The sequence below is a fragment of the Arvicola amphibius genome, chromosome 13, assembly GCF_903992535.2.
Source record: "Arvicola amphibius chromosome 13, mArvAmp1.2, whole genome shotgun sequence".
Taxonomy (NCBI): domain Eukaryota; kingdom Metazoa; phylum Chordata; class Mammalia; order Rodentia; family Cricetidae; genus Arvicola; species Arvicola amphibius.
Genome location: NC_052059.1, coordinates 69,484,558 through 69,556,646, shown reverse-complemented (window position 1 = coordinate 69,556,646; position 72,089 = coordinate 69,484,558). Strand labels below are relative to the sequence as shown.

Sequence of the window (72,089 nt, the reverse complement as noted above, 5' to 3'; positions counted from 1 at the left end):
CTGCTCTCCAATCAAACAGAAGCACGACACTAACACAGCTGTGCCCTATTATTGCTAAAAATTCATATCCTGTCATCATGGCTATGCCAACAGAATTTGCCCAAACCATGGTTTTACCTTTATAAACCCCTGCTTACTCAGCGTGGGGCTTTCTTTTTAGACTGGTAGTCACAGGAGTATGTACCCCAAGCCAGATTTGTGTGGCTCAATAAAAACTTCAGTTTCATAAAGAGCTAGTACTGGTCTCCTCTTCTGCGAGAACTGCCTGGCTACAACAATATTAAGCTGATATTTGTGTTGCTTTTTTCCTATTTCTTTACCATGTAATATAACATTGATTAAGTTAGTGTCTATAGTTAAATATTGTTAAATCTGAACTAGCTTAGTTAAGTTTATGGAATATTAAAAGAGCATGTAGTCCTCAAAGAATTTGCCTTCTATTATTGGAAAACAGTGGGTCATGATCACTGTATTGTCTTCATCTGGAAATTTAGCATGGTATAAGGAGATATAGTGGAGTGTCCAGCTGACATAAGCTAGATATGAAAGCCTCCACCTGTAGGCATGTCTGTGGGAGACTGTCTTTATTGATAATTTGATATAGGAAGGGCTAGCTTACCGTGGGCAGCACTGCCCCTAGACAGGTGGAGCTGGACTGCATAGATGTCCATAATCTCTACTGCCACTAGAAATCATGCTCAGGTCCGTGATACATGATCATACCTGAAGCCATGAAGATGTCCATGATCTTGTGCTCTTGCCAGAAATGATGTGAAAGTGCGTGATCCTTGCTCCCACTGACTGTAAAGGGCAAGGAAGCTTCCTTTGTAGAGGTATCAATGACTGTGGACTCACAGTTGAGGAAGAGAGAGGAAGAAGGTTTCTCAGACATCTCCTACCTCCATTCCACTCCACCCACCCTTAAAATTGACAGCCTATGAAGGCACCATCAAAAAGAACTCCTATAAATTGTGAGGACTGCTTAAATGTAGCTCTCCACAACTGATGGCTTCTGTCAGGGTTAGGGTGGGAAAGGACTCTGTTTTTTCTTTAGTTATTTCTTTTCTTCTTTCCTTTGTTCTTTTTGTTGTTGTTGTTGTTGTTATTCTCTTATACATTACATCCTGACTGCATTTCCCTACCACTTTTCTCCTCCCAGTCCCTCTCCCTACCTGTCCTGTCTTCCAATTTCACTCCTCCTATATTTCCCTTCAGAAAAAAAACAAAACAGGCTTCTCTGGAATATCAATCAAGCATGCATATCAAGTTGCAATAACACTAGGCAACTTCACTCTTATTAAGTCTGGACAAGGTAACCCAGTAGGAGTAAAAGGGTCCCAAAACTATTACAAAAGAGTCAGAGACAATCCCTGCACCCACTGTTAGGAGTCCCACAAGAAGACAAAGCTACAGAGCTATAACGTATATGCAGAGGGCCTAGGTCACATCCATGTAGTCTCTGTGAGCTCCTATGAGCCCTGCTTACTTGATTCTGTGGGTTTTCTATTGGTGTCCTTGACCCCCTTTCTTCATGCAATTCTTCCTTCCCCTCTTCCACAGAATTCCTTGGGTTCTACCTAATGTGTGGCTGTGGGTCTCTGCATCTTCTCCCACAAGTTGCTGGATGAAACCTCTCTGAAGACTAGGCTCTTGTCTATAAGTATATCAGAGAAGCATTAGGAATCATTTCGTTGACATTTTTTGTCAGTTGTTGGCAATATTATTTTAAGGTGTGTTACTTTTGTTGATGTTGCATTTGTTTAATTCTGTGTAGCTGTGATACTTTGCTGTCTAGAACTCCTGATGGTCTGATAAAGATCTGAATGGCCAATAGCAAGGCAGGAGAAAAGATAGGTGGGGCTGGCATGAAGAGAGAATATGTAAAAGGAGGGAACTGGGAGAACAAGTTTGGAGAAGTAGCCAGAGAAGGAGGAGGACATTAGGGGGGGGCATCCACCCAGTTACACAGCAATCTACAGAGTAAGAATAAGATTTACAGAAGTAAAAGAAGAGGGAAACCCAGAGGCAAAATATATAAAAAGTATAAGTTAAGTAAAAACTTGGCAAGAAACAAACCAAGCTAAGGCCAGAAGATTATAAAAAAAAATGAATAAGGCTCCGTGTGTGATTTATCTGGGATCTGGGCAGTGGACCCCAAAAGAGTCCAAAGAGCTCAACATCACGATTATACAGTCAGTCAAGTTTGGTTCTATCCCAGGTCTCTGTTACCCAGCCACTGGTTCCTGGCCCTCCAGGCAATGCCCGGTATGAACCCCTCTAATGGTGTACATCTCAAGCTAGACCAGTCATTAGTTGGTCATTTCCACAAGTTTTATGCCACCTTTAAGCCAGCACATCTTTCAGGCAGGACAAATTGTAGTCAAAGGTTTCATGGGTGCGTTGGTGACCCAGTCCCTCCACTGAAATCCTAGCCTGGTTACAGAATATGGCTGGTTTAGGCTCAGTATCCCCCATTACTAGGAGTCTTCACTAGGGTCATCCTTATAGATTCCTTAGAGTTTCCACTGCAGTAGGTTTCTACTGGGATGTGGGGTTCCCCTCTGTGTGATATGAATATGTTTTAATATATTATTGGTTAATAAAGAAACTACTTCGACCTATAGCAGGGTAGAATATAGCCAGGCTGGAAGAGATAGAGTAGGCAGAGTCAGAGAGATGCCATGTAGCTGCTGAAGGAACCATGCCAGAACCTTACCCAGTAAGCCTCAGCCTCAAGGCAATATACAGAATAATAGAAATGGGTTAATTCAAGACATAAGAGCTAGCTAGAAAGACTCTTAAGCTGTTGGCCAAACAGTATTGTTCACAGAGGTTTCTGTCACACCTGGTCCCAAAGAAATACACAAAGGCCTATTAGATCAGGCTTCTTATTAACTCTTATATCTTACATATTAACCCATAATTCTTGTCCTTGTTAGCCACATGACTTGGTACCTTTTACCAGTAAAGAAATGCCTCAGCAACAGAACAAATGAACATGACTGCTTAAGAGGAGCTTGCCAGCAAGAAAGCAAGAAACAAAAACCTTCCTTCTTTCATATCCTTTTATGTGGGCTGGCACTAGAATATTTGGGGTGGGTCTCCAGACCTCAAATGATACAGATTTAGAGTGGGTCTTCTCACCTCAAATGATTGAATCAAGAAAAATCCTTCACAGGTGTGCCCAGCTCTTTACTTTTAGTTGACTATCAAGATATAACCAATGTAAACATATTTTAATAAACCTGACATTTTATATGAATTATGTAATATTAGTACATAGTACTGGTGTTTCATTCTAGCTTTTTATACTTTACATTATTAGCTGATGCTTGTTCCCTGGTAATTTCTTGACAAAAGTTTTTGGAAACAACTTCCTAGACTTTCATCATACAGTTAGAAACTCTTAACATTGTCTAAAGTAATAATAAAAAATAAAATTTAAGTAAGTTAAATAAATTTTTATATAAAATCTGAAAATCATGCTTGTTTCTGCAAAGAATTTTTTTTACTTTGCACTCCACCTTCTGTATTTTCATAAAAATAGTTGATTAGATTTCATAACAAAGCATGATAGGTCAACAAACCTGGTCTTAATAGACCTGTGGATCTCTGGGATATGTTTTTTTCAAAATACTGTGTACAACATTTTGTGCCGTTATTTATATGGCCACATATGTTTAATATCTAGTCAGCATTTTTTCAGTAATTATAAGCTGAGAAAAATAAAGTACAGCTGAGAACTTTTGTAAAACCTCGTGAGGTCCATTTGGATCTACTGAGGCTAGCAAAAATAATATGAAATGAATAAAATCAAGACTGTAAGGTTTCACACAAATCAATCTTATCAAATACAATTTCAGTCTTTGGCTAAGGGAATTAAATTGCTAAGTCTATAATTTTCTGATTTTGAAAATAGAACTTTAACAATAATCTCTTAAGGGAAAAATAGAGCAACCAAGACTGGAACACTAAAAAGGAACAACAAGCAAAAAACCCTAAAGGATGGTTTAACTTAATCAGGAGGAAATGTGTAATAATATTTTACATGGGGAAAAGTCTCTCAACCAGTTTGGAATTTTGCTGGTGATGGAGCTGGATTACTGAGAGCTTGCTGTGGGACTGGCAACATCAGGATAATGCATGGTGTGAGCAATGCCTGCCTTTCCTGCCATTGTTCATTATCTGAGTCAGTTCTCAGTGTTGGCACTATTAGCATCTGAGGACAATTATTTCAGCGGGACAAGGCACTATGTCATATTTATGTGGTCATACATTTCAAACTTCTAATGAAATTTTTTATGACTAAAAGCAGGAGAATTGTAATTTGTTTGGAAAATAAACCTAAGAATTGTTGTCAGATTTATTAAAAATTGTCTTCACTCATTTACTGGTGGAAATGACAAAATGTTCCCACTAATATTTATTCAAATTATTTCTTCGATGAATCAGTCTTGGTCACGACTCAGTAGTTTGCCAAAAGTTATCACGTTCCTGTCAGTATTAAATTTTGCTTCAGATAATTTTCCTAAGTAAACAATTTTTGTGCTACTGCTGCTTCTTTGCCTTTCGTTACTAATTCAATGCAGCAAATATTCTTATACTGATATTTAAAAGCCACAAAAAGTGAATGGTCTCTTGTCAAATAATATCTTCAATAATGACACAAGCATAAGTTATAAAACAAAACAACTTTCTAACCCTATATTACCTGCTTCCAATCTTAAAGAAAGACAATAAAATAATATAAAATCTGGAAACGTAATCCATTATTTATTATGTATGTATATATCTTTTGTGTTTTCATGCTTTTAAAATGTTTCAGAATTTATATAAGACTACTGCTTTACTCATTCCAGGTGATGAAGAGTCAACTCAATATTCGGGAATCAGAATTCCAGTCTGTGTCATTGTGTTCCTAGAAAAGAAGTCATGTTGAGCACAGAAAATGGAAAGTCAATATGAGGAAAAAAAGTTGAAAGCAAAGAGTCAACATTATATACCACCACTCCATCTTGTGTACTTGGGATACAGTGGGTCAGGTATGAAATAGATCCTATGTAAGAAATGCATCTCTATAAGTAAGTAATAATAATAAATAAATATCTCTGGGGTTATTTTTAATCATTCATGAATTCATACCAACCTTTTATATTCTGAGATATTATCAGTAATTGAGTTCTAAGCATTATAAAATAAGAAATTAACCCCTACTAAACAATTTACTAGTCTGTTAAATATATCATATATAAGTAGGTATCATCTATATGAACTACAAAACATGATTTAGTGGGAAATAACTGAACTATAGTGCAAAATCTAAGCATTAATTGTACTGTTAATTTTTTTTAAATTAATAGGATGTAGGAAACCAGCATGCAAGGGAAACAAACAAAGTGACAAAGGAGTTGTAAGGCTCGAGTCTAGCGCATGCAGCTGTATGTCTTACGTCTACTTATTCCAGTCAGCCTTTTCCTGCAGGCCTGGCTTCATCTGACAGTTATTATGTAGACTATAAAACACTGTGAATTTATTGGAGAATACCTTTGAAATAAGAAAAATCTTATAGCAAGCAAACTATATTGTGTTTTGAATGTATAAATATTTTTCCAAAATGGGTAAAAACTTGAGATTTGTCAGTAATGCTGCTCAGTGTAGGCCACCTTAAATAGAAGTTAAGGTGGCCCTAGGACAGAATCCTCAGTTCCTATCACATCTGGGAGAGTTAGAAGTAAAAGGCAAAACAAACAATGTTTTCCAGGCTCAGAAAGATACTTTGTCAAAAACTCTTACTGGGCAAAGAATGAAATACGATACTTAATTTAGTGACATGAAATTATGTTTCCTTGCTGGCCATTTCTTCAAGTATATAATGAACGTACCTATGAAGTCTTATTTATTTTATTATTTCACAACATGGCATTCTCCTTACAGACCTGCCCTAGTGTAGTTACTCAGGGAACAATTAATGAAACCATATGTTTTAGGAGACCATTATTAAATCTGAATTCTAATAATGGTCTGTATTATATTTCAGGATGTATGTGCAAACTTGCTTCCATTTAAATACATTTGTGCTCTGCCTTAAAAGGAAATGTAGGAAAATGATGACTTTAAAAATTCAGATAAGGGGTTCAGGGGTTGAGGGCACCTGCTGTTCTCACAGAGGAGCAAGACTTTGTTCTCAGAACCTACATACTGGCTTACAGTTCTCTATAACTCTAGTTCCAAGGGACTCAAGGCCTTCTGACTTCTGTAGGCACTAGGCATGCATATGGGGCACATATATAGATGCAGAAAAAACATTTATACATATGAAATAAAAACAAAGAAATCTTAGAGTTCAAAGAAGAGGAAGTAAAACCACCACTTCCTACTTTCACAGAACTAAAAATATATCATTTATTTTTCACTTTTCTTTACAAAAACTGTATCTATTCACCAACTTCTTCATGGCTGCCTTTACTTCTTTGTTTCTTAATGTGTAGATGATGGGGTTGAGTAAAGGGAATATCACAGTATGAAACACAGATACCACTTTATCTAAAGAAAACGAGTCAAATGGACGAGCATAAATGTAGATGGACGGTCCAAACATTAGCACTACTATGGTGATATGGGAATAGCAGGTGGATACAGCCCTGCTGGTGCTCTCACCTGAACCTGAGTGTTTCTTGAGCATGGCCAGAAGGAATGCGTAGGACATTAACAGAGCAATGAAGCACACCACTGAAATTAGGCCACTGCTAAAAATCATCACTAACTCTTCCCAGAAAGTGTTGGCACAGGCAATCCTGACAACCTGTGTGATGTCGCAAAAATAACTGTCTAATTCATTGGGCCCACAAAATGGGAGTCGAACAATGAGAGCCACTTGTATTATAGAGTGAATGAAGCCCCCTGTCCAGGAGAGAGCCACCAAGACACAACAGAGACGTCGGTTCATGATGGTAGCATAGTGGAGAGGGCGGCAGATAGCGGCATAGCGGTCAAAGGCCATCACTGTGAGAAGGAACATCTCAGAGGCCCCAACAAAGTGCAAAAAGAAGAGCTGAGCAATGCACCCACCAAAGGAAATGATCTTCCTTTCCACAAAGAAGTCTACAAGCATCTTAGGCGCTGTGATGGAGGAATACCAAATATCAAGAAAGGCTAAGTTAGCCAGCAGGAAATACATGGGAGAATTCAGGTGGGGATCAATCCTGATGGTACAGATAATAAGGATATTCACTGGAAGTATAAAAAGATAGAAGGATAAAAATATAACAAACAAGACTAGCTGCACTTCTCGAGTCTGAGACAGACCAGTGAGAACAAATTCTGTCACGGTGGTATCATTTACGGACTCCATTTCTTCAAATAATTTTTCATTGTAGCTATAGAAAATAAAAGAAAATATAATTATTTCAAATAATATGTAATAAAAATTGTATGCCTATTTTCAAAATTATGACACATTTTTATCATGAAGAGATTGCATTGGGTGGCTGGAAGATGGCTTTGTGCTCTTGCAGAAAACTGCAGCTCAGGTCTCACCACCCACAAGGCAACTGATAATAATGTGTAAGTTGAGTCTCTGGGTATCCAATATCTTTTCTGATCTTCATGGGCACCAGGTATGCAGACATACATGCAAGTAAAACATCCACACACGTGAAAATAGAATGAAAAATAAACTTAAAGAGTCTATAATATCCTTGCTTTCCCCATTTTACATTAAAAAACAAGGCATAGAAAGTAAATGATGATCTCAAACTAGGCAAACTAAAATTATATGAAAAATGTCATACACTTAAAAACCTACTTCAGGACAGTATCACATACCTGAATGCCAAATATCAGGCATAATACTGCAAAATTCTATTTTTTTTACAAAACTCTTCTTCAACTATCTACCCTTGCATTAAATACTCAGTATAGTAAACAATGTGTGCACTGATTTTTGAAGTTAGACTGATAATTGGAAATCTAGTCTCTAGTCTCCTCTCTGGATCATTTTTGCGCTGAAATCTCGCTAATTTGGAAAACTAAGCTTGTATTCTAATATTGAGTATACAGATCCTTCAGTACATCATGACATTTAATTTGTTTTATTATTTTTAATTATAGGTGTGTGTGTGTGTGTGCGCGAGCGCGCGCGTCTGTGTGTTTGCATGCACACATACTGGTATCTGGATCTGAGATTCTTCAGCTCCCCCTGAAGCCAGAATCTTGGGGGCCATGAACAACCAACATGGGTTCTGAGAGCAAATGAACTCGGGTCCTCTTGCAAAGTACCAAGCAACACTGAGCTTTCTCCCTGGCCTCCAGTACTTTATTTTAATTTATATTTTTAAAAATCCCATGATTTCATGTACAATAAATGAATAACCAAATTTTACTTCTTAAGCCTTGGTAAGAGGCCAACAGAAATAAGAGATAGTAATGCAGGCTGTGCATGTGAAAATATCCCTCCTCTCCAAAGGAAGATGACAAGCAAAACAAACAAAATTACTGAAAAAACAAACTAAACAAGATGATGAAAACCCATGTAAAATCAAAAACAAAAAACCCTTGAAGTCCATTTTATATTGGCCAACTACTCCTGGGTGTGGAGAATGCCTGACGTGGAGTTAGTACACCAACTGACTCTGGGTGGCTAAAGAGCTGAGGGGGATCTAGAGGGAGCTAGAGGAGGAGAACCAGGTATGCTTGCCTTGCCGCCTTGGCACACTGAATCACACTGGTTAGTTCTGCCATTTCTAAGAGAAAGTGAGGATAAAATTATCCTAAAATTGTTGTGGAGGATTCCATATAAAGTACAAAAATACTAAGAAAGAAAACCTATCAAATAAAAAGAAAACAGTCAAGCCAAGGTGTGGTAGTACACGCTTATGATCCAATGTGAGTGGGGCAGAAATACCACAAGCTTGAAGGAAGGCTTCACTGCATAAAGTTAGAGGTAAAGCCATGCGGTAGAGCAACAGGCAATAAACAGCAACAACAAAAGAGAGATGGGCATGGAAAATGAGTTCGTTACTTTCCAAACATGTTCCTCTTTTAACTTATGTTCAGTCTTTGAAGGATTTCTCATCATCAAAGCCTATTGTAACTGGCACTGCTTGTGTTTTCTGACATCCTAAGTAGGATTGCATTCCCTCAGTTTTGGAACACAAGTTAGTGTTTTATAAAACCAGTGCCTGTGACTCGTTCTTAAAGGCACTTTGTATACTGTTTAAAAAAAAACCCTAATGTTTCTTCCTTGGAGCCTCCTGAGAACTTTATGCATTTTTATAATAAGCAGTTTGTGACTTTCAACACTACAGCACCACTGTTTTAAAAAGACATAACAGGTGGGTACGGGAAGAAAGGCCAGAGCTTTCCAGAAAAACCAAAAATATTCAGAAAATTTAAGAGAGTGAGACTACATAGATAACAAGTACCTATCTCCATCACAGGAAGCCCAGTGTCAGTCCCAATGAGCCACATATCATAGTACAACCGAGAAATTTAGACAACAAGTACCTATGTCCATCACGGGAAGCCCAGTGTCAGTCCCAGTGAGTCACATGTCATAGTGCAACAGAGAAATTTGAAGTTTGGCTTAGAACAATTTAAATCAAGAGAAAAGTATTATTCCAGTTTTCAACACTAAGCCGTCCTAAAACATGCTAACATGCAATGACATATTTCCAGAGATTCAGAAAGTGATGGTTTCTCTTTACTCACCAGAAAAGGCAGCCCATGCCCTTCCTAGAAAGGACATAGCAAGTATGTAATGGTAATATCACAGCATACTCATTTATAGTCACCCCTGAGTGAACCTAGAGTTTCTGACCATAAGGAAGACTCCAGCACATCTCAAGATGCACATAGAGACTCCAGCACAGCCAAGACCCACACAGAGACTCCAGCACATCACAAGATGCACTGTGGATATTCTGCTCTTATAGAGGTAGACGGATCTCTGTGAGTTCGAGGCCAGCCTGGTCTACAAGAGCTAGTTCCAGGACAGGCTCCAAAGCCACAGAGAAACTCTGTCTCGAAAAACCAAAAAAAGCAGATGAAAATGATTAATTTAGTAGTTTTTTTAATCAGATGGTTTCTTTCTCATTATGAAAAAGAAAGGAATATCTTAAAGAAGTAAACGCTGTTACAAGATCCTATGCTTTTTAACATTGTAATGGGAATTACAATGCACTTCTGACTGTTTGTATATCTTCTAATTTCTTCTGTGACCTGCTCTGTACTCTCCATCAAAGAAGAAACAGAAACTGTAAATTAACAAACCTGCAGCTGAGGAGTCAGTTCTGTAGATAAAGCACTTGCCAAACAGAACTCACATAGAAAACAAGCAGAATTGGTAGCCACCTGCAATTCCATCACTCGGAAGGTAGAGACAGGAAGACTCAGCAAGAAACCATGCCACAAAAAATAAAGTAGTTGACCAGTGGTATGTACACTGTGGAAAAACACTTGTCACCAAGACTGACAATCTGTGTTTAATCTCCAGATACAGTGGGGAGAAGGAGAGATAACTCCTTGAAGTTGTCCTCTGACCTCCACAGGAGGCAAGTCATAGCACATGTGTGCGCATGCACACAGACACAGACACACACAAGTAGACAGAGTCAGAGAGAGGGACAGATTGGAGACAAAGAGATGCACACACACAATAAGCAAATGTCAGCTAATATTTAAAAAGTGAAGAGTGATCAGGTAGGATGCTTGTTGCCACTTTCAGCCTCCACAAACATGTGCCTATATCTGCACACACATGTCTACCCTGGCATATAATTTTATAAACTCTAGGAGATTGCTTAGTAAGTTTACATTTTAGGACTGTCACTCTAGGTGCTGTGTGAGAAATTCTAGAGTATGTAAACATTTCAGAAAAAAAGTAAGCTGTTGAATGGAAGACAACAATAGTTATTTAGAGAAGTGATTATGTTATTGTAAAAGTGTTTAGGAGACATGACTAGCAGGATTTAAATAGATTCAGCTTTACCATTGCTACACTACCAAAGCAGATTAGACACTGACATCATAACAGTAATTTTACAAGATGTTATATGTTCTGTGTGCAAGAAAGGCTCTCTTGGCAGCTTACCAAGAAACCATGATGCAATTGGCATATATCTTGTCATAAAATATGTTCATGTTCTGCCACAATCTAAGAAAGACTGGGCACTGTGCCAGTGAAAATCCATAGCCAGGAATCATCATGTATTTTTATAGTAGATAAGTCACCCATAAAAACTGAGCCAGGGCATTTCCTCCTTGGACGGTCATATAGGAGGGAATTTATTCCACTGTTTACTACAAAACACTAGAAAGATTGAAGGAGAATTTTTTTCTTCGTATTGTATCAACTCATCTTTGCTACCTGAATTTCTGGATAAAGCTCATTCCTCTTGGAAACATTTGGCAAACATCTACTCCTTATTTAATCTTAGGGAATATAGTATCTAGAGGATGCTTATAAAGGCAGCTAGGGACACAAAGTCATTCCCCATGAGTAAAGGAGCTGTGAGACCTCCTCAAGGGAACCAGTATTTGGGGAAAAATAGTCTATGCAGAAATTTGTCTGCTAACAATGTAAAACCCATTTGTGTTGCTTGCATGGAATATGAGGAGTCTATGATGGCCAAAACTGAGACTAGGAAAATGAAAAGAAAGAAAGAAAGAAAGAAAGAAAGAAAGAAAGAAAGAAAGAGAGAGAGAGAGAGAAAGAAAGAAAGAAAGGAAGGAAGAAAGAAAGAAAGAAAGAAAGAAAGAAAGAAAGAAAGAAGAAAGAAAGAAAGAAAAAAGAAAAAAAGAAAGAAAGAAAGAAAGGAGAGAGGGAGGGAGGGAGGGAGGGAGGGAGGGAGGGAGGGAGGGAGGGAATGAAATGCAGTATTAATGATGCAAAATAAATCTGCAAAATATACAAATCCTGTTTTTTCTGAAAATAACAATACATTCATATATGTTACACAACTGCTAATAGGTAAGTTAGAGAGTTACAAAAAGATAAAAGATAGTTAGCTTCTTTCCAGTGTTTTTTTTTTCCTAAAAAATCTTCTCCAGAGGACAAAAGGCATTTCATCCTTTCAAATCTGTTGATCACAGGGAAAACAATTAAAGTGTGTAGTATAATGAAATAAAGATGTCAGAGCCCAAAGGAAAGAGGAGCAAAGTCAGAAGGTAGGAAAAACAATGGTAGGTACACCAGGAAAGTACTACCATTCCTTTAATATATAGATGTAGATACGGCGATACACAAAATTGCTCTCAGAGATGGATACAGGCTAGAGTACATAACAGCAGAACATTGAAAGCAGCAGGGTAAAGAATTAGGGGAAACAATTACTTAGATACATTTATTTTGTCTTTATAATTCTAATAAATGTCACATATAGATACACATACATCACATGTATTATTAATGTTTAAAAGCTTTTCAAGTAAATACATTTAAAGAACTATGGGATAGTGTATGGGGTGCCCAGTTCCCTAATTTGAGCAATAATTGAAATACTTGGAGTCACAGCAGGGTACATACAGCCAGCAAGATCTCTGAGGTTGAGAATGTTAGTCAGCTTTCAACAGTTTCTCACTGTCAGTATGAAGAATTTTATCAGACTGGTCCTTTTTTTTTTTTGATTTTTCAAGATAGGGCTTCTCTGTGTAGGCCTGGCCTTCTGGAACTCACTTTGTTGACCAGGCTGGCCTTGAACTCAGAGATCCTTCTGCCTCTGCCTCCTGAGTGCTGGGATTAAAGGTGTGCATCAGCACCACGTGGCTAAGACTTTATGTCTAAAATTTTAATGTTCTATGAAAATTGCATTGAGAATTGTATTGAGAGTAAAATCAGAATGGGAATTTAAGAATTATGTGATGATCACATGGATAAGCCGTGGTGTGCTGTCCACTGTCAAAATACACAACACCTAAAGAAGCCACCTAAACTGAGTCTTCCTGTTCTGAGAATACTGAGCTTGCCTGTGTTATTATGTGAAACATTAGACAAGAGCTATAAAAGCATGTTCACTGTATAGTGAGGTATGTGAAGACCTGGAAACCATGAGTATTATAAATAACCCAGTACAACCAGTATCAGGAAATAGTAAGATGAAAATTTGCTTGGTTCTGTCTATACATAGCATACTGAGAATAAGAGCATTTCTGCTCTTGGTCTGAGAACTTCTGAGATTTCATTTGCTGCATTTTCTCAAATGTACACATACACAGACATACAAATAAAAAATAAAAACAGAAAATCATTGTACAAATGGAGTCCTGTGTCTTTATTCTAACCACAACACAACCATTAGATGTGTAACCTTTGGTTACTCGTTTATCTCTCTCTGTCACTGTCAGTCCCTCTGTAGAATAAAATCAGTCATACCTACCTTATAGACATTATTACTAGAAAACTGAATGCATGCATGCAAAATTTAAAACACACAGTAAAGGACTGGAGAGAGAGCCCAAAAGTTAAGGGTGCTTACTGCTCTTGCAGAGGTTGGTTTCCAACAGTCACACCAGAGAGCTCACAGCCACACACAGAGCTCCAACTCCTGCTTCTTCAGCCTCTAGAGGCACCTGCAATCATGTGCATATAACCCCAGGCATATATATAATAATAATAAAAATGATAATATGTAACAGAAATGAATTGTTACTATCATTCCCACTTTCTTTTTACTTCAATTTTCAATAATATTTTATTCTTTAAAATTTTCATACATATTTATTTTTTAATATTTTTAAATTTATTTATGGAAAATACTTATACAATATATTCTGATCATATTTCCCTTCCCTATCTCCTCTCAGATTCCCCCTAGTTGCCCCACCCGTCAAACTCTACATCTTTTTTCTTCTCTCTCTTTAGAAAAAGGGCAAATAAATATTAATTATAATTTTAAATAAGACAAAGCACAAGAAACATAGACAAACATATACATAAAAAGCAAAATCAGAAGCCATAATGTACACACAGAAGACCAGTAAGATAAAAAGTGCCCAAACAAAGCACTATGAGACCAGAAAATTAACAAAGTATCACCAAGTTTGTTTTGTGCTGACCGTCTACTGCTGGGTCTGGGGTCTACCCTTCTGTGGCTAGTATACCCAAAAAGACTCTATTGAAGAAGGAAAATTTGAATATGTTTTAATTGAAATAGAAGTACATCATTTTCTTCACCCCTTTTCCTCCATCCCTTTCCTCTTTCCAGCCCCTCACAGCTACCTTCCCTCGAAACCCTCCCATGCCACTGACCAGTCATACTGATAACTTATTTTATTGTTGTTGTTGTTAAACACACACACATATACATGTTTATATATGTGTATGTACGTGCACTTGTGTGTTTATATCCTTTCAAAGTAAAATTGAATATGGAAATCATCATCCACGCCCATGATTTCTGAAACACTACCATTCTGTATACTATAAACAGCTTCTCTGTTTATAGTTCTCTGTATAAAAATACTACCCTTGTATCTGAAAACTGACAGTCTTAGAACTATCTTAGAAGGCAAATTAACAAGTAACTTGTAAACACCAGAAGTTCCCAGTTTCTGAACCCATGGCCATATGAAACAGCTCATGACTCATTATTGTTCAATACCTCAGCATTAGTCAGAAATACCTCTTTTGAAGTGTCTGCAATTTTTTATGAATCATTTATAGAAAGTTCCATAGAGCTATTACCTGAGATCCCAGAGCAACAGTCTGCCCACATCTTTAATAGTTGTTAAATAATTATCTTATAATATACCAAATTTTATTCTGGCAAAAATATATGGAAACTCAGACTCTTTAGGTCATAGAGCATGTGCCATGTCTAGCTGAAGCTTGGCACAGTTCCTTGGATACAGGCATGCTCTGGGTTCCTACTTTGTGAAGGGGAATTGACTAAATGGATTTCTAAATTAGTAATTAAGTTTGAGCGAAAAATGGGAAATACATACAAACCTAACTGTTTGCTGATTCATTTAGTCTTTCCTAATTTATTTTATGTTCTGGAGTTTTAAAGTATCTATAACATAGACATTTGTTTAAGCAAATATCCTTGATTTTTCCTGTTTGCATTCAAAGCTATTAGTGCTACTAACTCCACTATCTTCAAATACAGCATCCTAGTCAGCACCTCATCCAGTTCTTTCTGCTAGATATGTTAGGTTTTATGCTTCATAATGCTGCTCTCACATAATTTTAAAAATTATCTCTATTGATATATTCATGCTGTCCAAAAATTAAAATGATCTTTATAAATATCATAACAGTATTTTATACCTACCAACCACTTTGTCAGCTGGGTATGATCAGAACCTATAAATATCAAGTAGGAGATTCCTCTCCTCACACCCACAGAGAAAGCTGTATTGTCTATATTTTGGTATTTATCAGTTCTTGCCCTGTGTGTGACTATATGCTAACTAACACCATGGGATGTAACTCTGCAAATCAATTCTCTGGAGTCTACAGATAGCCAAAGATAAAGAAAACACCAAGGGAGTAATTTAAAAGTTGGTTATGGCTCATTGTTGATGACAGAAATACATATTTCCTCAAAGAACAAAAAGTGACTAATTTCCCAGGGTTTGGCTGGTACTGTGGCAATGCATATAGCAGTCTTTCTTTAATTTTCTTTTTTCTTTTATTATTATTATTATTGTTATTACTACAAATTTTCACATCTTCTCATTGCCCTCCCCTTCCCCCATGCCCCTTTCCCCTCCCTTTCCAGTCCAAAGAGCAGTCAGGGTTCCCTGCCCTGTGGGAAGTCCAAGGTCCTCCCCTCTACATCCAGGTCTAGGAAGGTGAGAATCCAAACAGACTAGGTTCTCACAAAGCCAGTACATGGAGTAGAATCAAAACCCAGTGCCATTGCCCTTGGCTTCTCAGTCAGCCCTCCATGTAAGCCATGTTCAGAGAGTCCAGTTTGATCACATGCTCCATCAGACCCAGTCCAGCTGGCCTTGGTGAGTTCCCATTACCTGACTTCCTTGCTCATGTTTTCCCTCCTTCTGCTCCTCATTTGGACCTTGGGAGCTCAGTCCAGTGCTCCAATGTGGGTCTCTGTCTCTGTCTCCATCCATTGCCAGATGAAGGTTCTATGGTGGTATGCAAGATATTCATCAAAGTGGCTATAGTATAGGGCCAGTTCAGGCGCCCTCTCCTCACCTGCTCAAGGAACAAGCTCCATGGATGCCTGGAAACCACTCTAGAGTCCAGTCTCTTGCCCACCCTTAAAAGGCTCCCTTAATTAAAATATATACCTCCCTGCTTCCATATCCACTCCTCCTCCATCCCAACTGTCCCATGCCCCCAAGTTCTCCCCACCCTCCTGTTCTCACTTCTCTCTCCCCATCTCCCCTTACCCCCATCCCATCCCAACTCCCAAGCTCTCAATTTTTGCCTGAAAACCTTGTCTACTTCCAATATCCAGGAGGATAACTACATGGGATTTTTTTTTGGGGGGGGGGTTCACCTTCCTATTTAGCTTCTCTAGGATCATGAATTATAGACTCAATGTCCTTCATTTATGGCTAGAATCCACTAATGAGTGAGTACATACCATATTCATCTTTTTGGGTCTGGGTTACCTCACTCAGAATAGTGTTCTCTGTTTCCATCCATTTGCATGCAAAATTCAATATGTCATTGTTTTTTATTGCTGAGTAGTACTCTAATGCATATATATTCCACACTTTCTTTCTCCATTCCTCCATTGAAGGGCATCCAGGTTGTTTCCAGGTTCTGGCTATTACAAATAATGCTGCTATAAACATAGTTGAACAAATGCTTTTGTAATATGATTGGGCATCTCTTGGGTATATTCCCAACAGTGGGATTGCTGGGTCCTGGGGTAGGTTGATCCCGAATTTCCTGAGAAACCGCCACACTGCTTTCCAAAGTGGTTGCACAAGTTTGCATTCCCACCAGCAATGAATGAGTGTTCCCCTTACTCCACATCCTCTCCAGCAAAGGCTATCATTGGTGTTTTTGATTTTAGCCATTCTGACAGGTATAAGATGGTATCTCAAAGTTGTTTTGATTTGCATTTCCCTGATCACTAAGGAGTTTGAGCATGACCTTAAGTGTCATTTGGCCATTTGAACTTCTTCAGTTGAGAATTCTCTGTTCAGATCAGTACCCCGTTTTTTACTTCGGTTAATTAGCATTTTAAAGTCTAGTCTCTTGAGTTCTTTATATATTTTGGAGATCAGACCTTTGTCTGTTGTGGGGTTGGTGAAGATCTTCTCCCAATCAGTAGACTGCCTTTTTGTCTTAATGACAGTGTCCTTTCCTTTACAGAAGCTTCTCAGTTTTAGGAGGTCCCATTTACTCAATGTTGCCCTTATTGTCTGTACTACAGGGGTTAAACATAGGAAGTGGTCTCCTGTGGCCATATGTTGTAGACTATTTCCCACTTTCTCTTCTATCAGGTTCAGTGTGTTCAGATTGATATTGAGATCTTTAATCCATTTGGACTTGAGTTTTGTGCATGGTGATAGACATGGATCTATTTTCATTCTTCTACAGGTTGACATCCAGTACTGCCAGCACCATTTGTTGAAGATGCTTTCTTTTTTCCATTGCATACTTTTATCTCCTTTATCAAAAATCAGGCGTTCATAGGTTTGTGGGTTAATATCCAGATCTTTTATTCGATTCAATTGGTCGACTTCTCTGTTTTTATACCAGTACCAAGTTGTTTTCATTACTGTAGCTCTGTAATAGAGTTTGAAGTCAGGGATGGCAATGCTTCCAGAAGTTCCTTTATTGTATAAGATTGTTTTGGCTATCCTGGATTGCAACCACATGGTGGCTCACAACCATCGGTAATGAAATCTGTTGCCCTCTTCTGGCCTGTAGGCATACATGCAGAGAGAATTCTGTATACAAAATAAATAAATAAATCTTTTTTTTTTTATTTTCAATTGTGATCCGAGGCTTGCACAATGGAGCCACCCCTCCAGCCCTATGATAATCTTTCTAATTCCTATGTCTCAAAACACTTCTTCACCTGAAGGTGTCAGGTACTTGGAAAAATTGAAATGTGTCCAAATACAAACTTAAGACTGCATAAATCATTTAATAATTGTGTTTTCAAAATATTTTACTATATGTTATTTATGTGTGTGGGAACATGCATGTACAGCACTCAGAAATCAGAGTAGATCTTTTAGTTTTCTTCTTCCACTAATATGTGTCCAGGAGTTTGCAGCAAGTGTCTTTACTCACTGACTCATCTTGATTACCTTTATCCACAGTTTTGATAAAATCGTATATAATATGAATCCATAAAATAAACAGCATTGCTAACTTTATTCAATGTTTCTTCATAGGTACAATAATTATTTGCATCTCAGACATCATTGTATGCACAAGGAATAAAATGCTTGGTAAAACAAGAATAGTCCGGAAATTAAACTACAATCTTCAACTACCTGCAAAACTACAAGTAGGTGTCTTCATCGGTCACATATAAATGATACGTTTGCACTGAAAACTCCATTCTATACAGAGGCTGCAGATTAGAAGATAAAAGGGTAGTTACAGAAGAGAAGAAGTTGTTGGGTTAATCTACCCCCCCAACAAATGAGTGATGCAGAATAATGTGCTGTATATATTTCATATATAAATTTTTATATACACACATAGAAAATACTAAATGGGTATCTGATTCGATTGTGTTTACTACATGTGTAATTCTAAAAGTCACCTTTCGTCTTCTATTCATATGAAGTAAGGAGACCAATATGATAGACCAAGCATGGATTCTGCTTGCATGAATATTTTAGAACTCTATCATTCCCAAAATAACTCACAATCTTTTGATCAACATTCATAAGAAAAGTAATGGCCCCTGGAGAGGTCAGCAGCTCATTCCACAAATGAATCCAGAAGTTTTTATATGTACCAAAAAAAGCCCAGGACCAGATGGTTTCAATGCAGAATTCTACCAGAACTTCCAAGAAGACCTAATACCTATACTCCTTATGTATTCCATAATATAGAATCAGAAGAGTCATTGCCAAATTCATTTTTTTCCTCATTTTTTTATTAAAAATTTCCATCTCCTCCCCTCCTCCTCCCCCTTCCCTTCCCCTCCCTTCCACCCATACCCCCACTCTGCCCCACTCCAAGCCAAAGAGCTATCAGGGTTCCCTTCACTATGTTAAGTCCAAGGTCTTCCAAGCTCCCCCTAAGTCCAGGAAGGTGAGCAACCAATCTGACAAGGCTCACAGTGAGCCTGTCCATGCTATAGAGTTCATGCTCATCGCCGTTGTCCTTGGTTTCTCAGTCCTCCTCCACCGTCAGCCACATTCAGAGAGTCCAGTTTGGTCCCCTGTTCCATCAGTCCCATTCCAACTGGACTTGGTGATCTCCCCTTAGATCTGTCCCACCGTCTCAATGGGAAAACGCACTCCTCACAGTCCTGACTTCCTTGCTCATGATCTCGCTCCTTTTGCTCCTCATCAGGACCTTGGTAGCTCAATCCGGTGCTTCTATGAGGGGCTCTGTCATTTTCTCCATCCAATGCCAGGTGAAGGTTCTATGGTGATATGCAAGATATTCATTAGTATGGCAATAGGATCTGGACATTTCTGGCACCCCCTCCTCAGCTGCCCAAGGAACTAGCTGGGGGCGTCTTCCTGGACACCAGGGAACCCCTCTAGAGTCAAGTCTCTGCCAACCCTAGAATGGCTCCCTTAATTAAGATATATAATTCCTTGTTCCAATATCCACCCTTCCTATATCCCAACCATCCTATTTCCCCAAGCTCTTCCCATCCTCCACTTCAGACTTTTCTCTCCCTATCCCCCCATCCCCCCATCCCAACCCACCCCCAAGTTCCCATTTTTTGTCCGGCAATCTTATCTACTTCCAGTATCCAGGAGGATAACTATATGTTTTTCTTTGGATTCACCTTCTTATTTAGCTTCTCTAGGAATTTTTACGAATTATAGGCTCGATGTCCTTTATGGCTAGAAACCAATTATGAGTGAGTACATCCCATATTCATCTTTTTGGGCCTGGGTTACCTCGCTAAGGATGGTGTTTTCTATTTCCATCCATTTGCATGGAAAATTCAAGATGTCATTGTTTTTTATTGCTGAGTAGTACACTAATATGTATATATTCCACACTTTCTTCATCCATTCTTCCACTGAAGGGCATCTAGGTTGTTTCCAGGTTCTGGCTATTACAAATAATGCTGCTATAAACATAGTTGAACAAATGCTTTTGTAATATGATTGGGCATCTCTTGGGTATATTCCCAACAGTGGGATTGCTGGGTCCTGGGGTAGGTTGATCCCAAATTTCCTGAGAAACCGCCACACTGATTTCCAAAGCAGTTGCACAAGTTTGCATTCCCACCAGCAATGGATGAGTGTACCCCTTACTCCACATCCTCTCCAGCAAAGGCTATCATTGGTGTTTTTGATTTTAGCCAATCTGACAGGTGTAAGATGGTATCTCAATATTGTTTTGATTTGCATTTCCCTGATTGCTAAGGAGGTTGAGCATGCCCTTAAGTGTCTTTTGGCCATTCGAACTTCTTCTGTTGAGAATTCTCTGTTCAGTTCAGTGCCCCATTTTTTAATTGGGTTAATTAGCATTTTAAAGTCTAGTCTCTTGAGTTCCTTATATATTTTGGAGATCAGACCTTTGTCTCTTGCAGGGTTGGTGAAGATCTTTTCCCAGTCAGTAGACTGCCTTTTTGTGTTAGTGACAGTGCCCTTTGCTTTACAGAAGCTGCTCAGCTTCAGGAGGTCCCATTTATTCAATGTTGCCCTTAATGTCTGTGCTGCTGGGGCTATAGGTAGGAAGTGGTCTCCTGTGCCCAAATGTTGTAGAGTACTTCCCACATTCTCCTCTAACAGGTTCAGTGTGTTCAGATTGATATTGAGATCTTTAATCCATTTGGAGTTGAATATGTGCATGGTGATAGATATGGATATATTTTCATTCTTCTACAGGTTGATATCCAGTTATGCCAGCACCATTTGTTGAAGATGCTTTCTTTCTTCCATTGTGTGCTTTTAGCTCCTTTATCAAAAATCAGGTGTTCATAGGTTTGTGGGTTAAGATCTGGGTCTTCTATTCAATTCCACTGGTCAACTTCCCTATTTTTATGCCAATACCAAGCTGTTTTCAATACTGTAGCTCTGTAATAGAGTTTAAAGTCAGGGATGGTAATGCCTCCAGAAGTTCCTTTATTGTATAAGATTGTTTTGGCTATCCAGGGTTTCTTGTTCTTCCATATAAAGTTGATTATTGTCCTCTCAAGATCTGTGAAGAATTTTGATGGGATCTTTAAGGGGATTGCATTAAATCTATAGATTACCTTTGGTAGTATTGCCATTTTTACTATGTTGATCCTCCCAATCCAAGAGCAAGGGAGATCCTTCCATTTTCTGGCATCCTCTTCAATTTCTTTCTTCAAAGACTTAAAGTTCTTGTCAAATAAACTTTTCACTTCCTTGGTTAGAGTTACCCCAAGATATTTTATGCTATTTGTGGCTATCGTGAAAGGTGATGCTTCTCTGATTTCTTTCTCTGCTTCCTTATCTTTGTATATAGGAGGGCAAATGATTTTTTGGAGTTGATCTTGTATCCCGCCACGATACTAAAGGAGTTTATCAGCTGTAGGAGTTCTTTGGTGGAGTTTTTGGGGTCACTTATGGACACTATCATATCATCTGCAAATAACAAAAGTTTAACTTCTTCCTTTCCAATTCGAATCCCCTTGATCCCCTTGTGTTGTCTTATTGCTATTGCTAGAACTTCAAGCACTATATTGATGAGATAAGGGGAGAGTGGACAGCCTTGTCGTGTTCCTGAATTTAGTGGGATGGCCTTGATTTTCTCTCCGTTTAATTTGATGTTAGCTGTCAGCTTGCTGTAAATAGCCTTTATTTTATTTAGGAATGACCCCTGTATCCCTAATCTCTCCAAGACCTTTATCATAAAGGGGTGTTAATTTTTGTCAAATGCTTTTTCTGCATCTAATGAGATGAACATATGGTTTTTATCCTTAAGTTTATTTATATTATGGATTTCATTGATTGATTTTCGTATGTTGAACCAGCCCTGCATCTCTGGGATGAAGCCTTCTTGATCATAGTGGATAATTTTTCTAATGTGTTCTTGGATTCTGTTTGCCAGTATTTTATTGAGAATTTTTGCATCGATGTTCATGAGTGAGATTGGCCTGTAATTCTCTGTCTTGGTTAAGTCTTTGTGTGGTTTAGGTATCAGGGTAATTGTAGCTTCATAAAAGGAATTTGGCAATGACTCTTCTGTTTCTATGTTATGAAATACCTTAAGGAGTATAGGTATTAGGTCTTCTTGGAAGTTCTGATAGAATTCTGCATTGAAACCATCTGGTCCTGGGCTTTTTTGGTAGGGAGGTTTCTAATATCAATTTCTAATTCTTCGTGACTAACAGGACTATTTAGATTGTTCACCTGGTTCTGGTTTAACTTTGGTATATGATACTTATCTAAAAAATGTCCATTTCTTTTACATTTTCCAATTTTGTGGCATACAGGCTTTTGTAGTAAGATCTAATGATTCTCTGACTTTCCTTTGTGTCTGTGGTTATGTCCCCCTTTTCATTTCTGATCTTATTAATTTGCATGTTCTCCCTCTGGCATTTGATTAGTTTGGCTAGGGGTTTGTCAATCTTGTTGATTTTCTCCAAGAACCAGCTTTTTGTTTCATTGATTCTTTGGATTGTTTTCTGTGTTTCTATTTTGTTGATTTCTCCCCTCAGTTTGATAATTTCCAGTCTTCTACTCCTCCTAGGTGAGTCTGCTTCTTTCTTTTCTTCCAGATGTGTTGTTAAGTCTGCAATGTGTGCTTTCTCCGTTTTTTTTAAGTGGGCACTTAGTGCTATGAATTTTCCTCTTAGCACTGCTTTCATAATGTCCCATAAGTTTGAGTATGTTGTGTCTTTATTTTCATTAAATTCAAGGAATACTTTAATTTCTTTCTTTATTTCTTCCTTGACCCAGGTGTGGTTCAGTAGTTGACTGTTCAGTTTCCATGAGTTTGTAGGCTTTCTGGGGGTAGCATTGTTGTTGAATTCAAATTTTAATCCATGGTGATCCGATAAGATGCAGGTGGTTATTAATATGTTTTTGTAACTGTGGAAGTTTGCTTTGTTACCAAGTATGTGGTCGATTTTTGAAAAGGTTCCATGAGCCGCAGAGAAGAAGGTATATTCTTTCCTGTTTGGGTGGAATGTTCTATAGATGTCTGTTAAGTCCATTTGGTTCATTACCTCTATTAAGTCTCTTAATTCTCTGTTAGGTTTCTGTCAGATTGACCTGTCCATTGGTGAGAGAGGAGTGTTGAAGTCTCCCACTATCAGTGTGTTTGGTTTGATTGCTGCCTTGAGTTCTAGTAATGTTTCTTTTACATAAGTGGGTGCTTTTGTATTAGGGGCATAGATATTCAGGATTGAGACTTCATTCTGATAGATTTTTCCTGTAATGAGTATAAAGTGTCCCTTTCCATCTCTTCTGATTGATTTTAGTTTGAAGTCAACTTTGTTAGAAATTAGTATGGCCACACCGGCTTGTTTCTTAGGTCCATTTGCTTGATAAACCTTTTCCCAACCCTTTCCTCTGAGTAGATGTCTGTCTTTGTGGTTGAGGTGTGTTTCTTGTAAACAGCAGAATGTTGGATCCTGTTTTTGTATCCAATCTCTTAGCCTGTGCCTTTTTATAGGTCAATTGAGTCCATTGATATTAAGTGATATTAATGACCAGTGGATGTTAACTCCGGTTGTCATATTTTATTTGGTAGTAGAGATTGTGTGTTTCTTTTCTTTGAGATGTGCTGGTGATGGGTCGCTAGATGTCTGAGTTATTTTGGGCAATGCTGGACTCCTTTGTTTGTGAATTTCCTTCTATTACTTTCTGTAAGGCTGGATTTGTGGCTACATATTGTTTAAATTTGTTTTTTCCTGGAATATTTTGTTTTCTCCATTTAGAGTGAATGAAAGCTTGGCTGGGTATAGTAATCTGGGCTTGCATCCATGGTCTCCTAGTTTCTGCAAAACATCTGTCCAGGACCTTCTGGCTTTCCTGGTTTCCATTGAGAAGTCAGGTGTTAGTCTGATAGGTTTACCTTTATAAGTTACTTGACCTTTTTCCTTTGCAGCTCTTAATATTCTTTCTTTATTCTGTATGTTTTGTGTTTTGATTATAATATGGTGAGGGGATGATTTTTTTTTTTGATCCAGTCTATTTGGTGTTCTGTAAGCTTCTTGAACCTTAATAGGAATATCTTTCTTTAGGTTTGTGAAGTTTTCTTCTATAATTTTATTAAATATATTTTCTGGACCATTGAGCTGTAATTCTCCTTCTTCTACGCCTATTATTCTTAGGTTTTGTCTTTTTATTGTGTCTCAGATTACCTGAATGTTTTGTGATGAGAATTTGTTGGATTTGCTGTTTTCTTTGATCAGTGCGTTTATTTTCTCTATGGTATCTTCAGAATCTGAGATTCTTTCTTCTATCTCTTGTATTCTGTTGGTTATGCTTGTTTCTGTAGTCTCTGTTCATTTACATAGATTTTCCATATCCAGCTGGCCCTCGGTTTGTGTTTTCTTCCTTGCCTCCATTTCAGTTTTCAAGTCTTGCACTGTTTCCATTATCTGACTCATGAACATCGATGCAAAAATTCTTAATAAAATACTGGCAAACCGATTCCAAGAATACATTAGAAAAATTATCCACTAAAGGTATCTTGACTTCAGAATTTGGATCTAAGGATATCATGCTTTGGAAAAGAAGGTTTTCTTTTGTTTTCACAGAGGATGACACCCTGTGGATTGCTTCTATCCCAATATGGTATGATAGGCCACGCCCTCATGAAAGGTTGCCATGAACATCTTCAAAAAATTACTTTACTCAACTGCCAACTGAGATGAACCTAGCAGACAGGTTATACCATGAAAGACCTAAATAACAGCGTCCCCACTCAGGAGGAAGCAGTTTGGAGAGAAATAACTGTGCCCATATTCCCAAATATTGTTTATAAATTTTCTTTTACATTTAAAGGGTGATATGATATAGATATGAATAATTTGCATTGGTATAGATTTTAAGGTCAATTTTGTTATATGTAAATGTATTTCTGATGTAGATTAAGGTATTTTGATTGTGTAGTTCATTTTTAACACTGTAATGTATAATTAGGAAATATAGGTTGTTACTGGATAATCATCGCTAATAGTAAAACTTGTAGTTATGTTAGTTAGATTTTCTAGATATATAGAGATATATTTCAGTTAGGCATTCTTCATATCTTTCAAAGGCTACAGAATATGGCATTTTAAATCTTTTAATAACTTAGGGTTTTTCATGACAATGAGACACATCTGATCCTGGCAGCACCAATCTACTTCAAGTGGAAGATGGGCATCAAAGAGGTTCCTTATGGAGTTTGATAACCATTTGGGCAAGAAACTGCTCTTGGCTGGACTGTTGCATAAACTGGACACAAAGAACCCACAGAGAGAGGACTGCTGAACTTGCCTAAGGGTGTGATGGTCTTTCAGGGTTCCTGATTCATGAGGGAGTCTGCAAGACATTCTGCAGGACACAGCAGAAAGTGACTGAACTGTCTTTGGAATTTCCTGCTTCATGAAAATGTCTGCTGGATACTATGGGCCTGAAGGCCGAAGATGGATGCCCCAACGGTGTAGTGATCGCCCGCTAGCTTATGCCCCGAAATAACAACACACAAACTGTATTCTTTTAAAGACTGCCTGGCCCATTATTTTCAGCCTCTTACTCACATCTTGACTAACCCATATTGAATAATCTGTGTAACACCATGAATGGTGTCTTACCGGGAAGTTTCTAGCGTATGTCCATCTTGGGCTGGAGCTTCATCGCATCTCTCTCCCTGAGAAGAGGCATGGTGGTCTGCCCCAGAGAGGAGAGGCAGGGCAACTGTCTGACCCATCTACCTCACTTCCTTCTTCCTGTTCTGTCTACTCCACCCACCTAAGGGCTGGCCAAGGCAGTTTCTTTATTAACAAATGAAATCAACAGATAGATAGAAGACACACCTACATCACAACGGTAGAGAGGAACTTTGGGTGAGTGTCCAGGCAGCGAGTTGTCTCTGTCATTTCTAGACTTTGAAAGTTGCATATTTCTTGTTTACTTAGGTAGTATTATATCCTTCTGGAGTCTTTGATGGAGTTGAAGAATAAATAAATAGTTATAGCTTTCCTTAGTTATGATAAAAGATAAAATAGATCTAAATATTGTAACTGTAATTCTTGCTTGATAACTGTTTTGTTATATGTAATTTTGCTATGTTAAAGCTAAAGCCTTTTTTGATTAAAAAGAAAAAGGGGAAATGATGTGGGAGAGTCTTCTGTTTGTGTTGATTTCATTTGTTAATAAAGATACTGCCTTGGCCCATTTAATAGGCCAGCCCTTAGGTGGGTGGAGTAGACAGAACAGGAAGAAGGAAGTGAGGTAGATGGCTCAGACAGTCGTCATGTTTCTCCTCTTTGAGATGGACACAGGTTAAGTGACCACCTCGTGGTGCTACACAGATTACTAAATATGGGTTAAAACAAGATGTGAGCCGGGCGGTGGTGGCACATGCCTTTAATCCCAGCACTCGGGAGGCAGAGGCAGGCGGATCTCTGAGTTCGAGACCAGCCTGGTCTACAAGAGCTAGTTCCAGGACAGGCTCTAGAAACTACAGGGAAGCCCTGTCTCGAAAAAAACAACAACAACAACAAAAAAAACAAACAAAAACAAAAACAAAAAAAAACAAGATGTGAGAATTAACCAATAAGAGGCCGAAACTAATGGGCCAGGAAGCGTTTAAATGAATACAGTTTCCGTGTAATTATTTCAGGTGTAAAGCTAGCCGGGTGGCAGGATGCAGCCCTGCCATTCCTTCTACAAGGAAGTAGGGAATGATCATTAGGGTTCTCCTTTAGAGAATGAAATTTTCTAGAATTAGATAAAAATGATTGCTATAAAACCTTATAAATAAGGGCTGAAGAAACTAACCAGTTGACACACTGCTTTCCTAGCATGTACAAAATCCTGAATCCAGTCTGACCACAACATCAAAACAGATATAGAGGTACATCCCTGTATTCCCATCCCAGGACACAATAGTTGGAGATAGGAGGGTCAGAAATTCAAGTTTAACCTAGGGTTCATGAGACTCTGCCTTTAAATTTTTCTTTTGGGCATCATTTTATAAATTTTATCATAGGAATTCCTAAGTAGTGAACACAGAAGGATTGTATAAGTAGTGAACACAGCGAGGGATTGCTTACGCGGTGCACAGAGAGGGATTGCATAAGTAGTGCACAGAGAGTGATTGCATAAGTAGTGCACACAGAAGGATTGCATAAGTAGTGAACACAGCGAGGGATTGCATAAGTGGTGCACAGAGAGGGATTGCACAAGTAGCCAAACAAGCACTATTTAAAGTGTTAAACTGTGGGACAAAATCTAAGTGAAAAGTTATTTTTTCTGAGACATGTTAAATCATCAGCTGTTCTCCATCCTCCCAGGCACCACTGGGCATAGAGTGGTGCAAGTCAGTACCTTCGTTGAGTGTGCACAATGAGGAAAGCTGTCTGTATGCTCTGAGTCTACATTCTTACTTATAGTGCTCTCCACTATAAGAGATGATAGAACTGCGATTTCAAAATAAAAATGAATAAAATCAATGTAAGTTTTCTTTGTATTTATGATTTCCTTATGTTTATAATTATAATCTGCACACTTGGATCTTTATTGATTTTGTGATTTGATTCATTCAGCTACTATATAAAAAAGGCATAATTCATAGAAAATAATGAAATCGCCACATACCTTTATGCATGTAATAATAAGCTATTTTATCTTCGTGTCTACAAGTAGAAAGTCTAATAATACCAGTCAATTTATTCAATTTACTGTGTGCAGTAATATATGATAATTTTTAAAATATTTATTTTATTATTTTAAAATTATGTGTACATGTGCATTGTATTATTTATGCCCATAGCATTACAAGCTTGTTTTGATGTGGGATTTCCCTCTGTATGCTGTGATTACCATTAATGAATAAAGAAACTGCTTTGGACCTATAGGAAGGCAAAACTTAGCTAGATGGGAAAAACTGAGCTAGCTGAATGTTGGGAGGAAGAAGGACAGAGTCAGAGAGAAGTCATGGAGCCCTGTTGGAGACAGATGCCAGAACTTTGCAGTAAGCCACTGCCATGTGGCAATGCACAGATTAATAGAAATGGGTTAAATTATGTAAGAGTTAGCCAATAAGAAGCTAGAGCTAATGGGCCAAGCAATATTTTAAATAATATAGTTTCTGTACAGTTATTTTGGTTCTAGGTGGATGGGATGAATAAGCGGCCTCCTACATTGTTTTAATCACTATTTTACAGAGCCGAGAAACAAATATTGAAAAGATGTGGCAAACTACATAATATATCAATCAGGGAATTGGCTCATACTTAAATTGTAGTATTCTGATTCAAGAATACACAAAACACATCACCTCATATCAATAATAGGCTGTGAGAGTTTTAAACTAAATCTAAATATCACAAAAGAAATGACATTTTGAAATCAATTGTCATCTTATTGCACAAATCCATTCAATTGTGCCATCTTACTGTACAAATGAAATTCATGTTTCTATTAGTTTTGAATAGACTATGTAGTGAATCAGAACAGCCAAGTTGTGCTCAGTTATCACAAATTGGCAAAATTATATATATTAAAAATTATTTGTTAGTAGAAACACTTAAATTGTACTTAGAGTGTTTTGTGTTGAAGGATTTTACATATAACAGCTTCCTAAACTGCCCTAAGAAACCATAGGGCAGGCTGTACCTATAAATCCCATCTTCAGAGGTGGAAAGACATAAGCACAAAGAAAAGAAGTAACTTTCCCAGGGTCACAGGATCCATGATTGGCCTTATCGGTATGTAAACCTAGGCAAGACACACTTGGGTTTGTGTGCTAGGACTGATGAGATGAAATCCCCCAAATGGCTCCTTTTTCATGTAATGGTCTTTAATATGCATAATAAAAATTATTTCTGATGCTTGTGAATTTTTTAAATTTTATATGCTTTGACAAAACAAAGTAGAAAGTTTCCAGTAACAACATATTTGCCCAACCTTTACCAAAATAAATTTATAGTACAGACCCAGAAAAGAATGATGTGATACTATTGTGCAAACCAAACAACTTTCATTTAACATGTGGTCACACACTAGCACAGGATATTCACATACATTATCATAGTTCTGTCATGAGAACACAAACCGTTTCATGTGACATGTACTGGCACTAGTGCAGGATATCCACACACATGTTATCACAGTTCTGTCATGATAACAGACACTGTTTCATGTGACCCGTGCTGACACACTAGTGTAGGATATCCACACACATGTTATCACAGTTCTTTCATGGGAACAGACATGTTTCATGTGACATGTACTGACACACTAGTGCAGGATATACACACATGTTATCACAGTTCTGTCATGAGAACAGACCCTGTTTCATGTGACCTTTACTGACACACTAGTGCAGGATAAACACACACATTATTCACAATCATGAGAGCTAAGGAAGTAAGAAGACTATTAAAAGTGGAGAGTCACAATGGGCCTTTGAGAACATTTGATTTTATGTCCTTTATTTAACTACTGATAAAATAAATGAAGCACAGAGAGGAAGTTGGCTTCCATAGATTTCATTTTACTTGTAAAAACAAGTACAACTTTTCAACTAAAATAATATTGCTACACACATCACATTATTTTTAAACACAGAATTAATAAAACAAACATTGGAAAGTGAATGAAAAACTTAAAAATTCTTTATTCTTGACAGTAATTTGGATGGCTGAAAATTGCCTTTGCATATTTTACCCACAGTGAAACTGTCATAACATAAACAACAGTTACTCTGGATGTCCTCTTCAGTGAGGTCATACTATAACAGTTTCTATCTCCCTAAGACATTGGAATCCAAAAAAAAAAAATTCCAGTTAAAAAATGTAGTCTGTATGAAGATATTTACCCTAAAAGATTAGACTCTGCATAGGGAAGCCAAGTGTGATTTTTGGTCTCTATGCCACATGTCCTCTCCAGAGATCTGACTAGCGTTCCTCTTCTCTCTCCTCACTCTTCTCCCTCTCTCCCTCTGTCCTTCTCTCCTTGTCCCCTGTCCTACCCTGCTTCCCTTTCTCTCTCTCTCCAGCGGCTATAGTCTACAGTCATGCCACAGTTCCTGACCTTGATCTATCAGCACCCTTTCTGTGCCTGACTGATAGGAGGAAAAAACTCTCAGCAATTTTTATGCCTCATCAGAACCCTGAGGGACTGTGGCAGATGACTGAACAAGCAGCTAGAGATTATCATTAGGGTGTGCAATCTGCGCTGACTCCTCTTAATTTAGTGAGAAACTGGTTAATAAGTTGTCAGGTCATTCCTGTAATTATTCTAACTTGTTTCAAGGAAAGGAAAAGTATGCTTAATGTCACTACAGAGAACCACTGAACCAGTTCTAAAGCAATTTATTTGCTTATAAAACTATGAAAATATTTGTGTCCATTACAAATTGGCCATAAAACTGTGAAAACAGACTCTCAGTCCCATTGTTAAAGACACTAACAAGATCTTTAAGTCAAAGGTTCTTGACAAGTATTTTTAATTTACTTTATTTTTTAAGATAAAATTGACTACTAAGTTATATTGTGAACTTTCATATTAAGTCTAATTCATCTATGTTTCAATAACACAGTCATTGTTAATATTCCATTCTTTTGCTGTTCCCTAGCTTATAAATAAAGCACTTGTTTAAACAGGGAAACATTTAATTTGTCTTCCTTTGTTGAAATGAAGCTTATTATTTGTATTTTCTTAAATAGTGTGAGAATTCTTTAAAAATAAAAAACAGACATCTGGTGGAAGTCTATCCATTAAGTAAAACTTAGTAAGATCTGAAAACAGGGTAGATAATTCCATAATAATGCCTGAAATATACACTCTATATTTTCTTTACATTTTTACAAATCTGGACCAGTTTAAATTTTTATTGTTTACAAAATGATTGTATAAAATCCTAAAACAAATGTCTTAATTTTATATATCTATTTTTATTTTTGAGAGTCTGTGTTTGATGTGTGTGTGTGTGTGTGTGAGAGAGAGAGAGAGAGAGAGAGAGAGAGAGAGAGAGAGAGAGAGAGAGAGAGAGAGAGAGAGAGAGTGTTCAATTCCCACAGAGGCTAAAGAGAGCTTTAGATCCCTTAGAGTTAAGTCACAGGCAGTTATGAACCAGGAAACAGTTAGGAAACAATCTCTAGTCTCTGAAAGAGCAGCAAGTACTTTTAGCCATCTCTCCAGCCCCTAAGTAGAACATTCTAAAAAGTACTTTGAAAGATTTTTTTACATAATGCTAGCAAACATCACCTCAACAACCTTGTGTGTGTGTGTGGAGACTTACCTTTGTGTGACAGGAAGGTAACTGGGATTTGGCTGTCCTGTGGGAACACTCTTGAGTCACAGAGTCATGTCTGCTCCTCTGTCATGTGACTTTCTAATGTCAAATAAATGTGTGTGTTCTCTCAACTTTATTTTCCTTTCAATTTATTTGAATGATTAGCAATAGAAGCACAATCAATTAAATCCATTGCATTCTAGTCGTATTTTATAAGTGTTAGTTTTCCTGAGACACTTACAAGGTGCACACTATTGCTGTCTTTATTTTACACATGGTGGAGGCAGGTACCACGCACCCTCCAGTGGGTGGCAAAGCACAGCTATTAATACAAAGTTTATACTTTGAGTGTCTCTTCTCTGTTTTCCCCAGCCACTTGGTCTCATAAATTATCTTGGAAATTTGGCTTTGTTGGATTTTGAGGGATCTACTGATACTTGGTGAAAGGCCCAAATAGCAAGGTGTCTACCACATGTCTAAACAAATGATAGGCTCACAAGAAATAGCTGTAGAATTAGAGGATACATTATAATTTAGAAATTAATTATTAATGAATATTAAAACATGTCTAGAAATTAATTATTAAAAGAATATTCTCAAGGAACTGTTTTCTCCAAATTAACTTTTACAGTGGTATATTGACTTCTCTTTTTAAATTTCTTCTAGTTTAAAAAACTCTTAGAGTTAAGAAATGAATTAGTAATATGGATGAAGAATTTTCTGGCATTAGTTTTTTTCACAGTGTGTGCTTTGGAACTTGGCTTTACACTTTTTTAAGTTTTCTTCACACGACTCAACATAGTGATATGAAGGCAAAATTCCTCTCATTAATTAAGGAACCAGATGTGTTTTTGCTTACTTTAAGTTCTTTTTGAAGCCTCCAACTGATAAAAAGGACACAGTCTTTCACACATAAATACAAAGCAGCACAAGAATTCAAGTGGACAACAATTTACAAGTTTGAAAGCTATAAGTGAGGCTAATAAAAATTCAAATATGATATCTTCTCCTCCCTTTATTGAAATTCCTTACAATATGTGAAATTCTGTAGAAAAACAGGAGACTATGACAAGAGCAGACCTTTGGTCCTCAGCTTCCAACCTACCACTTCTCCTGAGCCCCTTACAGTGACCTCTCACATGTATATGTGGACCCTAGCGCCCAGATGTCTGCCACACTGTCCCACTACCAACTACTAGCTGTATTGACACCAGAAGTAAAGCAGTGGTAACTTTGGATGAGAGGAGAAGACTCAGAAAAGAAGCTGAGGCTAACTATAAAAGCAGACCATGGCACCTAAGCAGAGCACTCTATGGTGCGGTTTCACAGATGAGATCAATTATGCGTCATCTGAAAAATTGGAAACCTTGTTGACTTATTAATATAAATATTTTTAATGTAAGAAAAGGAGGTATTGGAGAAATAAAACTTAAAGAAGGAGTGCAAAAGGCCTTGAGTTGCAGAATATAACTCTGTAATGCCAGCTACCACTTTTTCTAAAGGAAAATGGGTACCAGAAAAAGGCTTATTTCAGCCATCTTGGTCCAGAAACCAGGTAGCTTCATGCTTCTGCAATGTGTCTGGCTGAAACACAGATCCACTTAAATCTATCATCAGCCTACATAGGCTCTCTGATAGGCAGGTTCTTCACAGTTACGTTTTCATCACTGATTATTCTAATTCCATGATTGTCACCATAAACAAAGAACATCTGAGAAAACAACAATAGGGTGTTCTCCTACCTCAAGCACCCTGCTCAGAAACCTTCCAGGTTTGCTGCTGCTGTGTGAGAAGTCTTGTCACACCAATGTGAATATGCATAATGTATGGGTACATTCATACACACATAAAAGCTTTATTAGGAATAAATCCCAATGACAAAAATGAAAACTCCATTTTCCCAACATGTCAGGGGGGATTGAGAGGAGGGGGTATAGGTGGAAGCTTTGGTTGGAAGCAAAGATAAAAAAAAAGAGAGAAAGGGAAAAAAGAAAGACAGAGTATTTCAAATTACTAATTGCTCATGGGTTAAAAAATAAAATACAAACTACTAGTTAGGAATTGATGTTTTGAAACAACTAATGGTCAGGGACTTTTTCTGATATATGTAAATATAAAAGCTTAAGTAATCATAAAGCCTCTTCATAAATATTGATTAGAGCTAAGGTGGGAAAATATAAAAATATTGCTAAAAGTTTATCATAGTAAACATAATAAATGTCCTCCCATAGTCCCATAAAGGAGCTTATGTCAGAGCTAGGTAAACTGAGCCCACAAAACAGCTCAGGGGGTAGAAACACAAGACAGATGGCCTGGGTACAGCCCCCAGAACTCACTGCGGAAAGGAAGAACCAGCTCCTGAAAGTTATCCCGTGACCTGCACATGCAATGTGGTACGTGTGCACCTGCTCTAACTCAGACTGTGTGCATCCACACATTCTGGTAATAAACTGGTAAACTTTTAAAAGAGCCGGAGGAAATTCTGAGTGAACAATTGTAGGGATTTCCTAGGGTTGGAGCCTCTAAACAGGTGCTGTAGAAAGTAAGCAATCCCTCCATGTAATTTGTCTAAATCTTTCTGAGGAGACAAATGTTGATTTTATTATCTGAACTTAGTCGTTTTCTTGGCTGGTTGTAGTGATCCATTTTCATGAAAATATTTCTTGTATTCTAAGAGACTGGAACTATTTTCCTAGACCTCACTGCACAGTCCACAGTACACCTTGATGTCACTTAAGATGGTTTTTCAGCTGTGTATTCACCCTGTCTGTTTAACCTGTTGCCTTTAAGGGAACAGTGTAGCAACCGAACTTACTTGCCTTACATTTTTCCATGTAATCATCTTTAACAACCTAAAGATAATCCACAGCTTGAATCTTAAGTTATGAATTCTTGCAAGCCCCGGCTCAGAGCAGAGCAACACATGGTGTGTGTGTGTGTGTGTGAGAGAGAGAGAGAGAGAGAGAGAGAGAGAGAGAGAGAGAGAGAGAGAGAGAGAGAGAGAGAGGGAGGGAGAATAGTCACTAGGTCAAAATCAACCTTATACAACAATTATCTACCATAAATGTTTGAAGCTGCATATGGACATGGTGGCAGAATGTCTGCTATATTGCATGCTATTTGAGTTGGAGTCTGTAACTTATTCACTTGTAAAACTCTGTGGAGAATTTTGGTGAAGTATCCTTCATTCATTCCTCATATAATGATATTTGTATTGTTCAAAAAATACAGAGTAAAGCTCTTTGTTAGAGGCAATCAGTATGTATCAGGCAAAGAACACACAGACTGCAGACAAGCCAGAAACTCAAACCACAGCACTCACTCTTGGTCAATTTTACCCCAGGAGAAATACTTAGCTTTCTTTCCTCAATAGGACAGGGATGCATTTTGATGCTACTGAAGCAATCTTTAATGTATTTAGCTGATGCTGTTGATCATGTCTTTTATAATTAATATCAAGCAAATTAATTAACTAAAAAATGAAGTTAAATAATACTGCCTATGACTCAAGGTGTGTTTGAAACCCAGCAGTTATAACTTGAACATCTCAGAAATAGGGAAGGAGCTTTAAAACACAGGTCTGTTTTTTTTCTCTATCACTTCTTTAGAATTAAACATTAGAGTTAGCTGTACCCCATCACTTGCCTTCTGGGTGAATGAGAATGTCACTTTTAGAGAAGGCTCTACAACAGTACAATAGAACATCCCATCACCCTGGCATTCCTAGATTCTCACATGTAAACTTTGTTCATCAAACTGACCTGTGCTTTTAAAATCTGGCAGTGCAGAACACAATTCCCTTCGGAGCACTCATAAAGAAGGAGACGTTTTTAGGCTTTGCTGAAAAGTGGACAAGAGGAACCTGTGCTACTTCAAAAAACTGTGGAAAGACACCATCAGCTGGTGTACTCACACTGTGAACCATTACTGGGGGCAGACAAAAGGGAGTGTAATAATTTTTTCCATTTGACAGAAGTTAAGTAGTAAATTAAACTAATGAATTGAAGACTTGCTGGAGGCAAAATAATAGACAGTTGATCTTCCAAGGTATTCTCTGTTTTTACCATTTAATTAATGCCTATATCTGTCTGCCAGTAAATACTCATATCAGCTCCCAACAATGACACCTGTGTCTCACAACTATTATTGCAAGTGACATGTTATAGTATTTATACTGTCTTCTCTGATACCCAGACTCTAATGTGACTTCCACAGATGCATGGGGTAAAGTAAGAACGTTCCAAGGAAGGGCACTTTTTAAGACACCTTATACCTCTAATCCTTTAATGAGGCAGTGGGATGTCACCTGCTTTCTTTTCAGCTTTTCTAGAGCTCGCTTCATATCTGCATTTCTCAGCGTGTAAATGAGAGGGTTCAGCATAGGTGTGATCACTGTGTAAAACACAGAGACTACTTTATCCACAGAGAAGGTGCAAAATGGCCTCAAGTAGATGAATACGCAGGGGACAAAGATCAAGCTGACCACTGTCAGGTGAGAGGCACAGGTGGACAGTGCCTTGCTCTGGCCCCGGTGGAGGTGAGTTCTCAGAGCGAGCAGGATGAGAGCATAGGAAAAGAGCAGGACCAAGAAGCATATAAGAGACAATAAGCCACTGTTAAAGACCATCAGCACCTCAACCAAGAAAGTGTCCATGCAGGCCAGCTTGATGACCTGAGGGACATCACAATAGAAGTTGTCCAGTTCTTTTGGACCACAGAAAGGCAATTGGATGACAATAATGAGCTGTGTGATAGAGTGGATAAAACCTCCACACCAGCAGGCAAACACCAACTGAAGACACAGGTGGTTATTCATGACCGCTAGGTAGTGCAGAGGGTTGCATATGGCAACATATCTATCATAGGCCATTACAGTCAGCAGAAACATCTCGCTGGCTCCAAGAAAGTGAAGGAAGAAGATCTGGGCCAGGCATCCCGAGAAGGATATTGTCTTCTCCTTCTGTAGGAAATCTCCTAGCATTTTTGGTACAGCAACACAACTCAGACATAGGTCAATGAAAGACAGGTGACTTAGGAAGTAGTACATGGGAGACTGGAACAGATGAGCATCAGCCTGTACCACCATCACTATCAAAAGGTTTCCCAGAATAATAACAGCAAAAATCAATAAGAATGCGAAGAAGAGAAATAACTGCAGCTCCCAGGAAGATGACAGACCCAGAAGAACAAATTGTGACACCTCAGAGCTGTTTTCATTTTTCTTCAAGCCAAGAATATTGAACGACCTAGTGTAAGAAAAATTAAACTGGATTAAGCTAATTAAATTAAGCAAATTGAAAAATTATGAGAAAGAACTTCTTGCTCATCTATATGTACACTGTGCAACAGATGTCAATCACACTAAGCTGAGAAGAGAATGCTTCTTGAATAAGGAACTGCTTTGCTCTACAAAGACGCAGACATTCTCCCCCACCTCTCACCCTCCTTACCCCCCCCCCCAACAGAATTACTCCATAGATAGGGAAGCAGAAACTCTATAACTGGAGGAGACAATGTTCAGTCTAAAATCAGCTCTGGGAAAATACAAAATAAGACAAGATTAGTACTTTCTTTTTGTGATATATAGGTTTTCATATTTTAAAAAAGTATTACATTCACTCGGGAGGCAGAGGCAGGCGGATCTCTGTGAGTTCGAGGCCAGCCTGGTCTACAAGAGCTAGTTCCAGGCCAGGCTCTAAAAAAGCTGCAGAGAAACCCTGTCTCAAAAAAAAGTATTACATTTTACTTATTTATTTTGTATGGGTGTGTACATGAACGTGTGTGGATACATGTACACTGTGAAATACATGTGAGGGTCAAAGGGTAACTTTTGGAAGTCTGGTCTCTCTACCACATGGGCCATGATGCAATCCAGGCATGGCAACTGTCATTTTTACCTGCTTAACGATCACACTGATCCAAGTTTTGTATTTTCTTATTCCCACTAATCCACTCAGTATTATGGTTCTTTTGAGAAATTCAAAGAATGTGTTTAATAAAATCATTTATACTAGATGCAAAAAAATTAATACTGAATATGTGTAAAGGTATCTGAATTTCTAAAAGAAAGAATTCTTAATAACAAGAAATCTTTCTTCAAAATATTATATTATTAATAAGCATATGTGAGGAGGATTTGGGGCTGACATAGCTTTCTGCCACTGTGACTGCTCTCTCCTCTCTAGACAAGTCAAAAGTTCATCCAACTCTACAGTTTAAACTAAAAATAAAACAAAGCAAAAACACAAAATGAGAAATATTTGCTTGCATGTGTAGAGACTCTTGAGCTGTGCTCTAGTGGGATTCACAGGTCTTTGTTTGCTGTATCAAGAGTGAAACCTTTCTTGAACAAATACCCTCTTGATGGTTTTTGTTTTTTCGTGTGCTTTTTGAGAAGGGAGTCTAAATGTTTAGTTAATAGGAAAAAGTGTTTATTATAACTATGAAGTAATTTCTAACATAATATTGTAAATACTCAAAAATCTATAAAGAACATATATAATAAATAAAATATGCATATAATATATAAACATGTACATAAAAATACATATATGTATGTATTCAAATTTATGGGTGGATGAGATGGTTGCTGCCAAGCCCAATAAGTAGAATTCAATCCCAGGACCCACATGGTGGAAGGAAAGAATTAACTCCAGCAAATTGTCATTTGACCTCTGTACATGTGCCACATATACCCATCCCCCGCATAGACACACATTCACACACAAAATAAATTAAAACTGAAATTTATATTTTTTATACTGAAGAATTTTCTGGGGTTTGCTTCCTATAGGAAGTTGTAATTAATGTATTGCTTTTTATTTCAAAAGTATAGGTCTACAGAGAAATAACCTTGTATTAAAATAGGTAAGATTAAAATTAAACCATAAGGGTAGATTAAATAAGAATGTATAAATGTATTGAAGCCTACATGACTACATGCCATTTTAAGTTTTAGTTAATGATCTACTTTTCTAAAGTAATTTCTAATCTTACAGAATTTCAATGCTATTCATATTTAGATAGTTTCTAGTTTTACTGTAATAATATTTGGCTAAGAATGCTTTCAAATTTTTATTGTTAAAAAGATATAATAATATCTTTTGTGTTTGATTATTTGAGTTATTGTTAAAGTATGGACTAGACAGTGGTTGCTATAGATTGTTTTTTGCTGATCCAAATTATGCATTGCCTTCAGATAATATAAAACGTAATGCCAACAATGCCCAGGTTACATTCAATACCTAATAAAATTAGTCTGTTTTCTAATATCTTGCAGCTTCTATGTTTCTAAAAATCTCTAATCACAGAAAGGCGATGAGCCTCTGAATGTTCTATGAAGGATACAGAATCCTTTAACATGAATGAATGCCTACCAATAGATCACCTTCCACCATCATATGGTCCTGTAACTCCCCTCTCCTGGTATGTATCAGAAAGAAATGAAATCAGGATCTGAGGAGATTTCTGATCTTCCAGGTTAACTGCAGCATCATTAATAAGAGACAGAGAATGAGAACACTCTACCACCCCATCAACTGATGGACGGATAGACATATACACAACAGCACAGTGTTTAAAAGAAGATGAAATTCTGTCATTTGCAACAACATAGAGAGAACTGGTGAAAATTACGTAAGTAAAGTAAGCCAGGCAAGAAAAATGATCCTGGTCTTACCCACATATGGAGTCTACAAGACTGAGCTCATAAAAGTTGAAACACAATGCTGATTGTCAGAGGTCAGTGGAGATGTTATGCATGTTGGAGAAAGGTTGATCTGCTTACTGAGTACCTAGCTGTAATTAGATAAAAGAAAGTTCTGGTATGCAACAAACAATATGGACAGTCTCCTTCATAATGCCAGAAATGTTCTATAATGTTAGAATTCCCCTGATCTTCATTCCACAGTGCACACATGTATCAAAGCATCATGCTTTCTGATTAATATTTATGGTTTCCATGATTTGTGTTTAAGTTAAAAGTCAATGTGATTTCAAAATTTTCCTTCCTAAATTCTACAGAATTGGGCAAATAAATATTTCAGATTCACTATCCCATTCCAGTCTGTCAGCCTACACTTCATGCTGCACACCCCAGGAATAAGAGGAATTTTCAGTAGTCAGCAAAATGTGTTTACATTTACATACATCAAAGAATGTAAACTTTTAGTAGCAAATGTATGTTTGGGGAAGGACCACACTGCACAAAGGAAAAAAATACAAAAGAAGCTCTTCATATGATCCAGGTACTTACTAAGAGCTGGGCAGCTTGTCTCTGACCTTTCTAAACACAGATCTAAGGGCTGGAGAGAAGGCTCAGCAGTTCTCTTCTAGAGGAACACCATTCACTCCCCAGCACCCACATGGTGGCTAACAACCATCTGTCACTCCCTCTTCAGGGGATCCAACACCCTCTTCTGGATACCATGGACCCTGAAAATTGTTTTCTTAGATTAAAATGATAAATACCAGAGCATATAGATTAAAAGAATAAAACAAAAAAGAGCATGTTAAAAACATCAAAACCAGAAAGGAGACCAGGCTGGTGAGTGTGGTTTTCATAAACATTCTTTTGATGGACTTACATCATTGTTTATGGGGAACGATGTGCTTTGATGAAAAGAATGTGATATCTTGCTACTCACCACACCCGTGGTGGAGAACACAGTCATCTTCAGATGACCAGCCCAGTCACAAAGACTGTGTCATAACCTCCTTATAAGCCAGTCTCTAGTTAAATGAAGGCTGTGTGAATTAGCATTCCTGTCTCTAGGGCTCTGGCTCTGTATGAGAGTCTTATGGTCATTACATCACTGATCACACTAATGAGCTCTGAGATTCCCTGGGCTGCTGTTATTTGAGTACCTGCATCTCAGTTCTTGGTAGGAAGCTGACCTGCAATCTCTGGGCTCCAAAACTCTAAGGCCGGAGGCATAAACCAGCCCAATTTTTTTTTTAAATTTACTTTGAATTGATTAATTTGGAACTTTATCTGCCAACCAATTTCTATGTCTCAGTCTCTGCTTGAATGAAAAGTCTGCCTGTTTATAAACCAGCAATATTTCTGAAGGGATAGTTGAAGTATTAGCACCAAGCTAATACTTGGAAACTGTAGAAGAAACACATCCTTCATAACCTTACAGATCTTGATGTACACCTGAGTGTCTGGTAAAACCTCAGGCAGCTTACCTATGGTCACATACATATTTATCTAGAAGAAAGAGTCATTATTTTTAGTGAGTGATAATTTTAATAAGTTGCTTTCCTCAAGGTATGATTTTTACATTTTAGTTAGAATAGCAATTTATCACTTCCCATTTCTCCTCCCAGCCACTTCCAGATCCCTTCCCTCAAATCCCTCCCAAGTCACCAGCATCCTCTCAAATTGATATTTTCTTTTTGTTTGATTATTATTGGTATGTAAATATAAAGTATATATACAATTGTCAATATAAAAGTATGTATGTATATAATTGTCAATATAAAAGTGTAATTTTAACACTATAATATACAATTCTCAAATTAAGGAACATTAAACACTTTTTTTACATTAAACACTTTTTAATCTGCTTGATTGTGAGTGGCATACAAAAGATTAGCAAGGCCAGATCAAATAAGATAAAAAACGTTACTTTAAATAATCAGAAGATAAAAAGAACAATGAAATTAAAAATAAATTAAGTATATTTTAGTTAATACCATGAAGAGAAATGTAATTTTGGCTCTTTTCTACCACACAAAGAGAAAATGAATAAAATATAAGCAACCTCCAAAAATTCTATTTCACAATATTTATCCATTGCACTTAAATTGTATTTGCCCCTACTTGTGTATATATGTATAGCAAGCACACATAATAAAAGCAAATTTTCTCATCATAAATATAGCAAATAGCATTCAATCACTAGTAAGGCCTGAGTCAAAACAAGTCTGAGAGTCACACAGTAGTTCAGGAGAACATCTTCAATCCTTTTCTTTTTTTATTTCTCCTCTCACTGTGTGCCCAGGATTGGTATTTAGGCAGTTTGGGGATTTTTGCAGGACTGCTTCTGGCATGCTGTTCAAACATTGTCCAGATACATCACTTTGATGAGAGTAAGTAGAAGTCTAGTCTCATAATAATATCTTAAAAGTATTGACATAGAATCAGCATGAAAAACATATTTGGCATATTTTACTTTCTTTCTTCTACAAAATTGTAGTTAGTTCTAAGATCCAAAGAACCTACCATTGATTTTCATGTTAAAATAAGTGCAGGACGTACAGCATGGCAGCAGGAAGGTGCTTTCTCATCCCATCAGCTCGAAGCTTCCTCTGAAAGTCAGGTACCATTGGACTCCTATAACAGTCCATCAGCATAGGTGCCAGAGCACATTTAGGAAAATATATTATTGTTGCTCCTAGGGACACATAAGTCTGTGGCTTATCACCAGGCATTAAGTCACTGACTGTCTTCTGCTTCTAGAGAGAAAATTAACAATCACGTTTTTCTGGAAGTGGTGTTTCTTGAATGCTTGACACTGGCTTTTATTGTATTTTTAGGGAACAGAGCTAGAAAATTAGCACAAGAAAATTTGTATTCTAATAGTGCAGGCAATATAATCTAAGAAAAAAAATAGATTTTTCTCTTCAGACTTGGAAAATTTACTGTTGCAACTCAGATTTTCTGTGGTTTCACTTTCTTCCACATTATGTCACAATGAAATATGTTTTTACTTTAAATAAATTATTCTTCTGTGGTGCTATTTTGTTTGTGTTTTTACAAGTAAAGCTTGCCTGAGGATCTGGGTTCAGAGCTAAACCTCTAGAGGCCAGGCAGTGGTGGCATATACCTCTAATCCCAGAAGTTGAGAAACAGAGGCAGAGGGATCTCTACTAGTTCAGAGCCAATCATCCTGGGCTATATGAAATTGAATCTGTCTAAAAGAGAAACAGAGTTCACATAAAGATGATTCCAGCACTTGGAATCCCACACCTTTATTTTTTTTCCAAAGTTACGGGGCAGTGTTTATTTGTATTAGAAACAATAGTCTATCTACTGAAAATGTAGAAATGCTGTGTTATTTACAGTGCTCTAGTCAGGGGATAAAACTTCCACCTGCAACTGTCAATGAAAGACATTCCATGTTCAAAGTAGCTTCTCAACCAAGTAAGCCAAATATAAATATTGCAGAGGACACTGAAGTCAGCTAATTCTCCATGAAGTCTACATATCATACAACAAATAAGTCAGATTACTTAAATAGTGATTATTCTCAGATATCTGTGATCAAATATTTCCTTTAATGAGATATCAACTTTCCAAATGTCAGGGCAGATTACAGCCATACATGGTAGACAGGACTCTGGGCCTGACTCTCCAGCATGTAGCTGGTGATGGGTGGCTTTGAGAAGATCTAGTCCATACAAATATAAAAGGTTCGTGGGTATATCATACCCACCCCACAGTTCAATGACAGTTTAAGTTTTATAAGGCACTTTTGTGTTTCCTATGTGGCACTTAAAATCTAGTTTTAGAACCCAAAGGGCTTGAAGTGTCATTTGACACAGAAGTAATTTGAATGGGGTGGCATGTTTGAGAGCAGTCATACGGTTAACCAGTACCAAGCCAATTCGTTGAATTGTGACTAGCATTTTTTTTCTTTTTTTATTAAATTATATAATTTTTACAAATTTTCCCTCCTCCCCTCCTCCCATTTTTCTTCCCCTCTCCCCATTCCCCCTACCGCTCCCTCTCCAGTCCAAGGAGCAGTCAGGGTTTCCTGCCCTATGGGAAGTCCAAGGTCCTCCCCACTCCATCCAGGTCTGGGAAGATGAGCATCCAAACAGGCTAGGCTCCCACAAAGCCAGTACATGCAGTAGAATCAAAACCCAGTGCCATTGTCCTTGGCTTCTCAGTCAGCCCTCCTTGTCAGCCATGTTCAGAGAGTCCGGGTTTATCCCATGCTTTTTTAGACCCAGTCCAGCAGGCCTTGGTGAGCTCCCATTAGATCAGCCCCAAGGTCTCAGTGGGTGGGTGCACCACTCACGGTCCTGACTTCCTTGTTCATGTTCTCCCTCCTTCTGCTCCTCATTTGGACCTTGGGAGCTCAGTCCAGTGCTCCAATGTGGGTCTCTGTCTCTATCTCCATCCATTGCCAGATGAAGGTGATATGGTGATATGCAAGATATTCATCAGTGGACCCCACACCTTTAATCCCAGCTCGAGGGAGGTAGAGACAGGAGTGATATGGCTGGGAAGAGGGAGGCATATAAAATGGGAGGAGACAAGAGTTTGGTGCAGTCGGAGAATTGTCCTTGCAGTCTGAGGATGCAGTCTGAGAAGACAGTCTGAGGACAAGATCTACCCCTTTATCTGAGCATTGATAGAGGTAAAAGGTCTCTCTAGTGTCTGGCCACACTGCTTCTCTGATATTTCAACTTTCACCCCCTAATTATTTATTAAGACTAATTAGAATGTGTGCTACATTCTTCTTTGATTTTAACAAACAAAAATATCATTCATTATTTTGTAAACATGTTGTATTACTTGTATTCCTTGTATAGCATCAAACATTAATGTCAATGACATCCTTGAACTGAATTAATCACTACTTTTACTCATTATTGGAAGACAGATCTTCGATATTTGAGAGTTATCTGTCACTCATAAGTATCTCAGAAGGAATAGCACATATTTAACAAACACCTACGGTCACATATATTCCCCTTAAGCTTTTGAGAAAAAGCAAAACTAAACAACTTTGATTGACCAAAAGGAAGGCAACATTTTACCAAATGGTTAATTCTTTTGACAGACATAAAAATAGGCAAGTTAAAAATTATACTCTTACATGAATAATATAAGTAATATATATTTTGCTTATTATACTTGTAAACCTGGCCACAGGCTATATACTTTTTCTTGAGTATATATGTAAGTAAGGTGTCTTGTTTGCTTGCTTTTGTGCAGACATAGGAGTAGGTCTAGATGCCTGTGAGCACACATGTGAAAGCCAGAAGAAGGTGTTTTTTTTACATATGCATCTGTTAACAGGTGTCTTTGCTAATTACTCAGCAATATTTTGAATAGAGGCTAAGTTTAGATATTACAGCATTTGAAATCAGGTAGAGTATAAGAAGACTGTGAATACTCCTAAAATATCATTCCAGAAGAACAGATAATTGATACTTTCCAAAGAAGTAGCAGCTTTATAAAAGAGACATTTTTGGATCTAAAACTACAAATTGACCCCCATAATGATGGTGGGAAATTTCAATGTCATACTCTCCCCAATACACAAGTCATATGGGGGGGAAAGCTAAGAAGAACTCCAAATTCAAATGAAGTCATAAATCAAGTAGACCTAACAAAACTACAGAACATTTTACCCAAGCATTATAACTTACACATTCTTATCAGTAATGTAGCCATCTCCAGTTGGTCACATTACACCTTACACATTCTTATCAGTAATGCAGCTGTCTCCAATTGGTCACATGTAGTGTGGGGACAAGCAGGCCTGCTTTTCATCCCACCGGCTCCCTCATGGCTAGCATTACACCCGAAATAACAACACACAAATTGTATTATTTTAAACACTGCCTGGCCCATTAGCTCTAGCCTCTTATTGGCTAACTCTCACATCTTGACTAACCCATTTCTAATAATCTGTGTAGTACCACAAGGTGGTGGCTTACCAGGAAAGATTCAGCATGTCTGACCTGGCAGCTGGCTCCATGGCGTCTGTCTCAGAGAGGAGAGGCATGGCAACTGCCCGAGGCATCTGCCTCACTCCCAGCATCCTGTTCTGTCTACTCCACCCACTTATGTTCTGACCTATCAGGCCAAGCAGTTTCTTTATTAATTAACCAATGAAATCATCAGATAGATAGAAGATACACCTACATCAGTCACACACTGGAACACAAAAAAACTCAACAAATACAGAAAAACTTAAATAATATATTTTATTAGACTAGAGTAGAATAAAGCTGGATCTAAATAGCAATAACAAATACAGAAAGTAAACACACTTACAGAAACTAAATAAAAACTATTAAATTATAATTGGAACAGAGAATAACTCAAGAAAGAATTTTTTTAATTAAATAGAAATGAACATCTAGGGGGTTAAATAAAAGCACTCCTAACAAGAAAGTTTATAGCTCTAATTGCCTACACTTAACAAAAAGATCAAGAAATATCTCATTAATATTTTAGGGATATACCTGAAAGCATTGGAAAAAACATAGCAACTAAGACCTGCAAAGAAAGTATACAGAAAAAAGTATTCAAGATCAAGATTGAAGTTTGTAGGAGTAAGGGAGGCCACTTGTTTGTTCCAGGCTGCACAGCTAACTTAGACCCAAAATAATCAAACAGAAACTGTATTAATTAAATCACTGCTTGGCACATTAGCTCTAGTTTCTTATTGGCTAATTCGTACATATCAGTTTAACCCATTTTTATTAATTTGTGTATGGCCACGTGGCTGTGGCTTACTAGTTAAGTTTTACTGTCTGTCTCCAGCAAGGCTACACAGCATCTCTCTGACTCAGCCTTCTTCCAGTATTCAGCTTAGTTTTCCTGCCTAGTTAAGTTCTGTCCTACAACAGGTCCAAAGTAGTTTCTTTACTCATTAACCAATAAAAGCAACACATAGACAGAAGGACCTCCCATATCATTTCCCCTTTTCTGTTTAAACAAAAAAGAAGGTTTTAACTTTAACATAGCAAAATTATATATAAAAAAACAGGTATCAAGCAAGAACTATAGTTACAATATTTATATCTATTTTCTATCGATTTTTCAACTCCATCATAGAATCCAGAAGGATATAATATTACCTAGGTTAAAAGGAAATGCATCATAAGCAACTTCCAAAACTCTAGAAGTGACAGAGACATCTCACTGCCTAGACAGTTACCCAAAGTTCTTCTGTAATGTTGGGACATCCATCTTCAGCCAACAGGCCCATAGTATCCAGTAGAATTTTCCATGAAGCAGGAAATTTCAAAGACAGTTTTGCCTATATTGGCAGTGTGTCAGTCACTTTCTTCTGTGTCCTGGAGAATGTCTGGCAGACTCTTTCATGAAACAGGAACTCGAAAAGATCGTCTCATTTTTAGGCAAGTTCAGCAGTCATTTCTCTGTGGGTCCTTCATGTCCAGTTTATCAAGCAGTCTAGGCAAGAGCAGTTTCTTGTCAAATGGTCAACCAACTCCTTAAGGAGTCTCTTCAACGCCCATATTCCTCTTGAAGTAGATTGGTGCTGCCAGGAGCAGATATGTCTCATTGTCATGAAAAGTCCTAAGTTCTTAAACTTTTAAAATGCCATATTATGTAGTCTTTGAATGATATGAAAAATGCCTGTCCATCTGAAATATATATCTGTCCATCTAGAAAATCTAACTAACATGACTACAAGCTTGATGATTTCTATTAACTTATATTTCTTAGTTATACATTATGTTTTTAAATGAACTGTATAATTACAATATGTCAATCAAGAACAGAAATATACATATAATACAATTGACCTTAAATTTGTATCAACAAACCAAGATCCATATCAATGCAATTTATTTATATCTATATCATATCCCCCTTCAAATGTAAAGAAACATTTATAGACAATATTTAGGAATATGGGCATCATTTTCTCCATACAGCTTCCTACTGAGTTTTGGGCATAGTGATTTTTGGGGTGTTTACAGTGACCTTTGCGGGGGTCTTGTTCCATCAAACCACACCAGTTTGGAAGCAATCCACAGGTAGGTTCTCATTCTCTGTGGAAACGAGAAGAATCTCTTTTTTAAAGCAATGTATCCTTAGACCCAAATTTGGAAGTCATGATACCTTTATAATATACGTGCTGGTTTAGCTTAGCAGTCCATACAAAGAAATGTCTCTCTGTACTTAGCTCCTTCACAGTCAAAAAATTCAAAGATAATACAATAATATATATAATCCAGACGCTCTGTGAATTTTCCATTTTTAAGTGGCTTATTTTTCTTTACTCCTTTTAATTATGACTATCTGCACTCTGTCCCTTTAAAGATGTTTTTAAATGATTTACTTCTTTTCCAACACTCTATACACTTTTTCTTCTCTATCCCAAGACTACATACATTTATCTAACATTGTGACCCATTTAGAGTTCTTTTATGTCTGAATCTGTCCTATTGTGAATCTGTAATTGTTTACTGTCCAGAAGCACTTCTTAAAATGCTAAGTGCTTCTTAAAAATTTCAGCTGTGTCATTACTAGGGGTAATATAGTATTTCCTGCTTGCCCTGACCAGTTCAGCATGGCAGAGCCACTGGCTGCCTCTGAGAATCACACACAGTGCACACCACCTTACTTCCAGGCACACAGCCAGTCTACCTTGCCATCAAGCAAGCCACAGCATGTTGCTCACAAACTCCATCCAAATGTTCGTCTCCCAAAAGAGCCAGCGGTCATGCTGGCAGCATGATCCAGAAGCAGGCATTTAAAAATGGCTGCAGCTTTTTTTCCTACAGCTGAATCAGGAAAACCTCTCTTAAGGGAACTACAGCGCGTCACTGCTTCAGGGAAAAAATGCAGCTAAACTTTGTTTTTTGGTGTCTAGAATTCCTTTTCAAGCTCTCTCAAGTTTTACGTGGATTTAGTCCACCACGTTGGTGCCAATTTGTAGGAGGAAGGGAGGCAGCTTGTTGGTTCCCAACTGCCTGGCTTAGACCTGAAATAATCACACAGAAACTGTATTAATTAAATTACTCCTTGGCCCATTAGCTTTATCTTCTTTTTGGCTAACCCTTACATATTAATTTAACCCATTTTTATTAATTCATGTATGGCCACATGGCTGTGGCTTACTGGCTAAAGTTCAGGCATCTGTCTCTGGCAGGGCTACATGGTGTCTCTCTGACTCTGCCCTTCTTCTCCCAGCATTCAGCTTAGTTTTCCCACCTAGCTAAGTTCTGCCCTGCTATAGGTCCAAAGCAGTTTCTTTATTCATTAACCAATAAAAGCAACACATAGACAGAAGGACCTCCCACACCAGAAGTTAATGAAATAGAAACAAAAAATACAAAAAATGAATGCAATGAGCCGGGTGGTGGTGGCGCATGCCTTTAATCCCAGCACTCGGAAGGCAGAGGCAGGCAGATCTCTGAGTTCGAGGCCAGCCTGGTCTACAAAAGCTAGTTCCAGGACAGGCTCTAGAAACTTCAGGGAAACCCTGTCTCGAAAAACCAAAACGAAAAAAAAATGAATGCAATGAAGAATTGATTCTTTGAAAACAATAAGATTGTCCAAGCATTAGCAAAGTTAATAATTGATACAAGTTAATAAAATTAGATCTATGTAAAAACACTCCAATAGACACAGAGGAAATCCAGACCCATAAGTGCTGAGGGAGCACATTCTTCTCCTTCAGCCAATAGCCTTTAAGATACCAGCACACTGGGGAGTGGTCTCTTATAGTTTAAAAAGCAGCGGGAACCGTGTGCTCTCTCTCTTCTTTTTGGCTCCTGTTCTGGCTGCTAGACTCTCTGTTTCCTGTTTGCAATGAGAAGACTATTGTTTGGGACAGTGATCTGTAAATTTTCCCCCTCAAATAAATAACCTTTTTTATTATCTATAATTCTTAACTGGTGTGGGATTGTTTTGCAGCTTCACATAGGACTTATTTTAAAAATCAATATTTCATCAAACTAGAAAATCTAAAGAAAAGGATAAATTTCTAGATGGATATAGCCTACCAAATATAAGCCCAAATGAAATACATAAATTAAATGGAGCTGTATTATTCAATGAGATAGAAGCAATAATTTAAAATCTCCTAGCTAAAATATAAATATACAAACAAAAACATGAATACATGAATACAATGAAGAATCATTCCAGACATGAAAAGAAGGAATAAAACCAATACTCCTCAAATAATTCCACAAAACATAAAAGAATATTTTGAACTCCTTTTATGAAGCTAGTATCACACTGATACCAAAATTATCTGAAGACCCAACAAAGATGAATATTATACTTCAATTTTCTGATGAGCAAGAACATATAAATTCTCAATAACATACTTGTACACAGTATTTAAGAACAAATAACAATGATTATCCACAAAGATGTGGGCTATCCCATTACAGAGATGGAATAAATTTAATTATAAACATAATAACTGAATGAATAAATAAATATAATTCACCACATAAACTGACTCTAACAAACCACATGAGCCTCCCAGTAGATGCAAAAAAAGGCTTTTGAAAAAAATCCCTCCATCCCCAGAACTAAGAGTACTTGATCTTTTGATTAGCAATATTTTTGGTTTTAGTTTATAAGATTCTTTTTAAATTTTCAATTTTGAAATTATAATATAATTTCATTTCTCCTTTCCCTTTGGATATCATACAATATATATTATATCTAAAATCCTTCACTCAACAACTCCAAAATTTACACCACTTCTTGTAGTGTGATGTAGGAGTGTTTCTATCTATCTGTTGATTTCATTGGATAATTAATAAAGAAAACTGCTTGGCCTGATAGGTTAGAACATAGGTGGGTGGAGTAGACAGAATAGAATGCTGGGAAGAAGGGAAGTGAGTCAGATGCAATGAAGTTCTGGCCCAAGATGGATGTACGCTAGAATCTTCCCAGTAAGTCACCAGGCGGCCAAGAGCCAGGCGGCGGGATGCGGCCCACTGCTCATCACTATAGAATGGCACCCAACATGGATAACTGAATCCACAGAAAGCTTGAGAAAGCTTGGGAAAGAATAGAGTAAAGGATGTTTTCTTGGTCACAGCATTTTCTCGGGTCTGGCTCTGCTTGCTAGAGGCAAGCAAACACTCTCATCTAAGAGAGGCTTCCTGACTCAGCTTTAGCTACAAAACTCTGCAGCTCTTTTAAGAGGTCCTGCCACAAAACACTTAAACGGTGTTGATGAAAAGCTGAACATGTGTTTTTCAGTTTTCAGCCATAGCAGGAAAAAACTGCGCCGTTTTAAAATGCTGGTTTTCTGGGCTATCCTGCCGTGACAAACTCTGACTGTTTCAAGCAGGTGATCCTGACTATGGAGCTTTTGATTGTTGTTTAAAACTGTTGCAGCTTGCTTGCTGGCAGGGACCTTGAACCGCCACAGAGTTGTGGTGATAAACATGGCTCTGGCCAGTATCTCAGCCACAATGCTGGAATTGCAGAAAGCTAAGGAATGGGCTGGATCTAGCTGTCAAAGCCATGGCTTTAGTCCTACCGATATTGTTTGGTAAATTAAAGGCTCATGTGGTCAGAAAAAGAGAGAGATATACAGTAAAAGAAAGATTCAAAGTCAAAGAAAATGTCTAAATGGTTTACTATGTGTTAAAAATATATGCAGGCTAAAGGTTAAAATTCTTAAAAGTAAAAAAGAAAAAAAAGGAAGTAGTTTGGTGTGGTGGTACACACCTTTAATCCCAACAATTGGGAGGCAGAGGTAGATTGACCACTGTGACTTCAAGGTGTTGTAACACACACCTTTAATCCCAGCACTTGGGAAGCAGAGACAGTGGATCTCTGTGAGTTCAAGGACAGCCTGGTGTACAGAGTTATTCCAGGACAAAGATATACAGAGAACCTGTCTCAAAAAATAAAAGTAAAAATAAAAGAAATAGAGGTTAAAATAAAGCTGCATAAAGATGGAAAATACACAGAAAATCTTGATACTGTATGCTATTATGCTCTTTTTGAATTGTTTGAAAGCTGAGGAAGGAACAAAAGCTGCTAAAAGATATTTGTTTATAAATGCTGCTGAACTAATCCAAGATAGACATTTTGAAAATAACTTGACTTCAGAATTTGGATCTAAGGATATGATACTTTGGAAAAGAGATTCTTCTTTTGTTTTTACACAAATGAGACCGTGTGAATTGCTTCTATCCCAATATGGTATGATAGACCATGCCCTCCTGAAAAGTTGCTGTGAACACCCTCAAAAAAATTTTCTTTGCTCAACTGCCAACTGAGATGTACCTAACACACAGGTTATATAACATGAAGGACCTAAATAACAGCGTCGCCATTCAGCAGGAAGCAGTTTGGAGAGAAATAACTACGTCCATATTCCCAAATATTGTTTATAAATGTTCTTTTACATTTAAACGGGGATATGATATAGATATGAATAATTTACAGTGATATGGATATTGCTTTAGTGACTTAAATTCAAGGTCAATTTTGTTATATGTATATGTATTTCTAATAATGAGTAAGGTATTGTGATTGTGTAGTTCATTTAAAAATGTAATGTATAATTAGGAAATATAGGTTGCTAATGGATAATCATCGATAATAGTAAACCTTGTAGTCATGTTAGATTTTCTAGAGATATAGAGATATATTTAAGTTAAATAGGCATTCTTCATATCTTTCAAAGACTACAGAATATCACATTTTAAATGTTTTAATAACTTAGGGCTTTTCATGACAATGAGACACATCTGCTCCTGGCAGCACCAGCTACTTCAAGAGGAAGATGGGCATCAGCATCGAAGAGGCTCCTTATGGAGTTTGATAGCCATTTGGGCAAGAAACTGCTCTTGCCTGGACTACTGTTGGCATAAACTGGACACAAAGAACCTGCACAAAGAGGACTGCTGAACTTGCATAAAGGTGAGATGATCTTTTGGGGTTCCTGATTCATGAGTCTGTGAGACATTCTGCAGGACACAGCAAATACTGACTGAACTGCCTTTGAAATTTCCTGCTTCATGGAAATGTCTGCTGGAAACTATGGACCTGTAGGCTGAAGATGGATGCCCCAATGGTACAGAGGAACTTTGGGTGACTATCCAGGCAGTGAGATGTCTCTGTGATTTCTAGAGTTTTGTAAGTTGCTTACTTCTCATTACTTAGGTAATATTATATCCTTCTGGAGTCTTTGATAGAGTTGAAGAATAGATAGATAGTTATAGTTGTTTTCCTTTGTTGTGATAAAAGATGAAATAGATATAAATATTGTAACTGTAATTCTTACTTGATAACTGTTTTGTTATATGTAATTTTACTATGTTAAAGTGAAAGCCTTTCTTTTTTGTTTAAATAAAAAAAGGGGAAATGATGTACGCTAGAATCTTCGCAGTAAGGCACCACTTCATGATACTACACAAATTATTAGATATGGGTTAATCAAGATATGAGTAAGAGGCTGGAACTAATGGGCCAGGCAGTGTTTAAATGAATACTATTTGTGTTATTATTTTGGGGCATAAGCTAGCCAGGCGGCCAAGAGCTGGGCGGTGGGATGCAGCCCGCACCTCAACACTACAGTAGTGGAATAGTTTTCTCCAAGACTGAAACATTCCATCATGCCAGGAAACACTTTAAGCAAGAAGATAAACAACTCAAAATACTTCCGGGAAGTTTTTAAAAGCAACCAGATTTACTAACCCCCTCCCTCCCAGAGTAAACAAGCCAAGGTGCAAATAAGATTGAGAGCAGACCAGAAGAAGTAGAAACCAGCCTCAAAGAAGTAGAAACCAGCCTCAAAGAAGTAGAAACCAGCTTCAAAGAAGTTAGATGAAATGAGGCCCTTGGAAGCTATACTCTCCAACTGCCTGAACACTGCAGTATGCTCCAGGTTTCTGTCTTTTGTGAGCTCGCACAAGTGATGAGGTGAACTTTCATGATTTTTTGAGTGATTCTCCTTATGTAAGTAAACCCTCATACTCTCCTGTCCATAACACCCAAAAAATCATTAGTTTGTCAAATTGGATATTGGTGGTACTGTACTTTAGTCTGTCATGGGTTCTGTCTATCTCTAGACAGGTTCTAACTTTAACATATATGTTTTGCAATTGTCCTAATCATTGAACAGAGTAAGCAAGTTTAATTACAAAAGCTATTACAAATAATGCTGCTATGAACATAGTTGAACAAATGCTTTTGTAATATGATATGGCATCTCTTGGGTATATTCCCAAGAGTGGTATTGCTGGGTCTTGGGTCTTGGGGTAGGTTGATCCACGATTACCTGAGAAACCACCACACTGCTTTCCAATGTGTTTGTACAAGTTTGTATTCCCACCAGCAATGGATGAGTGTACCCCTTACTCCACATCCTCTCCAGCAAAGACTGTCATTTGTGTTTTTGATTTTAGCCATTCTAACAGGTGTAAGATGGTATCTCAAAGTTGTTTTGATTTGCATTTCCCTGATTGCTAAAGAAGTTGAGCATGATCTTAAGTGTCTTTTGGCCATTTCGACTTCTTCTTCCTGAAGCACCTTAGGCCTTTTGTCTGCAAGGTTCCTGGCCACCTAGGGTCTCTGATCATGTACCAGAAGATCCATCAGAGGGGTGAGTGAGTTCCTGAACTGCAGCAGTAGCCCGGGAGACGGAGCACAGACATTCCTCAACCCCCTATACTCCCTGGCAATCCTGCAGGGGCTACTCTCCCCGGCTACTGCCACATTCTTCCTATCCCATCCCAACTTGAACCCAGAAAACCCCTTCCTTCTTCCTCCCTTCTTTGGGGTCATAAGATCAACCCGCATCCCTTTTGGGTGCTAGGACAGAGTGGTGAGCACAATCAGCAGGAGTTCCTTTGTTTCAATAGCCTGCCTGCAGCAAGGTAGGCCTACAAAACTTTTGATCTACAATGCTATTCTGCTTACAAAGTGTGCTAGGGCAAGGGTAACATAAAGCTTGTGGGAGTAACCATCCAATGTCTACGAGGTCCCTGACCAGCAAGGACACCAGATCTTAATACCAGAAGATCCATAGGGGAGAATTCGGGGGAAGAGAAGGGCAGGTGCCAATGCAAGAATCCGTCCAACAATATGGAAAAAAAACATGAAAACACCGGAACCCATCTAACTTACAACAGGAGGACTTGAATACCTTAATCAAGAAGAAGTAGATAAAAATGACTTTATGAAAGCGATAGAATCCCTTAAACAGGAGGTGAAAAATCTCCCTTAAATAAATGGATGAGAAGAATAACAAAAGGTTTGAAGAAATGAGTAAATCCATAAATGATATCCTAAAAAAAAAAAAAAACAAGAAAAAACAATCAAATAGATAATGGAAACAGTTCAAGACTTGAAAACTGAAATGGAGGCAAGGAAGAAAACACAAACCGAGGGCTGGATGGATTTGGAAAATCTACGTAAATGAATAGAGACTACAGTAACAAACATAACCAACAGAATATAAGAGATAAAAGAAAGAATCGCAGATTCTGAAGACACTATAGAGAAAATAAATGCACTGATCAAAGAAAACAGCAAATCCAACAAATTTTTATCACAAAATATACAGAAAATGTTGGACACAATAAAAAGACCATACTTAAGAATAATAGGCATAGAAGAAGGAGAAGAATTACAGCTCAAAGGACCACAAAATATATTCAATAAAATTATAGAAGAAAACTTCCCAAACCTAAAGCAAGATATTCCTATGAAGGTTCAACAAGCATACAGTACACCAAATACACTGGATCAAAAAAAAATCCCCTTGCCATAAAATAATTAACACAAAACATACAGAATAAAGAAAGAATATTAAGAGCTGCAAAGAAAAAGGTCAAGTAACTTATAAAGGTAAACCTATAAGACTTACACCTGACTTCTCTATGGACACCATGAAGCCAGAAGGTCCTGGATAGAGGTACTGCAGAAACTAAGAGACCATGGTTGCAAGCCCAGAATATTATACCCAGCCAAGCTTTCGTTCACTATAAATGGAGAAAACAAAATATTCCAGGAGAAAAACAATATGTAGCCACAAATCCAGCCTTACAGAAAGTAATAGAAGCAAAATCACAAACCAAGAAATCCAACAATGTCCACAATACCTCAGACATCTAGCAACCCTTCACCAGCACAACTCAAAGAAGGGAAACAAACAAACTCTACTAACAAAAAAAAATGACCAGAGTTAACAACCACTGGTCATTAATATCACTTAATATCAATGGACTCAATTCACCTCTAAAAAGGCACAGGCTAAGAGATTGGATATGAAAACAGGATCCAACATTCTGCTGTTTACAAGAAACATACTTTAACCAAAAAGACAAACATCTACTCAGAGTAAAGGGTTGGGAAAAGGTTTATCAAGCAAAAGGACCTCAGAAATAAGTGGGTGTGGCCATACTAATTTCTAACAAAGTTGACTTCAAACTAAAATAAATGAGAAGATATTAAAAGTGACATTTTATACTCATAATAGAAAATTCCATCACGGTGAAGTCTCAATCCTGAATATCTATGCCCTTATTATAAAAGTACCCACATATGTAAAAGAAACATTACTAGAACTCAAGGCAGCCATCAAACCACAGACATTAATAGTAGGAGACTTCAACACTCCTCTCTCTCCAATGTAAAGGTCAATCAGACAGAAACCTAAAAGAGAAATAAGGGAATTAATGGAGGTAATGAATCAAATGGACTTAACTGACATCTATAGAATATTCCACCCAAATAGGAAAGAATATACCTTCTTCTCTGCAGCTCATGGAACCCTCTCAAAAATTGATCACATACTCGGTAACAAAGCAAACTTCCACAGATACAAAAAAAAATTTAGTAACCACCTGTGTCTTATCAGATCACCAGAATTTAATAATAATTCTATCCCCATAAAGCCTACAAACTCTTAGAAGCTGAACAGTCAACTAGTGAACAACCCCTGGGTCAGAGAAGAAATAAAGAAAGAAATTAAAGTCTTCCTTGAATTCAGTGAAAATAAAGACACAACATACCCAAACTTATGAAACACTATGAAAGCAGTGCTAAAAGGAAAGTTCATAGCTCTAAGTGCCCACATTAAGAAAATGGAGAAAGCTCACATTAGACACTTAGCAGCACAGCTGAAAGTTCTATAAAAAAGAAGCAGACTCACCCAGAATGAGTAGAAAATTGGAAATAATCAAATTATGGGCTGAAATCAACAAAATAGAAACACAGAAAACAATCCTAAGAATCAATGAAACAAAGAGCTGGTTCTTTGAGAAAGTCAACAAGATTGACAAACCTTTATCCAAACTAATCAAAAGGCAGAGAGAGACCATGCAAATTAACAAGATCAGAAATGAAAAGGGAGACATAACAACAGCCACTGAGGAAATCCAGAGAATAATTAGGTCTTACTACAAATCTTATATGCCACAAAGATGGAAAATGTAAAAGAAATGTACTTGTTTTTAGATAAGTACCATTTACCAAAATTAAATCAAGACCAGATGAACAATTTAAATAGACCTATAAGTCATGAGGAAACAGAAGCTGTCATAAAAAAAACCACCCAGCCAAAAAAAAGCCCAGGACCTGATGGTTTTAATGCAGAATTTTATCAGAAATTTCAAGAAAAGCTGATACCTATTCTCCTTAATGTGTTTCACATGACAGAAACAGAGGAGTCATTGCCAAACTCTTTTTATGAAGCTACAATCACCCTGATTCCAAAACCACACAAAGACCCAACTGAGAAAGAGAATTACAGAACAATCTCACTCATGAACAATGATGCAAAAATTCTCAATAAAATTCTGGCAAACCGAATCCAAGAACACATTTAAAAAATTACCCATTACACTCAATTAGGCTTCCTCCCAGAGATGCAGGGCTGGTTCAACATATGAAAATCTATCAATGTAATCCATCATATAAATAAAGAAAAAAACATATGATCATTTCATTAGATGTGGAAAAAGCATTTGACAAAATTCAACACCCCTTTATGATAAAAGTTTGGAGAGGTTAGGGATACAAGGATCATACCTAAATATAATAAAAGCAATATATAGCAAGCGAACAGCTAATATCAAATCAAATGGAGAGAAACTCAAAGCCATCCCACTAAATTCAGGAACAAGACAAGGATGTCCATGCTCACCATATCTCTTCAACATAGTTCTTGAAGTTCTAGCAATAGCAAAAAGACAACATCAGGAGATCAAGGAGATTTGAATCAGAAAGGAAGAAGTCAAACTTTCATTATTTGTAGATGATATGATAGTGTACATTAGTGACCTCCAAAGCTCTACCAAGAACTCCTATAGCTGATAAATACCTTCAGTGAAGTGACAGGTTACAAGATAAACTCAAAAAAAAAATCAGTAGCCCTCCTATACACAAAGGATGGAGAAGCAGAGAGGGAATTCAGAGAAACTTCATGTTTTACGATAGCCACAAATAGCATAAAGTATTTTGGGGTAACTCTAAACAAGGAACTGAAAGATCTAATTGACAAGAACTTTATGGCATTGAAGAATGAAAATGAAGAGGACACCAGAAAATGGAAGGACCTCCCATGCTCTTGGATGGGTAGGATCAACATAGTAAAAATGGCAGTTCTACCAAAGGCAATCTGTAAGTTCAATGCAATCCCCATTAAAATCCCAACAAAATTCTTAAAGATCTTGAGAGAACAATAATCAACTTTATTTGGAAAACAAAAAACCCAGGATAGCCAAAACAATCTTATACAATAAAGGAACTTCTGGAGGCATAACCATCCCTGACTTCAAACTCTATTACAGAGCTACAGTAATGAAAACAACTTGGTACTGGCATAAAAACAGAGATGTCAACCAATAGAATCAAAAAAAAAAAAAGACCCGGATATTAACCCACAAACCTATGAACACCCGATTTTTGACAAAGGAGATAAAAGTATACAATGGAAGAAAGAAAGCATCTTCAACAAATGGTGCTGGCATAACTGGTTGTCAACCTGTAGAAGAATGAAAGTTGATCCGTATCTATCACCATGCACAAAACTCAAGTCCAAATGGATTAAAGATCTCAATATCAATCTGAACACACTGAACCTGATAGAAGAGAAAGTGGGAAATAGTCTACAACATATTGGCACAGGAGACCACTTCCTACATATAACCCCTGAAGCACAGACAATAAGGGCAACATTGAATAAATGGGACCTCCTAAAACTGAGAAGCTTCTGTAAGCTTTTCATTAAGACAAAAAGGCAACCTACTGATTGGGAGAAGAACTTCATCAACACCGCAACAGACAAAGGTATAATCTCCAAAATATATAAAGAACTCAAGAAACTAGACTTTAAAATGCTAATTAATCCAATTAAAAAATGGGGTACTGATCTGAACAGAGAATTCTCAACAGAAGAAGTTCAAATGGCCAAAAGACACTTAAGGTCATGCTCAACCTCCTCAGCAATCAGGGAAATGCAAATCAAAACAACTTTGAGATACCATCTTACACCTGTCAGAATGGTTAAAATCAAAAACATTAAAGATAGCCTTTGCTGGAAGGCATGTGGAGTAAGGGGTACAGTCACCCATTGCTGGTGGGAATGCAAACTTGTACAACCACTTTGGAAATCAGTGTGGCAGTTTCTCAGGAATTTCAGGATCAACCTACCTTAGGATTCAGCAATAATACTCCTGGAAATATACCCAAGAGAAACCCTATCATACCACAAAAGCATTTGTTCAACTATGTTCATAGCAGCATTATTTGTAATAGCCAGAACCTGGAAATAACCTAGATGCCCCTCAATGGAAGAATGGATAAAGAAAGTGTGGAATATATATGCATTAGAGTACTACTCTGTGGTAAAAAAAAAAAAAAAAAAAAAAAAAAAAAAAAAAAGACATCTTGAATTTTGCATGCAGATGGATGGAAATAGAGAACACAATCCTGAGTGAGATAACCCAGACCCCAATAGATGAATATGGTATGTACTCACTCATTAGTGGATTCTAGCCATAAATGAAGGACATTCTGCCTATAATTCAGGATCCTAGAGAAGCTAAATAGGAAGATGAATCCCCCAATAAGCATGTAGTTATCCACCTTGATATTGGAAGTAGACAAGAATTTCAGGCAAAAATTGAGAGCTTGGGGGTGGGGGTGGGATGGGTGTAAGGGGAGATGGGGAGAGAGAAGTGAGAAGGGGAGGGTGGGGAGAACATAGGGGAATGGGACAGTTGGGATGAAGGAAGAGTGGATATGGGAGCAGGGAAGTATATATCTTAATTAAGGGTGCCTTTTGAGGGTTGTCAAGAGACTGGACTCTAGAGGGGTTCCCAGGTGTCCAAGGAGATGTCCCCAGCTTGCTCCTTGAGCAGCTGAGAAAAGGGCACCTGAACTGGCTCTATACTATAGCCACTCTGATGAATATTTTGTATACCACCATAGAACCTTCATCTGGCGATGGATGGAGATAGAGACAGAAACACACATTGGAGCACTGGACTGAGTTCCCAAGGTCCAAATGATGAGCAGAAGGAGAGAGAACATGAGCAAGGAAGTCAGGGCTGAAAGGGGTGCGCTCACCCACTGTGACAGTGGGGCTGATCTAATGGGAACTTACCAACTTACCGAGGCTAGCTGGACTGGGTGTGATGAACCATGTGATCAAACTGGACTCTCTGAACGTGGCTTACATGAAGGACTGACTGAGAAGCCAAGGACAATGGCACTGGGTTTTGATTCTACTGCATGTACTGGCTTTGTGAGAACCTAGTATGTTTGGATGCTCACCTTCCAAGACCTGGATGGAGGCGGGAGGACCTTGGACTTCCCACAGGGCAGGGAACCTTGACTCCTCTTTGGACTGGAGAGATAGGGGAAGGGGACGGTGGGGAGGGGGAGGGAAATGCACAGAGAGGGGAAAGTGAAAAATTGTAATAATAATAATAATAATAATAATAATAATAATAATAATAATGAAGAAGAAGAAGAAGAAGAAGAAGAAGAAGAAGAAGAAGAAGAAGAAGAAGAAGAAGAAGAAGAAGAGGAAGAGGAAGAGGAAGAGGAAGAGGAAGAGGAAGAGGAAGAGGAAGAGGAAGAGGAAGAAGAAGAAGAAGAAGAAGAAGAAGAAGAAGAAGAAGAAGAAGAAGAAGAAGAAGAAACTGATGGGCCCATTAGCTCAGGCTTCTTATTAGCTCTTATAACTTATATTAACCCATTATTCTTATCTATGTTAGCCACATGGCTTGGTACCTTTCTCAGTGAGTCAGCTCACATCTTGCTTCTTTGGTGGTCTGGGAAGAACTGGGAGGAATGGGCTTCCTTCTTCCTAGAATTCTCTTGCTTTCATTGCCCCACCTCTACTTCCTGTCGTGTTTACCCACCTATACTTCCTGCCTGGCCAATCAGCGTTTTTTTAAAAACATGATTGACAGAATACAGACAATTCTCCAGCATCACAAATGTACCATGTTTTCATTAATAATTCAGCAGTTGACTGCCATCTAGATTGCTTCCATCTCTGTGAGTTTCTATATTTGTTCCAATCTGCTCCACGAGTAAGCTTTTCTGATGATGGCTGAATAAGGTACTGATTTATGAGTACAACAGAACCACATTAGAGTCTTTTTATAATACTTTTATAAAGGTCAGTAGTGTCTGGTACTACCCTATGTCTCTGGGCTATGCCATCTTGGTTCTTGATCACCCAAGCACTGGCAGGACTATCAGGTAAGGATTCCATCTTGTGGAGTGGGAGCCAAATCAGACTTTGGATGGTTACTCCCAAAAGCTTTGTGTTACCCTTGCCCTAGCACACTTTGTAAGCAGAATAGCATTGTAGATCAAAAGTTTTGTGACTGGGTTGGTGTGTAGGTTTCTCTTTTGCTAGACCTCAAAGTAACTTTCTGTACCAAAGCCACTAGAAAATAGGGGTGAAAGCCGGGCGGTGGTGGCACACGCCTTTAATCCCAGCACTCGGGAGGCAGAGGCAGGCAGATCTCTGTGAGTTCGAGGCCAGCCTGGTCTACAAGAGCTAGTTCCAGGACAGGCTCTAAAAAAAGCTGCAGAGAAACCCTGTCTCGAAAAAACAGAAAAAGAAAAAAGAAAAAAAAAAGAAAATAGGGGTGAAGGTTCAAATAGGAGCAGCTCAACCTTTCCATGTTTAATGTGTTGTGTGTGTGTGTGTGTGTGTGTGTGTGTGTGTGTGTGTGTTGTCTGCAGTGAAGGATACTTGATGTCAGTTTGTGGAGAGCAATCTGTTGTTTTGTCAACAGCCTGGATTGTTTGGGGATTTTCATGAAACTCTTTTGGCAAAAAACTCAATTGTATGTAACCTAGTCCTGGTACTAGAAGCTTGCTTAATGACAAGAGATGACCATTTGAGACTCTGTCTCCCTCATTATTTGGAAACTTCATTAGGATCACCATATATATTTTAGGAAAATTTGAGGGCACTAGGTTTTCATACCACCCCTCAAATATGCCTCATTTCTATCTGTGTCTTCCCACATTCCCTCCCTCACCTCAGCTCCTTTCCACTCCTCATCTGATTCTCCCATTCCTGCCCCAACTTCACCCCATGGTCACACATAAAATATATTCTATTTTACCTCTTAGGAAATTTGTGTTTATTGTCCCCACCCAGACCCTTCCTCTATACCTAACCATTATGGGTCTATAGATTGTAGTTTGAATATCATTTACTTAAAGGTTAGTATCCATGTTTATCTTTCTGGGTCTGGGTAACCTCGCTAGGATTCTCTTTTTTTCTAGTTTCATCCATTGGCCTGCAAATTTAAAAATGGCATTTTTAACAGCTGAATAATACTCAATTGTGTAAATGTACCACATTTTCTTTATCCATTCTTCAGTTGAGAGATATCTAGATTTTTTCTGTTTCTGGCTATTATTTTTTAAATATTTATTTATTATGTATATAGTGTTCTGTTTACATGTATGTTTGTTGGTCAGTAGAGAATGCCAAATCTTGTTAGAGATGGTTGTGAGTGACCATGTGGTTACTGGGAATTGAGCTCGGGACCTCAGGAAGAGCATGTAGTGCTCTTAACCACTGAGCCAACTCTCCAGCCCTCTGGCTATTATTAATAGAACAGCAGTGAACATGGTTTAACAAGTGTCCTTGTGGTAGGATTATGAGTCCTTTGGGTATGTGCCCAAGAGTGGTAGAATTGTGTTTTGGAAACTCTTTCAGCCAATAGCCTTTTAGTTACTGGTCCATTTGGGGCAGGGTCTCAGGTACTATAAGTACAGAGGAAAAGTATTTGACCTTCTTTTTTTCTGCTGGATTCAGTTCCCAGTTCCCAGAACACACAGAGTAATATGGATTGTTACCATTACTGTGAGTTTATCCTCAAATAAATAAACCTTTGTTATATTCTGTTCTGGACTATTGAGAAACTCTTTGATACACCAATATAGCTGGATCTTGAAGTAGATCAACTCACTTACTTCTGAGAAACTGTGACACTGATTTCCATAGTACCTGTTCAAACACACTCCAACCAGCAATGGATGAGTGTTCCCCATATTCTACATCCTTGCCATCAGAAAATGTCCTCTTATATTAGTGGTTTTATCAATTCTGAAATGTGTAAGATGGAATCTCAAAGTTTGAATTTGCATTTCCTGGTGGCAAAAGATGTTGAACATTTCTTTGTTTTGCTGCCACTTGGATTTTCTCTATTGAGAATTCTCTGTTTCAAACTGTATCCTATTTTTAAATTGGATTGTTTGTTATATTGATATCTAGTTTCTTTAGTTTTTCATATATTTTGGATATTAGTCTTCTATCTGATGTGTAGTTGGTAAAAAAAAATTTATCCCATTCTCTAAGTGACCACTTCACCCTAGTGAGGGCATCCTTTGCCTTAAAAAAGACTTTCAGCTGCATGATGTCCCAATTATTAATTGTTGATTTTAGTGCCTCTGGTAATGGTGCTCTGTTCAGAAATGCATTTCCCATAACCAATGAGTTCGGGGCTATCCCATACTTTTTCTACAGTTGGGTTTAGGGTTTTACATTTAGGTCTCTGATCCACTTGGAATTGAGTTTTGGGCCAGGCCATAAGTATGGGTCTATTTGGATTTTTTTTTTACATGTAGCCATCCAGTTTGGCCAGAACCAATTTTGAAGATACTATCTTATTTCTAATGTATATTTATGCCTCTTTATCAAAAATCAAGTATATATAGGCATGTAGTTTTAAGTATGGTTCTTCAATTTGATCCTATTGATCATCAGTTCTGTTTTTATACCAATGCCCTCCTGGTATTATTACTACATCTTTGTAGTATAACTTGAAATCAGGAATGGTGAAACATCCAGCAGTACTTTTGTTGTTCAGGATTGTTTTAGATACCCTAATTTTTTTTTTGTTTTTTTCCTATGAAGATGATTTTCCTGTAAATATCTGTAAATAAGAAACGTTCTGGTCATTCAGCGGAGGCTTCTGCTTGGATACTGCCTTTCTCTTTTTCTCCCATCCCAGCTCCCCTCCCCCCCCGCACTCCTTTCCATGTGCAGGGTCATAGGATCCCCCAACTCAGCCTGCTTCAGGGCTGAGGATCTGGGGACAAAGTAATGAGTACAACTGCCACAGGAGTTTCTTTGTCCCACTGAGCCTGCACCCAGCAAACTGGCCCTTTTGTCTGCAAGATCCCTGGCCAGCAAGTGGCCCTGATCCTGTACCAGAAGATCTGTCATTCTGGAGGGGTACGTGAGCACCCAGAATCCAGCAAACATACAACAGGAAGACTTGAACACCCTAATCCAGAAGAAGTAGAAGAAATGGACTTTAAATATAACACTATCAAAAAAATAAATAAATATAACACTATCAAAGTGATAGAGTCCCTTAAACAGGATGTGAAAAACTCCCTTAAAGAAATGGATGAGAAAATAACAAAAAGGATGAAGAAATGAATAAATCCCTCAAAGATACACTAGGAAACCAAGAAAAAGCAATCAAATGGTAATGGAAACAGTGCAATACTTGAAAACTGAAATGGAGGCAAGGAAGAAAACACAAACCAAGGGCTGGATATGGAAAATCTGGGTAAATAAACAGGGACTACAGAGACAAGTATAGACAACAGAATACAAGAGATAGAAGAAAGAATCTCAGATGCTAAAGATACTATAGAGGAAATAAACTCATTGATAAAAGAAAACAGCAAATCCAACAAATTCTTAACACAAGATATCCAGGAAATCTGGGACACCATGAAAAGACCAAACCTAAGAATAATAGGGGTAGAAGGAGAAGAATTACAACTCAAGGGAGAAGAAAATATATTCAACCAAATTATAGAAGAAAACTTTCCCAACCTAAAGAAGGATATTCCTATGAAGGTACAAGAAGCATACAGAACACAGAATAGACTGGATAAAAAAGTCCCCTTGCCATATAATAATCAAAATACAAAACATACAGAATAAAGAAAGACTATTAAGAGCAGCAAAGGAAAAAGGTCAAGTAACATATACAGGTAAACCTATCAGAATTGCACCTGACTTCTCTATGGAAACAACGAAAGCCAGAAGGTCTTGGATAGATGTGCTGTAGAAACTAAGAGACCATGGATGCAAGTCCAGACTATTATACCCAGCCAGGCATTCTTCAATGGAGAAAACAAAGTATTCCAGAATAAAAACAAATTTAAATAATACATAGCCACAAACCCAGCCTTACAGAAAGTAATAGAAGGAAAATCACAACCCAAGAAACCCAACAACTTAGACATCTAACAACCCTCCACATACACAATCCAAAGAAGGGAAACACACAAACTCTACAACCAAAAAAAAAACGGAGTTAACAACCACTGGTCATTAATATCACTTAATATCAATGTTCTCAATTCACCTATAAAAAGGCAAAGGTTAAGAGAATGGAAGGAAAAGGAGGATCCAACATTCTGCTGCTTACAGAAAACACACCTCAACCACAAAGACAGACATCTACTCAGAGTAAAGGGTTGGGAAAAGGTTTCTCAATCAAACAGACCTAAGAAATAAATGGGTGAGTCTATACTAATTTTTAACAAAATTGACTTCAAACTAAAATAAATCAGAAGAGATGGATATGGACAATTTATATTCATAACAGGAACAATTCATCACGATGAAGTCTCAATCCTGAATATCTATGCCCCTAATATAAAAGCACCCACTATGTAAAAGAAACATTACTAGAACACAAAGCACACATCAAACCCTAAACACTAATAGTAGGAGACATCAACACTCGTCTTTTACCAATGGACAGGTCAACCAGACAGAAACCTAACAGAGAAATAAGAGAACTAATTAAGGTAATGAATCAAATGGACTTCACAGACATCTATAGAACATTCCACATAAATATGAAAGAATATACCTTCTTCTCTGCGGCTCATGGAACCCTCTTAAAAATTGACCACATACTTGGTAACAAAGCAAACTTCCACAGATACAAAAAAATTTTAGTAACCACCTGTGTCTTATGAGATCACCATGGAATGAAGTTAGAATTTAAAAACACTTCTACCCCCAGAAAGCCTACAAACTCATGGAAGCTGAACAGTCAACTACTGAACCACCCCTGGGTCAGGGAAGAAATGAAGAAATTAGAGTCTTCCTTGAATTCAATGAAAATAAAGACACAGCAAACCCAAACCTATGGAACACTATGAAAACAGTGCTAAAAGGAAAGTTCATAGCACTAAGTGACCACACTAAAAAAAATGGAGAAAGTTCACATTAGAGAATTAACAGCACAGCTGAAAGATCTAAAAAAAAATTAGAGAAGCTGACTCACCCAGGAGGAGTAGAAGACTGGAAATAATCAAACTGAGGGCTAAAATCAACAAAATAGAAACACAGAAAACAATCCAAAAAATCAATGAAACAAAGAGCTGGTTCTTGGACAAAATCAACAAGATTGACAAGCCTGTCTCCAAACTAATCAAAAGGCAGAGAGAGAACATGCAAATTAACAAGATCAGAAATTAAAAGGGGGCATAACAACTGACACTGAGGAAATCCAGAGAATCATTAGGTCTTACTTAAAAGGCCTATATGCCACAAGTTGGAAAATTTAAAAGAAATGGACTTGTCTATAGATAAATACCATATACCAAAATTAAATCAAGACCAGGTGAACAATTTAAATAGACCTATAAGTCATGCAGAAATAGAAGCTGTCATAAAAAACCTCCCAACTAAAAAGAGCCCAGGACCAGATGATTTTAATGCAGAATTTTACCAGAAATTCCAAGAAGAGCTGATACCTATTCTCCTTAAGGTGTTTCACATAATTGAAACAGAAGAGTCATTGCCAAACTCTTTTTATGAAGCTACAGTTACCCTGATACTAAAACCACACAAAGATCCAACCAAGAAAGAGAATTACAGACCAATCTCTCTCATGAACAGTGATGCAAAATTTCTCAATAAAATACTGGCAAACTGAACTCAAGAACACATCAAAAAGTAATCCATTACAGTCAAGTAGGTTTCATCCCAGAGATGCAGGACTGGTTCAACATATGAAAATCTATCAATGTAATCCATCATATAAATAAAGAAAAAAACATATGATCATTTCATTAGATGTGGAAAAAGCATTTGACAAAATTCAACACCTTTTTATGATAAAGGTTTTGGAGAGGTTGGTTAGGGATATAAGGATCATATCTAAATATAATATAAGCAATATACAGCAAATCAGCAGCTAATATCAAATTAAATGGAGAGAAACTCAAAGCCATTCCACTAAAATCATGAACAAGACAATGCTGTCCACTCTCACCATATCTCCTCAAGATAGTTCTTGAAGTTCTAGCAATAGCAATAAGACAACATAAGGAGATCAAGGAGATTCAAATCAGAAAGGAAGAAGTCAAACTTTCGTTATTTGCAGATGACAGGATTGTGTACATCAGTGACCGCAAAAACTTTTCCAAAGAACTCCTACAGCTGGTAAATACCTTCAGTGATGTGGCAGGATACAAGATAAACTCAAAAAAATCAGTAGCCCTTCCATACACAAAGGATAAAGAAGCAGAGAGGGAAATCAGAGAAACTTCACCTTTCACGATAGCCACAAATAACATAAAGTATCTTGGGGTAACTCTAAACAAGGAAGTGAAAGATCTATTTGACAAGAACTTTAAGGCTTTGAAGAATGAAATTGAAGAGGACACTAGAAAATGGAAGGACCTCCCATGCTCTTGGATGGGTAGGATCAACATAGTAAAAATGGCAGTTCTACCAAAGGCAATCTATAAATTCAATGCAATCCCTATCAAAATCCCAATAAAATTCTTCACGTACCTTGAGAGAACAATAATCAAATTTATATGGAAAAACAAAAAAACCCAGGATAGCCAAAACAATCTTATACAATAAAGGAACTTCTGGAGGCATTACCATCCCTAACTTCAAACTCTATTACAGAGCTACAGTAATGAAAACAGCTTGGTATTGGCATAAAAACAGAGATGTTGACCAATGGAAATTGAATCTCCTAAAACTGAGAAGCTTCTGTAAAGCAAAGGACATTGTCATTAAGACAAAAAGGCATCCTACTGAATGGGAGAAGTTTTTCACCAACCCTGCATCAGACAAAGGTCTGATCTCCAAGATGTATGAAGAACTCAAGAAACTGGACATGAAAATACTAATTAATCCAATTAAAAATGAGGTATTGAACTGAAAAGAGAATTCTCATCAGACAAAGTTCAAATGGCCAAAAGACATTTAAGGTCATGCTCGACCTCCTTAGCGATCAGAGAAATGCAAATCAAAATAACTTTGAGATACCATCTTTTTTGGAGCTTTAAGTATTCTGATTATTACAAATTTTCACCTCCTCCCATTTTCCTCCCCCTCCCCCCAGTCCCCCTTCCCTTTCCTCTCCAGTCCAAAGAGCAGTCAGGGTTCCCTGCCCTATGGGAAGTCCAAGGTTCTCCCTTCTCCATCCAGGTGTAGGAAGGTGATCATCCAAACAGACTATGTTCCCACAAAACCAGTACATGCAGTAGAATCAAAACCCAGTGCCATTGTCCTTGGCTTCTCAGTCAGCCCTCCATGTAAGCCACGTTCAGAGTGTCCTATATGATCACACGCTCCATCAGACCCAGTCCAGCTGGCCTTGGTGAACTCCCATTAGATCATCACACCTCCAAATCTTTCTCATGAGAGAAAAGCTATGAATAAAGACAATGCAGTCAGCTCCCTGTCATCTGTGCCACATGGCTAGGAATGCACACACACACAGGACTAGTGGTGAAGCAAGAACACACAGAGATGCTTGCACACACTCATGCATGCACATATACAGGACTAACACAGGCTCAGTCTTGCAAGACTAACTGTGGGACTCAGCAACCAAGGAACACCATCATTTGAACTGCGTTTGATTGCTCCAGGGTTGTATGCAACAATGAAGAAGACAAATCACTTCTAAAAGCCGAATAAAGTCCCACCCTTTGGAAAACTCTTCATTACCCTTTAATAACAAAAGCTCTGGACCATCCCTCACCATTTTCTGGTCTGTATGATTGCTGGAGCTAACGTCACTGGTGGGGCACAGCCTGTGCTTTCACTGCCATTGTACTTCTACTACTTTGTGTCTGGATCTGCTCGCTGTTTGACAGAGAGACCTGAGCCTCTCATCATAAGACACCTTACAGCCCTCTAGTAACAAAGGAAGAGGTAGAGATAATAACAAATGAAAGGCAAGAATGGCGGGAAGCAAGAGCCTTTCTTACTTTACAGAGAGAGAAGGTTCTAGCAAACTGAAAACTGCCATTTTCAGATGTCAGAAGGATACGATACAATGAGAACTGAAACCCCAGAGTAGACTAGAAAAGAGGAAGTCATGAAACTGTGAAAGAACAGGAGAAAGTCTGGGGAGAAGTTACACCCCACCTTTCCTAAAACTAACTATCCACTCTCCCTCTTCCCTATGTCACTAACAACAGATGCGTCATACTTCCAGGAAGCAGATCAGAAGCCGCTGCGGAGGGAAGGCTTCACAATGCTGCAGGAGATGAGAAAGAACTCTTCCTGAGAACTTGAAGCTGTCGCCACCACCCTCTGTTTTCTTTATCAAAGGTAAGGAATGCCATCCGAATGCCAGAGAATTTTCTGGACAAGGCAGATGAGCAGTTAGTGACACTGGCTGGAAAGAAAGCAAACCACAAAACATCTGCCTCTTCAGAGAGCCAAAGACTGGGACCAGAGGTGACCAGGCAGAGCCTGAGGACAGCTGAGTTAAGATTTGCCACGGTTTAAGTGATCAACTGAGATGTGGTAGTTCATGGAAAAAATCTTGTATGCTTCTCAGGGTTATATCAAACTTGAAATCTTGAGAGAGAAGTCACTATCTATCCTAGACATCTACAGTGTCAGGGTCTCAGTACCAAGGTCACTGCATCTCCTTGGTCTAAGATCTATTCCAGTTCTTGATATCATCCTAGATAAACTAGTTTAAATGAAAATGGGAGTTTAAATCTGTAGGATATACTATTTGACATTTCAAGGCTCAAAAAAATCTTTAATAAGGTGAAAAGACAAGAAGACAAGGCATGGAGTAGAAAGATGGAGACCAGCTAAACCAAATGCATCTACAATAAAGTCCAAGCCTCCTCTCTTCCAGCCTCCTCTGAACTTCACTGGAATCTGAGGCACAGGAGAGAGAGAGAGAGAGAGAGAGAGAGAGAGAGAGAGAGAGAGAGAGAGAGAGAGAGAGAGAGAGAGAGAGAGAGAGATCAATGAACAAAGGATGTCTCCTCACCTCCAGAGTCAGTGTGCTACCACACAGGAGAAATAGTAACCAGAGGAAAGCAGACACCCATGGCATTTAGTGCTAACTCCTCTGCCCATAACTGGTGTCTATCATCCCCAGAGTGATAGGCTACTCCCTATCTCTTCCAGACCCTTAGGGTACTTTGATAACCACTGGTCTTACAATGGTCACACCAAAGCTTTCTCATGAGAGAAGAGCTGTGAATAAAGACAATGCAGTCAGCTCCCTGTCACCTATGCCACATGGCTAGGAATTTTGTTCAGATATAAAGGTGTCCATAGTGCTGTGCCTTTCCTCAATGTCCTCTCTATTGAACAAGTTCATTTGCTGCCTTGTTTTAGATGATGGTGTCCTCCAATGAATTTAGCAGTCTAAGCCAGTTATCCCCAGCAGGGAGATCAGACTAGCATAAGCTTCTCTGAGCTTCCTGGTGCCCTGTGATTTGGTATCCTCTGGTTTCCTGCCTGCTTGGAGTCACACATCAGTGGGAACAAGTTGAGATTCTGACTCATGTGTCACTCCTTTCTTGTTTATTGGAATGTTCCCAGTGTGTCCCTAAATCCAAAGCATATGATGCATGTTAGAAGCTCCAGGATGGGATTGCTCATCACTGTAAGAACTGGTACCCAACTCTTTCCCTATCTTTTCCTAGAATCAGCACCAAGGATGGAAAGACCTCAGTCATGCTCTGTTTTCTTCATTCTGACACTATTGGCTTTGGTGAGCCGTGACTTGACCAGCTGGGCATGGACTGCCCCTGATTGCATTATAGCGGATGGCATGCTATTTCCTAACCTTTCCTACTATATTCAGTTCTGTACATTAGCCCCAGGATTGCACCTTTTGGCATCTTGCTCGAATGTTAAGGACATGACTCAGACACTGGAAAGAGTGCCAAGAGATACAGAGGTGCTTTGCCTTCAGGGAATGGTTTCTACTCTGCCAGCTAATGCCTTTGATCGCTTCCACTCCCTCCAGCTTCTGAGACTGCAGTTGGGTACAATCAATATTACTTCTAGGACTTTTCAAGGACTGGACCAGCTACAGTATCTTTTTTTTGAGCATCATGCTCCCTGTTGCCTGAGTCTATTCCTCCCTCCAAATTGTTTAGAGACTCTCAGATCCCTCCGTCATCTTTCCTTTCAAGGCTACTGCCTGAACTATAGCCAGAGCATCTACTTGCCAACCAGCCTTAGGCGTCTAGCTCTAAGGAACAGCTGTCTGACAAAGTTGCAGGAACTGCAAAGGCTCTTCCCAAGACTTTCGCTTGGTTCCTCTCCTACACCCACTACCAAGCTAGGGGTGCCCTTCCTAGAGGTGCTAGATTTATCTTACAACCTTCAGTTGAAACAGGCTGGTGGCAGAGCCTTGTATGGCCTCAAACTCCATTCCCTAATATTGGATGGTACCACACTAAGAACATTTGACCTCACAGGCTCAGGACTGCTCCACTTGGAGTTACTCTCCCTTGTGGGTATAGGTATAGAAAAATTGCCTGGGAGTGCCACGGCCTACTCTGAGCTTCATGCACTTGACCTTGGGAAGAATCAAATACAAAACATCTTGGAAAATGGAGATATCCCAAGTTATAAAGCTCTGGAATTCCTTAGCCTTCATGATAACTATTTGCAGTCACTTCCCATCAGGTTCCTCAGTACTCTACCCCAACTTCAGAGGCTCAACCTGTCTATGAATAAGTTGGGCCCAGACTTGGAGTTTCCAGAAGGAGTATTGAGCACCAATTTAAGAGTGCTGGATCTGTCCCACAATCAGCTATGTGAAGTACCCCGGGGGGCCTTTCCTCCACAGCTCCAGGAGCTCTGGCTGAGTGGTAATAACATCTCTAGTTTATCTAATGAGAGCCTGCAAGGACTGAGGTGGCTGAGGACTCTAGACTTGAGTTGGAACCAAATTAAAGTACTCAAACCAGGCTGGCTCTCTCATCTTCCTGCTCTGGCCACCTTGAACCTTCTGGGCACCTACTTAGAACATATCTCAGGCACACAGCTTCAGGGTCCCCAGATGCTGAGACATCTAAAACTGGGTTCTGTTACAGCACTGGACATCT

General features: G+C 38.1%; 3 protein-coding genes across 3 annotated transcripts in view; 1 reads left to right on the top strand and 2 right to left on the bottom strand.

Annotated features, from left to right (window-relative positions):
- Positions 1-6,409: 6,409 nt before the first annotated feature.
- On the bottom strand, positions 6,410-7,351 carry LOC119800439 (olfactory receptor 4M1). Its single transcript, XM_038310621.1, has one exon. It carries the CDS (start codon positions 7,349-7,351, stop codon positions 6,410-6,412), a length of 942 nt encoding a protein of 313 aa, XP_038166549.1.
- Positions 7,352-35,771: 28,420 nt separating this feature from the next.
- On the bottom strand, positions 35,772-62,753 carry LOC119799886 (olfactory receptor 4Q3-like). Its single transcript, XM_042054093.1, is given in 5 exon segments — positions 35,772-36,799; positions 36,802-36,842; positions 38,892-39,042; positions 52,911-53,193; positions 62,559-62,753. Coding segments are annotated over 5 exon segments (1,698 nt in total).
- Positions 62,754-70,615: 7,862 nt separating this feature from the next.
- Positions 70,616-72,089, top strand: part of LOC119799885 (toll-like receptor 11) — a 2,850-nt gene continuing 1,376 nt past the window's right edge. The window contains exon 1 of the mRNA XM_038309718.1: positions 70,616-72,089. This exon is cut by the window's right edge and continues 1,376 nt beyond it. Within this exon, the coding sequence (XP_038165646.1) occupies positions 70,616-72,089 (1,474 nt within the window).

Coding starts and splice junctions, on each gene's coding strand:
- LOC119800439 (XM_038310621.1), bottom strand. CDS start 7,351: ATGGAGTCCGTAAATGATACCACCGTGACAGAATTTGTTCTCACTGGT.